The 72,089-nt window shown below is 32.7% G+C and overlaps 3 protein-coding genes, 2 long non-coding RNA genes and 1 other non-coding gene across 7 annotated transcripts; 3 read left to right on the forward strand and 3 right to left on the reverse strand.

Annotated features, from left to right (window-relative positions):
* Positions 1-8,443: 8,443 nt before the first annotated feature.
* On the reverse strand, positions 8,444-16,507 carry LOC123897340. The gene is made up of 3 exons (XR_006804954.1): positions 16,340-16,507; positions 15,446-15,509; positions 8,444-8,570 (listed from the first exon to the last, which is right to left on the reverse strand). It is a non-coding gene; the product is annotated as an uncharacterized LOC123897340 (long non-coding RNA).
* A 12,941-nt stretch (positions 16,508-29,448) lies between these two features.
* LOC123888465 lies at positions 29,449-33,802 on the forward strand. Its single transcript, XM_045937534.1, has 2 exons — positions 29,449-30,470; positions 33,625-33,802. Exon 1 carries the CDS (start codon positions 29,539-29,541, stop codon positions 30,388-30,390), a length of 852 nt encoding a protein of 283 aa, XP_045793490.1. The 5' UTR covers positions 29,449-29,538; the 3' UTR covers positions 30,391-30,470; positions 33,625-33,802.
* Positions 31,882-35,641, reverse strand: LOC123888450 (actin-related protein 2/3 complex subunit 2B). Of its 2 annotated transcripts, none has more exons than XM_045937525.1 (10): positions 35,498-35,641; positions 35,222-35,288; positions 34,774-34,978; positions 34,396-34,562; positions 33,883-33,960; positions 33,667-33,799; positions 33,295-33,386; positions 33,152-33,208; positions 32,732-32,792; positions 31,882-32,316 (listed from the first exon to the last, which is right to left on the reverse strand). In XM_045937525.1, exons 1-10 carry the CDS (start codon positions 35,554-35,556, stop codon positions 32,132-32,134), a joined length of 1,104 nt encoding a protein of 367 aa, XP_045793481.1. In that variant the 5' UTR covers positions 35,557-35,641; the 3' UTR covers positions 31,882-32,131. The 2 variants fall into 2 exon arrangements, with proteins under 2 accessions (XP_045793481.1, XP_045793473.1); XM_045937517.1 differs by having other exon boundaries at positions 35,222-35,312; positions 35,498-35,638.
* Positions 35,642-41,862: 6,221 nt separating this feature from the next.
* LOC123902941 lies at positions 41,863-45,226 on the forward strand. Its single transcript, XM_045952783.1, has 2 exons — positions 41,863-42,473; positions 44,729-45,226. Exons 1-2 carry the CDS (start codon positions 42,208-42,210, stop codon positions 44,787-44,789), a joined length of 327 nt encoding a protein of 108 aa, XP_045808739.1. The 5' UTR covers positions 41,863-42,207; the 3' UTR covers positions 44,790-45,226.
* Positions 45,227-65,014: 19,788 nt separating this feature from the next.
* Positions 65,015-71,105, reverse strand: LOC123902722. Its single transcript, XR_006807712.1, has 2 exons — positions 70,498-71,105; positions 65,015-65,585 (listed from the first exon to the last, which is right to left on the reverse strand). It is a non-coding gene; the product is annotated as an uncharacterized LOC123902722 (long non-coding RNA).
* On the forward strand, positions 68,842-68,948 carry LOC123903378. Its single transcript, XR_006807954.1, has one exon. It is a non-coding gene; the product is annotated as a small nucleolar RNA R71 (small nucleolar RNA).
* Positions 71,106-72,089: the final 984 nt, after the last annotated feature.

Raw genomic sequence — 72,089 nt, forward strand, 5'->3', positions numbered from 1 at the left:
AACAAATAAAAACATAAAAGACATTTTTGAAAGTAAAATTTCAACATAATACTCAAAACTAAAAATTGTAGAGGTAACGGACAGGGAAATGAAAATTTACATATATTATTATTAGAGGAGGAGGAGGAGGAGAGAGTGGCGGCTAGGCATAGTATATGCATAGTTGTTACTTTGTTTTATATTTAGGGTTAGTGAAGTGGGTTGGGCCTTGGGCCATGTAGACATTTTTTTTCTACATGTGTGTTGTGTTTATGTAAAAAAATAAAATTGTGTCTGGGTGTTGAAATGTGCCTTTTTTTTATGTATTTATTTTGTGGCCTTATTTTGTATCCGTTTCAAATTGTTTAATAATAGTTGAACCGATTGAACCATTGTCCAAAGGTCATAAAGGTTCGATCTTTGGTCCAGTATTTAAAACATTGTGAAAACTCTATATTTAGTCAAAAATAAATAAAATACTATATAAAATAAAATAAAAATGATATTATTCTTTGTATGGATAAGTAAATTTTCCTAATTTGTAAAAAGGTATTACAATAAATTTTTAATTTTTTTACTTCTCCCTCCTAATTAAAATATTTGCTTAAATAGACATAATGGATATAGATGGTAATTAATTATTTTTAAAAGGAAACCAATAAAAAAAAGAATTGTTTTGTCATCTTTTACCATTTGTGTATCTTTTCCAGTCAATTTATCTGACTCACAAGATAAATTTGAATTTTCGAACTTACCTACTTTTCTTATTGCAGATTTACCCTATATGCAAACTATTCCTCCTAGGCCACCTGATTTTTTTACTAATATTCAAATTTACTTGCTATCTACTCTTTCCTTTTTCATTTTCACTAGAACTTTGACCCATGCGGTACATGGGTCTAATTAGGTGTAATATGTAATAATAAAAAATAAAATACTAAAGTTCTAAGGGCATTTTCAATAAGAGTAGTATAGGGAATTTTATGGACTAATTATTCTATATTTGTTTATGTGCTTATTTTATATTTTATATATTTTTTAAATAATTTTGGAACCCCATCGTTTTGTTTACTTATTAAAAAAAAATTGTTGATAACTAAAGGTTAAAAAATTGATGATAATTAAAGGTTAAAAAAAATTAAAGACATAATCAAGAACATAAACATAAGTAGACATCCATAAATAAATAAATAAAAATTGTGATTAATTCTGCCGTTCAAATTTATTGAAAACAGGGTTAACATATTAGGATTCCTAAATTCTTTCATAATTGAAGCACATGTTTTAGCGGTTGAAAGGTTTTATTGTAAGTAAGGGATTCAGGTTCGATGACAAATCTGTATTTTTTTAATATAAAACTGCAATAAAAAGAAAAAGAAAATGAGAGGGGGAAAAATTTGGTTTAGGGTTAGCTTATGTTAGCAAGCTTATAATCTAAGAGATTATCGGTTTTTAATTGTTTAAATTGTGAAATGAAAATTGATGGTGCTTAATTGTCGTATGAAATTTTTCCTATGAAAGTTGATGGAGCTTAACTCTTGTGGACATAATTTAAATCACAATTGGTCTTCTAGTGCATATTGTATCAATTGACCATCAGTTAATATTAAATCTGCAATGTTAAAATCAAAATAATGTATGTGATTAGTGACATGACTATGGTTGTGTTTGGTGGTATTGCAAAAAAAATTGATTTAGCAGAATTGAGTTTGATAATAACTTTTCAAATTACACGTGATAATAACTTTCCAAATCTCACATGATAATTATTCTCTAAATTTATGATCCGGTAGAAAAAAAATCATTGATCACGAAAGACATAAAAATATTTCGTGATGAAATAATATAGTCAACAATAATTTTGATATGATATACTTTTAAAATTGATGGTGCTTATCAATTATTGCACATAATTTTAATCACGATTGGTATACTTGTTATAGTGGTTGGAAATATTGCCTTGCACTAAAGGGTTGTGGGTTCGAATCCTAGTCAAGACAAAATTTTATTATTTTTTAATAAAAATTGCAAGATAAAATGGAGGGAAAACTGGGAAACAAATTAGGGTTTAGAGTTTGCTTGTGTATACAAGCTTATAATATAAAAGATTTCTTTTTTCTTTCATTTTCATTTTTTTTCACTTGAATTTTTGTTGCATACTTTGTGCTCATCGCATGAAACAAACACTATTTTAACTAGAACTTCGACCCATGCGGTGCATGGGTCTAATTAGTCGTAATATGTAACAATAAAAAATAAGATATAAAAATAATAAGAGCATCTTCAACAAAATTATCATTGAGAGTTTCATACACTAATTATCCGTACCTTAGTTTTTTTTATCATTGAAGTTCAATGACGTGACATGTGGACCACTTGTTAATAATGTATAATACCCAAAGTAGTATCCCATTGGAGCAAAATATGTATGAGTTGCATAAGTATTACATGACATTGTAGGACCATTTGTTAGTAATGTATGATACCCAAAGTGGTATCACCATTGGAGATGCTCTAATAATAAAAGCTATATGAAAAAAGTTGAGCAACATTAAACATTAGTTCAAAAATAAATATGGATAAATGTTCATCCAACAGAAGTTATGATATATTACAAAATACTTCCTTATAGACTACATTGGAAGTTTCATTTGTATCTTCACCAATTATGTAACAAAATTTGACTAAACTTAAGTGGACAACCATAAATAAATAGAAATTGTGATAAATTTTGCCATTCAAATTTATTAAAAAACAGGGTTAACATATTAGGATTTTTAACTTTTATCACGACTAAGCACATACTTTAATGATTGAAAAACTTTATTGTAAGTAAGGGATGCAGGTTCAATTTCCACCGTAACAAATTTGGGTTTTTTTTTTTAATATAAAGAAGCAATAAAAAAAGAGGGAAAATTACATGGAAAAGAATTAGGTTTAGGGTTATTTCCCATCGTAACAAATTTGTGTTTTTTTTTAATATAAGTGATTTTTTTTTTAATAATTTTGAAACCCCATCGTTTTGTTTATTAAAAAAAATTGCTGATAATTAAAAGGTTGAAAAATTGCTGATAATTAAAGGTTAAAAAAAATTAAGAATACAATCAAGAACATAAACTTAAGTGGACAACCATAAATAAATAGAAATTGTGATTAATTCTGCCGTTCAAATGTATTGAAATACAGGGTTAATATATTAGAATTCTTAATTTTTATCACGATTGAAGCACATGCTCTAGTGATTGAAAAACTTTATTGTAAATAAGGGATGCAGATTCGATTCCCGTTGTAGACAATTTATATTTTTTTAATTTAAGCTGCAATAATAAAAAGATGGAAAATGAGAGGGAAAAGAATTTAGTTTAGGGTTAGCTTATGTTAGCAAGCTTATAACATAAGAGATTAGGTTTAGGGTTAACATATGTTAGCAAGCTTATAATATATAAGAGATAATAGATGACGTCGTTCAAATTTATTGAATAACAGGGTTAACAAATAAAGATTGAAGCACATGTTTTAGTGGTTGAAAGACTTTATTGTAATCAAGGGATGCATGTACGATTCTCATTGTAGACAATTTTTTATATTTTAAATATAAAGTTACAATAAAAGAGAGAGAAAATGAGAGGGAAAATAATTAGGTTTCTGGTTAGCTTATGTTAGCAAGCTTACTTTTATCACTATTGAACCACATGCTATAGTGGTTGAAAGACTTTATTGTAAGCAATAGATGAAGGTTCGATTCCAATTGTAGACAAATTTGTATTTTTATATTGTTTTTAATATAAAGCTACAATAAAAAGAAAGGGAAAATGAGAGGGGAAAAAAATTAGGTTTAGGCTTAGCTTATGTTAGCAAGCTTATAATATAAAAGATGCTGCCGTTCAAATTTATTGAAAAACAGGGTTAACATATTAGGATTCATAACTTTTATCATGATTAAAGCACATGCTCTAGTGGTTGAAAGACTTTATTGTAAGCAAGGGATGCATGTTCGATTCCCATTGTAGACAACTTTGTATTTTTTTTAATATAAAGCTACAATAAAAAGAGGGGGAAAATGAGATGAAAAAAAAAAATAGGTTTAGGGTTAGCCTATGTTAGCAAGCTTATAAAACGTTGAAAAATTGCTGATAATTAAAAGTTAAAAAAGAATTAAGAACACAATCAAGAACATAAACTTAAGTGGACAACCATACATAAATAGACTTAAGTGGACAACCATACATAAATAGACATTGTGATTAATTCTGTGGTTCAAATGTATTGAAATACAGGGTTAACATATTAGGATTCTTAACTTTATCACGATTGAAGCAAATGCTCTAGTGATTGAAAAACTTTATTGTAAATAAGGAATGCAGATTCGATTCCCATTGTAGACAATTTATATTTTTTTAATATAAAGCTGCAATAAAAAAAAAGATGGAAATGAGAGCGAAAAGAATTAAGTTTAGGGTTAGCGTATGTTAGCAAGCTTATAATATAAGAGATTAGGTTTAGGGTTAGCGTATATGTTAGCAATCTTATAATATATAAGAGATAATAGATGATGTCGTTCAAATTTATTGAATAACAGGGTTAACATATTAGGATTCCTAACTTTTATCACGATTGAAGCACATGTTTTAGTGGTTGAAAGACTTTATTGTAATCAAGGGATGCATGTACGATTCTCATTGTAGACAATTTTTTAAATATAAAGTTACAATAAAAGAGAGAGAAAATAAGAGGGAAAAGAATTAGGTTTAGGGTTAGCTTACGTTAGCAAGCTTACTTTTTTTCACTATTGAACCACATGCTATAGTGGTTGCAGGCCCCTCATGGGCTGGACAGGGTCATGGCCCGCCCCAAGATTTTCATTTTTTCAGGTATACTCTTTAGCGGCGGTTTTAAACCCCAGCTAAATAGTCTGTTTAGTTTGTTAATTCACAGTTTGTGGGGGTTTCAAGCAACATCAATTTGGACCACCAGAATTCTTTAACAGGTTTCCAGTTTGCGGGGGTTTCAAACCCCCTCTCATTAGACGATCCAGAATTCTCACTTATAAATTAATAATTCAAATGTCCTTCTTAATTTATTTATTTGAAGCATCCCTTCTAATGTTTTATTGTTTAATATTTATAGAAATTTTAGAATGTGTAATTTATTTTGTGAAAGTATTCAAGTATATTTTTTTGGAGAAAAAAAGTACTCAAATTTTTATTTAAAATAGAGTTTGTGTATAAAAATTCATATTTGATCAATCTTTTGTTAAAAAAATTTAAATTTATTTATTGAAAATGGTAATGGTTCACCTATTGACTCTTTTTGAGATATCTATATTAGACACACCCTCAATATGATATGTCTTTTTTTAGTAATTTTTTTGTATATTCGATTTATATTCGTAGCGGCCCGCCCCAACCTTTTGGGCTAGCTCCGCCACTGAGTGGTTGAAAGGCTTTATTGTAAGCAATAGATGAAGGTTTGATTCTCATTGTAGACAAATTTGTATTTTTATTTTTTTAATATAAAGCTACAATAAAAAGAAAGGGAAAATGAGAGGGAAAAAAAATTAGGGTTAGGCTTAGCTTATGTTAGCAAGCTTATAATATAAAAGATGTTGTCGTTCAAATTTATTGAAAAACAGGGTTAACACATTAGGATTCCTAACTTTTATCATGATTAAAACACATGCTCTAGTGGTTGAAAGACTTTATTGTAAGCAAGGGATGCATGTTCGATTCCCATTGTAGACAAATTTGTATATTTTTTAATATAAAGCTACAATAAAAAGAGAGGGAAAATGAGAGGGAAAAAAAAATTAGGTTTAGGGTTAGCTTATGTTAGCAAGCTTATAATATAAGAGATTAATTTCGCAAGAAATTTAATTGATTCATAACGTGAGCCAGATTTAACACTTTGTGACATAATTTTAATCACAATTGGCCTACATGACATAGTGGTTGAAATATTGTATTGTAATAGTGGTTGAAATGTTGTATTGTAATAAAGGGATGCGGTCGAATCCTAGTTAAGACAAAGTTGTATTTTTTCTTAATAAAAAACTGCAATATAAAAATGGATGGAAAAAAAATTAGGTTCAGTGTTTGCTTTTTTATACAAGCTTATATTATAAGAGATGAGCTCAGCTGGAGTTTTATCAATACATATATCACATTGAATTTTTTTATTAGATACATTGATTATTATTTTTGAAAAAGATCTTGATCAATACTCTCTCTGTATTCCTCTTCAAAAATACTCTCTCTGTATACTTGTTGAAATTATTATTTTTGAAAATATATAGCGACAAAGTTTGATGAAAGAGCTTGACCAAAAAAAAAAAGTTAGATGAAAGAGAGAAAAATTAAATTAAGGATTTAATTTGGGTTGGTTGACGAAGAAGATGTTGAATATTATCAACTAGAACTTTGACTCATGCGCTGCATGGGTCTAATTAGGTGTAATATATAACAATAAAAAATAAAATACAAAAATTCTAAGAGCATTTTCAATAAGAATAGTATAGGGAATTTCATGGACTAATTATTCTATATTTGTTTATATGCTTATTTTATATTTTATATATTTTTTAAATAATTTTTGAACCCCATCGTTTTGTTTACTTATTAAAAAAAAATTGCTGATAACTAAAGGTTAAAAAATTGATGATAATTAAAGGTTAAAAAAAAATTAAAGACGTAATCAATAACATAAACTTAAGTAGACATCCATAAATAAATAAAAATTATGATTAATTCCGCCGTTCAAATTTATTGAAAACATGGTTAACATATTAGGATTCCTAAATTCTTTCATAATTGAAGCACATGTTTTAGCGGTTGAAAGTTTTTATTGTAAGTAAGAGATGCAGGTTCGATGACAAATCTATATATTTTTAATATAAAGCTGCAATAAAAAGAAAGAGAAAATGAGGGGAAAAAATTTGGTTTAGGGTTAGCTTATGTTAGCAAGCTTATAATATAAGAGATTATCGGTTTTTAATTGTTTAAATTGTGCAATGAAAATTGATGGTGCTTAATTGTCGTATGAAATCTTTCCTATGAAAGTTGATGGAGCTTAACACTTTGTGGACATAATTTAAATCACAATTGGTCTGCTAGTGCATATTATATCAATTGATCATCGGTTAATATTAAATCTGCAATATTAAAAACAAAATAATGAATGTGATTAGTGACATGACTATGATTGTGTTTGGTTGTATTGCAAAAAAAAATTGATTTAGTAGAATTGAGTTTGATAATAACTTTCCAAATTACACGTGATAATAACTTTCCAAATCTCACATGATAATTATTCTCTAAATTTATGATCCGGTAGAAAAAAAAATCATTGATCAGGAAAGACATAAAAATATTTCGTGATGAATAATATAGTCAACAATAATTTTGATATGATATACTTTTAAAATTGATGGTGCTTATCAATTATTGCACATAATTTTAATCACAATTGGTATACTTGCCATAATGGTTGGAAATATTATCTTGCATTGAAGGGTTGCGGGTTCAAATCCTAGTCAAGACAAAATTGTATTATTTTTTAATAAAAATTGCAAGATAAAATGGAGGGAAAACAGGGAAAACAAATTAGGGTTTAGAGTTTGCTTGTGTATACAAACTTATAATATAAAAGATTTTTGTTACGTCATTCACGATAATTATCCTTTTAGTTTTTAAATCCACAAGTTTGATTCCCGAATTTACAAATTCGTAAAACAGTAAGGACCGGACGGAATAATACATGACAGAATAAGATAATACAAGACATGACAAAACTATACCGGAGAGAGATATGATGATAATATTTTTATATTCGAAAATAAAATGGATATTTTCGTATTTTTTATAGTTGTCCTGTGGACAAAAAGTTGTCATGTGGTTTAGTGGGGACAAAAATTATTGATTTTATCTTGTCCCTTGCTACCTAATTTATCCAGTCCCATAACCAGTTTCAAATCAAACAGGGTACAACAAAAGTTTCGGTAAAAAAAAAAAAAGGTACAACAAAAGTTAGCCAGACCAATTCTCTGTTTTTTAGCAGATCAAACGCATGTAGATTAATGTATATATAAATGAAATGTTTATTGTCAAAAAAAAAAAAAAAGAGAAAGCAATGTAAACTAGTTGTTAAATTATAGCAAGTCATATCGTCAAATGAGAAGCATCTCACTTGTTACGTCATAAAAAATTCAGTCTCAAAATGGATAAGATAAAAACAATCAAGACATTTTGAAAGTTGAAGAACCAAATACTGGAGTTGATCATAATCAAAAGGTCATGACCAAATACTAAGCTTAGAATCATAATGAGCAAACTATAATAATAACATGTGAAAATAACTGAAAGCTTCTAAGCATCATCAACAATGAAGTAATTTCAGTGCCCTAATAATAAATCATAGTTATTAATCATATGAAGTAAATGAAATGGTAGCGATTTCTGATTTTATAATTAAGTCTTACAGCTGACAACCCGAAGGCTACGACGATATGACTGCTGGGAGTCACCGCAATGCACCGTCTTTCTGTTGTTAAAATGTCTGCAGTGCACGTCGTGTTTCTGTTGTGATTTTTTGTCTGACTGCAAATTGAAAAGTCTAATTAGAGTAGAGCTGTAAAATGGTCTGGCATGGCCCGCCTCGGCCTAGTGGGCCACCACATATAAATAAACTGGACCAAGGTGATTTGCTTGCTTAATGAGCTACCAAAATTGAGCTAAATCCAAATATTAATGGGTTATGTAGTCTGATGATCAACCTGGCCCATATTTCAATATTACTATTATTATTATTATTATTATTATTATTATTTTTAAATATATTCGATAAACAACAAAGATACTTTTTTTTTCGTTCCACACACCAAAAAGAATAAATGTCATAACCCAAATAGAAATATGGGTCGGGTTGATAATCGGACTATATAACCCATTAATAATTGGATTGAGCTCCATTTTGGTAGCTCATTAAGCAATCAAATCACATCGGTCCAGTTTACTTATATGTGGTGGCCCTCTAAGCCAAGGCGGGCCGTGCCAGACCATTTTACAGCTCTACCTCTAACTAGACAGTTCCATTTTCGGTTAGACACAAAATCACAACAGAAACACGGCGTGCACTGCAGACATTTTAACAACAGAAAGACGATGCATTGTGGCAACTCCCAATAGTCATCACTGGAGCCTTCGTGATGTTAGCTGTAAGACTTTATATAATCACAAATAGCTACCATTTCATTTACTTGGTATGGAATGATTAATAACTATGATTTATTATTAGGGCACCAAAATTACTTCAGTGTTGGTGATGCTTAGAAGCTTTTCAATTATTTTCACATCTTACCATATGATCAACTAGTTATGTAGTGTTTCATTCATTCCCGAATAATAATTATTATAGCTTGCTCATTAAAGTATGATTCTAAGCTTTTGAACATAACCAAATACTAGAGTTCAAAAGGTCATGCATTGTAATGTCGTGACGCCTAGGTTTAGGAATGTAGTTTTTCAAAGATTGAGTTTTGCTATTCAAAAAGAATTAGCAGCGCATGCAGCTTGTTGCCCATCTAGCTTGCTTCCAATTGAGGTGATTGAAATTATTAAGCCCAATTTGAATGATATCCGGATCATTATCTAATTGCATATCATGCATTATGTGCATTAAGTTCTAATTTTTATCTATCTATTTTATTTGTATTTGGCTTTTGACTTTTATGTGATGAGTGTTGTCTATTCTTCTTGTTTTGTGCTTTTATGTCTATATGATATGATTGTATCCCGTGGTTTAGGAATATTAACCCTTGCACCCTACATATCTCAAGCATTATAAAGAAATATATGTGAAATGTAATTCTTAAGCATAATCATATATGTTATACTCAACATATACCAGTCTTTATTACATGTTTATAGCACCATCGTTGTCAGAGCTGCCAAAACGGGCAGCCTGAACGAACTTCTAGCTATATTGGACCGGGTTGAAAAGTCCGGATAAAAAATGGACTGCAAAAAACAATACTTTTTTTTAAGAAGCTAAATTAGGCTACCCAAATTGACTCTAGAGAGAATCGAACCTCAGACCTCAAGAGGAGCACACTCCCAGGTCCCAAGCCAATACCAATCCACCAACCCAAGTGGGTTAAAAAACAGTACTCGAGCCCAGCATTACACGGACTGTCGGGCTTTCGGGCCAGCCCGATTCGTTTGTTTATCCATTCACTCTTTCTGTTTTGTCTCAATAGGATCTTTAACTAGAGCTTCATTTCCATAAGTTCACAACAGAATCATTGCTAGTTGCAGTTGATGCAATGAATCCATTTTGCATACAAGCTGCTAGTCCAATAGTTAGTAAATCAGAGATACATTTATTAAGTACTTGCCTAACTTCAAATCATTGTTTGTGTGTTGGCCTCAAATCCTTATTTTTCTATGTGTTACAAGTCCTCGATATATAGAAAAAATAAAAGCTTTAAAAGTAGGAACAAATCTACCTAAACGAGAAACAAATAAAAACATATTCTTCAAAAATCTCGCGCATGCACAATCATCTTTTATGATCCGGTTCAAGTTTCTCTAGGATTCCAATTATTCACACTTGCACCGGTTCACGTTTGTCTCGGATTGCAACTTTCAACATCTTGCATTGGTTCATAATTAATGAACCAATACATCTTTCTAGCTTCAGCAATGTCCAATGGTTAGGACTTGGGATGTGTTTGATATGTTGATCATTCTAATAACTACCACTCATTATTTTTTTAGGTTGATATATTAGGACAAAATGAAAATAATAAACGATTTAGGCGTCTTCCCCAAATAGTAGTGGCTCACACGGAAAAAATTGAGAATGTGATGCAAATGGAGGCTCTTCTTCATCCCAAGAGGATGAAGTATTCGAGTCCTCATTGGTTCTTTCCTTTCCCTTTATCAAGGATGCTAAATTAATCATCATCATTAATTGAAGCATTTAACGTACCCTCAATTTGACTTTGCATTGGTGTAGAAATAATAATTCCACTAGCAAAATTTACTCCCTTTTGGAATCATATTTTAGTATTTTTGTTCAATTCATTTGCATGCAATTTTAGTATTCTACCTTGCCTCTTAATTTTTTTTCTTTATCTTTCCAAAATCCAATTCCTTGAATATATCAGAGAGCAATCAATTTTTTTTGTATTTCCTCTACATTGATTGAAGATTCCCTTATCTCATCATATTTTGAATCGACATCTATGTTGCAAAACCTCATTTTCTTCATGTTGCAAATTTATGCTTAAGTTATGTTTTGAACATAGATGAGATTACGCAACAAAGATGTCGATTAAAAATATGATGAAATAAGGGAAGCTTCAACCAATGTAGAGGAAGTACACAAAAAACTAGAATGCTATCTGACATATTTAAGGAATTGGATTTCGGGCAAGACAAAGAAAAAAATATGAGGCAACGCAGAACACCAAAATTGCATGTAAAAGAATTGAGCAAAAATGTTGAAAATATGATTCCAAAAAAGACTAATTTTGCTAGTGGCATTATTATTTCTATACCAAAGCAAAGTCAAATTGAGGGCATGGTAAATGCTTCAAATAATGTTGATGATGAATCTAGCATCCTTGATAAAGGTAAAGGAAAGATGGATGAAACTAATGAGTACTCAGATACTTCATCCTCTTGGGACGAAGAAAAGCTTCCATGTGTATCACATTATCAACTTTTTCCGCGTGATCCACTGCTATTTAGGGAAGGCGCCTAAAAAGTTTATTATTTTCATTTTATACTGATATATCAACCTAGAAAATTAATAGTAATAATTATTGGAATGATCAAACAGATCGAACACATCATAAGTACTACCGCCAGACATTATGGTGATGCGATATAACACCACAATATATATTTTAAGGATTGTAGAGGAAAAACATTGCATTACTCCTCAAGTTTGTGATAAATTCTTTGTTCAGAGTTTCTCACTTTGTCTATCTTGGTCTAGAAACTGTGAGGATTAGCTTAAAATCATGAAATTCACAAGTCACTTTTTTCAGGATGAATTATTCCATGTTCAGGAAGCACTGGGGCCAGATTGCTAAAGCTGGAAAGGTGAACCGATTCATTAATTATGAACCGGTGCAAGATGCTGAAAGTTGCAATCCGAGACAGACATGTAAGAATGTTATGTAACTCCACACTCTTTCAAAAACACGTTACATTTTCTGCATTCTTTACTAGTCAATTCGACACTCATTCTATTTGGTAACCAAACTTTGAACATCCGCATTTTTCAAACTCCAACACCATCATCATTGTCGTCGTCAACTACCTTCAATCTCCTCTTTTTAAGGTTGGTATTAACTAATTCATTATCTATTTTCCCATTCTTCAAAACAGAAGTGAACAACAATAACAACACAATATTATTAGTAGAGGGTACAATTGTTATAGTGAATGGATATTGAATGGTATTTTGAAAGAGAGACTCATTAATACCGACCCTAAAAAGAGGATATTGGTGTTAATTGTCGACGATGATGACATGTTGGGGTACTGATTTGGTACGATGTATATTTGACATTTGTTTCAATATAATTCTCGAATCACTGTTTATGCTGCCAAAATGATAATCATGACTGCCCTGATAACTAGTGCTCCACTTCTGATTGGTTTTACTTCTAGATCTTCTCTGGAACATCAGATATTAACGAATGCACAACTCTCTCCTAAACTTCGTAATGCGTCCAAGGTTACACTTGTTTTATGGAAAACTCATTTGATAAGCTGGTTGACGGAAAACATAGAAGAATCTGTCATATGCACGCCTGCTACAACTACTTGGGGAGGTTTATTCCATGATTATATGTCTAATTCATGTGGACCTTTTGCTAAGAATTTTGGACAGGTTTCAGTTCTATATGTTGAAATCATTGTGATCATGATGGCCATGGAAATTTCTAGTCATCGTGGTTGGAACTATTTATGGATTGAGAGTGATTTTACAACATCCCTTAGTGCGTTTGAAATGCCAAACATCGTACCATGGAATCTCCATAACTGTTGGTGTAATTCTTTGATGTTGGGTCTTCAGATTACTCGATGGCATATCTTCCGCGAAGGTAATCATTGTGCCGATGGATAAGTTAGAGAATCAGGGACTATGGTTGAAGACTCAATTTGGTGGGATTCATTACCTCTTTTTATTCGAGATGAATTTTTACATGACAAGCATGGAATGCCTTGTTATCGTTTTAATGATTAGTTCTAGCCTTGTTTCACTTTATCTTAGCATGGGGTAAGGTATACTCCCCCCTTTTTGTACAATTTTTTTCCCTTTATATATACTAGCGTCCAAACTGGTGCGTTCCGCGCCTATCTGTGTGATCCATATTTTCTATTATGCAAAATTATGTCAAAAAAAGAAGAGAGATGTCTTATGTTATGGTGAGTTTGTTAATAAAAGATTTTTGCTACTAAAAAAAAACACATGCGGTATGTTATGGTGAATTTGTTAATAAAAGATTTTTTTGCTCTAAAACAAAGTCAAAGGGTATTGTTGGAATTATGAAAAGTATACACCAAAATTTTTTGTATCCTCTTTATATATACTAGGGAGCTAGGCAAGCGCGTTCCGCGTCTGCTTGTGTCTAACTTATGTAAAACCAAAGATATGCTTTATGTTATGGTCAGTTTGTTAACAAAAGATTTTTCCTGTTAAAAAATATGTGTCTTATGTTATGATTAGTTTGTTGATAAATTTTTTTTGTTGCTATTAAAAAAAATTAAAGGTATTATTGGTATTATGAAAAGTCAATAACAAAATTCATGCATTCTTTATATATATATATGGGATTCTTTATATATATATATGGGAGTTCTAACCTACTCCCACTTAAAAAACATGTTTTGACCAAAAAACCGATTTATCATTACCTAAGCCAATTTTAAATAGAAGGTAGTTTCGTAAGTTTCATTTAATTAATTAAAAAAACAAATAAAAAACTCACTAATTGTTAGTTTTCCCGAAAATTCTTGTTCGATCTACTTTTTTGTTTTTACTAACTTTTGTCCTAATTCACAGTGCTTATAAAATTTATGAACACGACGCGTCAAATTTTTTATTAGTATAACTTGTTTTTGATGAAAATTTAGTAGAACTTGTTTTTGTTGAAAAAACCTGGCGGAACCATTTTTTATTTTAAGAAAAGTAGAACAACTGGTAGAAAGTTATTAAAGATGGATTCTTAATGTCAATTATGTGTAGAAAAAAGACACAGAAGCAAAAAAAGAAAAGAAAAAAAGATAATGAAAAAAAAAAGCAATTGGACAATTGTAGATGATACCATAATGCATGTTAGTTGAAACTTTGGCTAATTTTATTTATTTATCAAAATATTTTGTTTTGATAAATATTTATTTCCACGAAGACCGTGTTGTTTTCAATGTTTATAAAAAAAAACACATGTATTTTATTAATAAAACAAATTTACAAAACTAATCTTATAACTTTCTTTTTATAGGCAAATTTTTAGTATATTACAATGTTATGTTAATTTTTCTCATTGCTAGGACTTGAGCCATGGAACTCCAACTCCTTAACCAATTGAGCTACCTATCTCACCCCACTAATCTAATTATAACTTAAATTGGTTTGTATAGAGGATGAGAATGAGTTTTTGGTAAATATATAGTGGGAGTAGGCTTGTTAACTTACTCCCACATGTATAGTAACCCATATATATATATATATATATATATGCATATGCAGAGGATGAGAATGTTTAGGGCTGCTAACATAGTTGGAATGTTAAGATACCTAGATGCTCTTACGTTATCCAAGAAAAAACCCCTTCTTTTTATTGGCTTAATTAATAAAATGGTCCCTTAAAGACATTTTTGGTTTCAGATTGATCCCTTAAAGAAAAAAAGGTCCAAATAGGTCCCTTAAAGAAAAAAAAGCCCGGATAGGTCCCTTAAAGACATTTCCGTTAATCAGTTTGGTCCTATTTAGACCTCTTTTTAGGGACCAAACTGATTAACAGAGATGTCTTTAAGGGACCTATTCGGACTTTTTTTTCTTTAAGGGACTTATTTGGACCTTTTTTTCTTTAAGGGACCAATCTGAAACAAAAAATGTCTTTAAGGGACCATTTTACTAATTAAGCCTTTTTTTGGTTGAAAAGTAAGCGAAAATTATTAAATTGTAATATGTATTTCTCGGTACCAAATTTTGATGTGATAGATTTTCCTTGAAGCGATATTTAATTCTATCATCTAATGTCCAAATAGAAGAATTTACCAAGTGTTAAACACAATTTTGTTTGGATTATAATTCGTGGATTAAAACAGTAAATATATTGTTCCATTAAAAATTTAAAATTCATTTATAATCCATTTCAAAAGAAATTCATTAAATCCATAAATCATTATAATAAAATGAATTTAATTACTAAATTGGTAAGAAAAAAAACCTGAAGAGGGAGTTCCTATCAAAAGCACGCGATGTCTTTTGCAGAGAAATGCTTTATCAACCATCTGCATGTGTTATGTATATAAAGAGGTTAAGCTCTTAGCATCAAAGAATAATGCACTGAAGCACAACATAGATATAATTAAATTGTCAAAATAATTTTACTTGCTCTAACACTAGAATAGTGAGAAGAATTTTACCATGCACTATTATTTATAGGATTCAATAATGCGGTATCAAGGTTTATCATTTCAACTTATGAAAAAAAAAAAGTTTATCATTTCATATGATATCAAAAAGATATCAAACTTAATGCTTTCCAACTTTCTTGTAGTAACTATTTTTAAGATTTATTTTTCATGTTTTTCTCCGAAAAATAAAATCCATATGTTCCCTAATAATGCCACATGAGCTTGGAAAGATCCAACAAACGTACATTAAAAACAATCTAAGTCTAATAGCAACATACTTTAGTGTCAAAATTCTCTAACAAGTCTAATACAAAAAATGATAAAATTATTTTAGAGAGGAAGGAAATTGAAATACATGATTCATCAAAATTTAAGGAGAAGACTAGAGAAAAAATACGATGATGAAATGATTCACGAAATAAACTTATTTTTATTGAAAATCTCAATAATTTATAAAATGGTCTAAGCCCCCATCTCCCACAATTGTTTCTTGTAATCAGAAACCCAATCTCACATCTTTAGTCAATGATTAGTGAATCTAAATTCAACACTAATAGTTTAAACTCCACTACCATTTTTCTATGAAAAATCCTGCATAACATTCTGGGATAAATGAATTTCAAATAAATCTGAAGTTCAAAAACATGTACATTAACCAAAAACATAATCATATAAGCAAAAAGAATAAATTCTAATAGTTGAACCTGCAAGTATTCAATCAACCACAGTCCATTCAAGTCGAATGACAACAAAATCTTCATCCAATTTTCAGATCGTTGTCAATTGAAGATGAAAGTTGATTATTTTGGCCTTGAAAGCCTTCAGATAGCACCCTAAAGAAGAAGAAGAAGAAGAAGAAGAAGAAGGGAGAGTGGCGGCCGCACAAAGTATATGCATAGTTGTTACTTTATTTTATATTTAGGGTTAGTGAAGAGGGTTTGGGCTTTGGGTCTTGTATACATTTGGGCTTTTTATTCCTACCAATATGCTTGTTTATGTTAAAGAAAAAAAAAATTGGGTGTTGAAATGTGCATTTTTTTTATGAATTTATTTAATATTCGAGTTCAACTTGTTTAATAACGGTTGAACTGATCGAACCATTACCCAAAGGTCACAACGGTTCGATCATCGGTCCGACTTTTAAAATATTGTGAAATATTCTATATTTAGTCAAAAATAAATAAAATACTCTATAAAATAAAAAAATGATATTATTCTTCTTATGGATAAGTCAAATGGGTGGAAAACAAAAACAAACAACTCCTTTTTTTTTTAAGGAAGATTTAATTTAGAGGGAAATTAAATTTTCCTAAATTTTAAAAAGGTGGTATAATAAATTTTTGAATTTTTTACTTCTCCCTCCTAATGGAAATATTTGTTTGAATAGACAAAATGGATATAAATGGTAATTAAGAATTATTTTTAAAAGGAAACCAATAAAAAATTTGTATTGCTGTTTTTCACCATTTGTGCATTTCTTCCACCCAATTTATCTGACGCACAAGTTAAATTTCCTATTGTATTTATTATTGTAGATTTACCGTATGTGCATACTATTCCTCCTAGATCACCGGATTTTTGACTCAAATAGTAAACATCAAAGGATTAAAAAATTGGGTTTCCTCCCATCAAGCGTTCTTTTAACTTCATTAGCTTGACATCTAATACGATCCTAAGGATCTTGGGCTTCACTTTGCATTACTTTCATCTTTCGATCAATTTCTTTCGGATAATTCTCATCAATGAAAGATAAAAAAACATGGCAAAATTACACTACAAGTCCTTTCGGATAATGCTCATTTTTTATTTTTTATTTTTCGTTTACAATGTGTTGAGGATCGAACCCCTACTAAATTCTCCATTATTAATGTAATGATCAATTATACTGCCTATTTCCTTCCCCCTATTTTCCTCCTTTTTTTTTTCGTCGGTTGATAACGGTCTTTCTCTACACATTCCCTTAAGAAGGCCTCTTGATCCACCATATTTTTGCTTTGTCCAAATTCAGGTAAACTCCTAAACCTAGATAGCACAATTTTGACTCCTGAATTTGATGGTCAAACATCTGCTTAAGGATTGTTTTGCTCATAGATTACGCTTGTTTTGATCTAGATCTTCGTAATGCTCCCACAGTTACGCTTGTTTTATGGAAAGCTCGTTTGATAAGGTGGTTGAAGGAAAACATAGAAGAATATGTCATGGGTAGCCAGCCGACTACAACTGCTTGGGGAGGTTTATTCCGTGATCATATATCTAATTCATGCGGACCTTCTGCTAAGAATTTTGGACGGGTTTCAGTTCTATATGTTCAAATCTTCGGGATCATAATGGCCATGGAAATTGCTAGTCGTTGTGGTGGGAACTATTTATGGATTGAGAGTGATTCTACAACATCCCTTAGTGCGTTTGAATTACCAAACATCATACCATGGTATCTCCGTAACTGTTGGTGTAATTGTTTGATGTTGGGTCTTTAGATTACTCGATGGCATATCTTCCGCGAAGGTAATCATTCTGCCGATAAGTTAGCGAATCACCGACTATGGTTGATGTTGGGTTTTGTATGTTCGCTACAATTTTTCAAAAACAAACAATAGCCTGATGTTGGACCAAGATGATGTAACGTGTGCGTACAACATATGTCACCTAAGAAGCGAACTTTATTTTTCAACTAATATCTTTTCAAGATTTGATTCAAGAATAAGCTTGAGCTTATCCAGTACGCCAAAACGCGTCTTCCACTACAAGTTACTAAAGGCAGTTTGTTTATTTTATTCAGTCCAAAAATATGTTTCAATATTTTTGGAATGCATCAAATAAAATAAATATGAAGTTTCAAAATATGAAGGGTCATCAGTCATTATGGGTAGACAACAGACTGGATTGCATGGTTTCAAGCCCAAAAGCTCCACATGGGTTGGACACTAATTGCCTTATCATTTATCTCAGTCTTCTCTGCTGGTGCATTCTTTGTGGGATTGAAGCATATGCAATAATCTATGATCAAAATAATCCTCAAGCAGAAGTTTGGCCATCAAATTCAGGAGTCAAAAGTGTGTTATCTAGGTTTAGGAGTTTGTCTGAATTTGAAAGAAACAAAAAGATGTTTGATCAAGAGACCTTCTTAAGGGAAAGTGTATGAAAGGTCGTGATCAATTGAAGAAAAAAACGGAGGAAAATAGGGGGAAGGAAATAGCCAATATAATTGATCATTACATTTATAATTGAGAATTTAGTGGCAATTTAATGAGCAAAGATGATCTCAATATTTTTTCATCATTCATTGATGAGAATTATCCGAAGGAAATTGATCGAAAGATGAAAGGAATGCAAATTGAAGCCCAAGATCCTTAGGATCGTATGAGGTGTCAAGTTAATGAAGTTAAAAGATTTTTTGTTGGAGGCAACCCAATTTTTAGTCCTTTGATGTTTACTAAACATTATTTTTTTATTCAAATAGTAAACATCAAAGGACTAAAAAATTGAGTTTCCTCCCAACAAGCGTTCTTTTAACTTCATTAGCTTGACATCTCATACGACCCTAAGGATTTTGGGCTTCAATTTGCATTACTTTCATCTTTCGATCAATTTCCTTCGGATAATTCTCATCAATGAAAGATAAAAAAACATTGAGATCATCATTGCTCATTAAATTACTACTAAATTCTCCATTATTAATGTAATGTTAAATTATATTGGCTATTTCCTTCCCCCTATTTTCCTCCTTTTTTTTCTTCAATTGAAAACAGCCTTTCTCTACACTTTCCCTTAAAAAGGCCTATTGATCCACCATATTTTTGCTTCGTTCAAATTCAGGTAAACTCCTGAACCTAGATAGCACTCTTTTGACTCCTGCATTTGATGGCCAAACATCTGCTTGAGGATTGTTTTGATCATAGATTACGCTTGTTTTGATCTAGATCTTCGTAATGCCCCCAAGGTTACGCTTGTTTTATGGAAAGCTCGTTTGATAAGTTGGTTGAAGGCAAACATAGACGAATATGTCATGGGCACGCCGGCTACAGCTGCTTGTGGAGGTTTGTTCCATGATTATATGTCTAATTCGTGTGGACCTTTTGCTAAGAATTTTGGACAGGTTTCAGTTCTATATGTTGAAATCTTCGCGATCATAATAGCCACGGAAATTGCTAGTTATCGTGGTTGAAACTATTTATGGATTGAGAGTGATTCTAAGACATCACTTAGTGCGTTTGAATTACCAAACATCATACCATGGTATCTCCGTAACTGTTGGTGTAATTGTTTGATGTTGGGTCTTTAGATTACTCGATGGCATATCTTCCGCGAAGGTAATCATTCTGCCGATAAGTTAGCGAATCACTGACTATGGTTGATGTTGGGTTTTGTATGTTCGCTACAATTTTGCAAAAACAAACAATAGCCAGATGTTGGACCAAGATGATGTAACGTGTGCATACAACATATGCCACCTAAGAAGCGCGCCTTTTTTTCAACTAATATATTTTGAAGATTTGATTCTAGAATAAGCTTGAGCTTATCCAGTACGCCAAAACGCACCTTATTTTGTTTATTTTATTCAGTCCAAAAATATGTTTCAATATTTTTGGAATGCATCAATTTATTTATTTTTTTTGAAGAATTAATTTTTTGAAGTGAACCTTTCTTAAAGAATTATTTAGGAGTAAATCTTGTGAGCTGACCATCGCAATATCCAGTTGTATTTTGAAGCCTTTACTTGCGCAACAAGCTCATTCTAACTCCGACTATATATATGAAGACCTAAACCTATTTTCTAATCATCTAAGCTGTCTTTTCACAAAGCGTGTGTTTTAGGGTTTAGGGTGTTCATTGTTTTTTGTGAGCTTTTTCTTGTGTCACTTTGATGCAAGCTTAAGACTAGGGTTTTGAGTTGTAAGTTGTGTACTAACTCCAAAGCTCTTAAGCAAGGAGGTTATAGGTAGAGGATTGAGATGTTTACGGGTGTTGCCTCGATGTCTAGATGCTCTACTCGCCTAAGAATTTCTCTGTGAGAGATTCCAACAACCTGGTATGATGTCTACATGTTGACATCTTGCTTAGATGTTCAAAATAAATACCATTAAAGCAAGATTTAATTCTATCATCTAATGTCCAAATAGAATATTTACCAAGTATTAGACACAATTTTGTTTGGATTATAATGCATGGATTAAAATAGTCAATTAAACCATTAAAAAATAAAATCCATCCATAATGATTTTCGAAAGAAATTCATTAAATCCATAAATCATTTCAAAAAAGGAATTTAATTACTAAATTGGCCAAAAAAAAAAAATAGACCTGAAGAGGAGTTCCCTTCAAAAGCACACGATGTTTGCTAGAGAAATGCTTCAATGAAGTAGACAATTTAGAATCCTTGTTTTTGAGACGAAGACCTTCTTCAACTATCTGCATGTGGTTATGTATGTATAGAGGTTAAACTCTTAATATCAAAGAATAATGCACTAAAGCACCAAAGAGATGTTTACTAGCTCTAACACTAGAATGGTGAGTAGAATTTTACCATGCACTATTATTGTACCTTCACTTAGATAAATATATGAAATCAACATCATCCGAATCTAATAAAAAAATGACAAAATGTGAGCTATTGCCAAAATAATAGATCAGTTATGTTCATAATGTACCATTTAAACTAAATAATTCCAAAAGTAATTTAAGTCTAATAGCAACATATTTCTGTGTAAAATTCTCTCACAAGTCTAATAAAAAAACGATAAAATCATTTCAGAGGAGAAGAAAATTAAAATACATGATTCATCAAAATTTAAGGACTTCAGAAAAGACACGATGATGAAATGATTCATGAAACAAACTTCTTTTTTGTGAAAATTTCAACAATTTATAAAATGGTCTAAGCCCGACATCTCCCACAATTGTTTATGGTCAATGATTAGTGAACTAAAATTCAAGAATAACTAGACGCTTACCCGTGCGATGCACGGGTCTTATGCTCTATTTTATATTATAATGTCAAAAAATTATTTGTATAAGTAGTAATTTCCAATTGAAATAATTGGTATTATCAAAATAATAGTAACAATAAAAGTTATCTAAATGTGATATAGATGTTAAATATGTGTTTATACATTTAAAAAACTTATTTATTTATACATCACATTTGAAGTTACTTTGGTATTTTCTTCGTTAACATTGGTTAGCAATATCTTTAACTCATTCTTTAAAATAACTTTGGAAATGACAACATATAATTGACCATGAAAAACAATTGACGTTGAATAAGGCATGATTATGAGTTGGATAAACTACTTTATTATTGAATTTGTCATTTATATTAATTTGAAACTCATTGGAGCAACGATAAACCAACTTAACTCATACTCAAAATCGAATATGATAAAAATCATGCGGTGCATACCAACCATTAGTTTTTTTTTTTTACTAACATTAGGAAGTAGTCCTAACAATCGACCAACTTCTTATATACACAAAGAATAGACAAATTTTGAACATTAACTATTTTGAAAAAAAAACAATAAAATACACAAAATAATAAAATTTAAAAAAATTAAAATGGATAAAAACCCAAAACAATAATAATAATAATAATTATTATTATTATTATAATTATAATTAGTACCACACATTAAATGGATGTAAGTGATGTGACTAAATGAAAGGTTTTGATTGATTTGTGGATTAGGGTTTAGATAGACAATTGGACAACTATCTAAGATTTATATATATAGATAGTTTGAACGCAACTACCACTTTTCTATCTAAATTCATGCATATAACATTCTGGGATAAATGAATTTCAAATCAATCCAAAGTTCAAAAACATATACATTAACCAATAACATAATAATCTGGTATTATTTTTCATATATGCAAAGATAAAAAAATTCTAATAGTTGAACCTGCAAACAAGTATTTAATCAACTATAGTCCATTCAGGCCGAATGACAACAAAATCTTCATCCAATTTTCAGATTGTTGTCAATTGAAGATGAAAGTTGTTTAATTTAACCTTTAAACCAAAATTTTTCTTGAAAGCCTTAAGAAACTCACCCTAAAGAGAAAATTTATGTAGCTGGTAAATGGACAATACCGACAGATCACACTGATAAAAAGACTCAACAAATAAAAACATAAAAGACATTTTTGAAAGTAAAATTTCAACATAATACTCAAAACTAAAAATTGTAGTGGTAATGGACAGGGAAATGAAAATTTACATATCTTTTACTAGTGAAAGGAATGTTGAGTTGCTCATAAGCAAGCATTGTGATGATGTGGTAGAGGAGGAGGAGGAGGAGAGAGTGGCGGCTGGGCATAGTATATGCATAGTTGTTACTTTGTTTTATATTTAGGGTTAGTGAAGTGGGTTGGGCTTTGGGCCATGTAGACATTTTTTTCTACATGTATGTTGTGTTTATGTAAAAAAATAAAATTGTGTCTGGGTGTTGAAATGTACATTTTTTTTATGTATTTATTTTGTATCCGTTTCAAATTGTTTAATAATAGTTGAACCGGTTGAACCAATTGAACCATTGTCCAAAGGTCATAACTGTTCGATCTCTGGTCCGGTATTTAAAACATTGTGAAATACTCTATATTTAGTCAAAAATAAATAAAATACTCTATAAAATAATAAAAAATGATATTATTCTTTGTATGGATAAGTAAATTTTCCTAACTTGTAAAAAGGTATTAAAATAAATTTTTTATTTTTCACTTCTCCCTCCTAATTAAAATATTTGCTTAAATAGACATAATGGATATAGATGGTAATTAAGAATTAATTTTAAAAGGAAACCAATAAAAAAAATAAAAGAATTGTATTGTTGTCTTTTACCATTTGTGTATCTTTTCCATCCAATTTATCTGACTCATAAGCTAAATTTGAACTTTCCAACTTACCTACTTTTCTTATTGCAGGTTTACCCTATATGCAAACTATTCCACTTAGGCCACTTGATTTTTATTTTTTTTACTAATATTCAGATTTACTTGCTATCTACTCTTTCCTATTTCATTTTCATTTCTTTTTTTCTTTCCTTTTCGTTTTTTTTTTTCACTTGAATTTTTGTTGCTTACTTTGTGCTCATCGCATGAAACAAACACTATTTTAATGGGCTCACCTAGAGTTTTATCAAGACATATATCACATTGAATGTTTTTTATTAGATACATTGATTATTATTTTTGAAAAAGATCTTGATCAATACTCTCCGTATACTTGTTGAAATTATTATTTTTGAAAATTTATTGGGATAAAGTTTGATGAAAGAGCTTGACCAAAAAAAAAAGTTAGATGAAAGAGAGAAAAATTAAATTGAGTCAAGAATATATATATATATATATATATATATATATATATATATATATATATATGGGTTTGAAAAATTAAAGTTGAGAATTATCCCAAAAATAATATTTCAAAAATTAATTTGAGGATTTTAATTTAGGTTGGCAGACGAAGAAGATGTTGAATATTATTGTGTTTCTAGGATTAGTTGATTAGTTCCATGGATTTTCTTTTTGTTGTTTTATAAAAGTTTGATGAAATTTTTAAGGAAAGTATAAACAGGTGAATATTCCACTCGTACTTTTTTTTTTTTTTTAAAAGGAGCTACTACCTCAAAAGTCAAAACATATATTAAGGGTTAAATATGTTTTTGTTCTCTATAGTTTCACAGAATTTTTGTTTTAGTCTCCGAAATTTGTTTTCACACTTTTTAGTACCTGGAGTTTCATTAGTCAATAGTTTTAGTCTCTGCCGTCCACATGGGTTTAATGGAGAATGACGTGGCACAGCCATATGTATTTTTTTTTGGCTTGCCACATCACCAATCAGTTTTTTAAAAAAAAAATCAAAATTTTTTTCAATCTTTTTTTTAAAAAAATTTTCGCACCCCAATCCCAATTAAAAGGAAAAAAAATCTTAATTATTTGCCATTTTTCTCTAATTAGTTGGTTTTGTTATAACCAAATTTCTATTAATGAAAGAATTTAGAAAAATAAATTGAGTTAATTAATAATTAAATTAATAATTAAACTGAGAAAAAGAAAATTAGGTTTATGGTCTTTTTAACAATTTGGTTAATTAATAAAATAAATTTAGTTAATTAATAATTTAATTAAATTAAACCGAACGCAATTTCAGTTTTGATTTCTGGGATTGGGAAGATTGGGAGGTTTATGGCGCCATGAATTCTAAGTTCTGTTCTGCGTTCATCGCATTTTATTTTCTACCGGTTCTATTTTGCGATTGGTCTTTTAACAATTTGTTTAATCTAATTTTTCTTTTTCTCAATTTAATTATTAATTAACTAAATTTATTTTTCTAAATTCCTTCATTATAGAAATTTGCGATGAACGCAGAACAGAACTTAGAATTCATGGCGCCATAAACCTCCCAATCTTCCCAATCCCAGAAATCAAAACTGAAATTGCGTTCGGTTTAATTTAATTAAATTATTAATTAACTAAATTTATTTTATTAATTAACCAAATTGTTAAAAAGACCATAAACCTAATTTTCTTTTTCTCAGTTTAATTATTAATTTAATTATTAATTAACTAAATTTATTTTTCTAAATTCCTTCATTATAGAAATTTGGTTATAACAAAACCAACTAATTAGAGAAGAAATTGCAAATAATTAGAATTTTTTTTCCTTTTAGTTGGATTGGGGGTGCAAAAAAAAAACTGAAAAAAATTAAATTAGTTAAAGATATTTTAGGTTTCACAATGGTCCTTTAAAAAAAATGTCTGAATTAGTCCTTAAAGACATCTCCGTTAATCACAATGGTCCCTTCCGTCTAATTTTCACGGAAAACGTAAAGTTTTGATGACGTGACAAGTCATTTTCCAAAAAAAAAAAAACAAAGGTAAGATTTTTTTTTTTCGGATTTCATCTTCTTCACCATTTCCTTCATCTTCTTCCTTATGTTGATTTGTTGTTGTTGTTTCTCACACCTAATTACTATGTTATCTTCCCTAATTCCCAAATCCTTGTTCCTTCTTCCTCCTCAAGGCACACAAAATCTTTGTTCCTTTCTTATTCTCTTCAATTGAGGTTGTTGTTATTATTGTTACCTTATTGGGTAGATTTTTTCATTTCGGTTTAAAATCCATAATTTTATTTTGGTAAGAAAAACTCAGAAATTCGAAGAGATGATGAACATCCAATGTTAAATTTTAATAAAAAGTATCTAGTTTTGGTTTGTATACCATTACCTTTAATTTGTTGCAAATTCGAAAATGTTGAAGTTGCAATTTGTTTGATGAATTTATGAACATGGTGAGGAAGATGAAGAACAAGGTAAATGAAGAAGATGAAGAAATAGAGAGAAAAAATTATTTGGTAATGGTGTGTTAGGGTCGTGAAAATAGATTTACTCTACTTCCAGGGTAAAGAAACCTCCCAAGAAGAAGAAGATAAGAAGAAAAGACTAATTTTTCATATTGCATAATGATTAAATAAGCCAATACAAGTTTATATAATACTAACAAACTTATTCTAGAAGGTAGATGAGTCACCACTTCATTTCATTTCATTTTCGACTTGACACTAACTTGGGCCTCACGATCATACCATTACCCACCCCTTCAAAATCAACCTTGTCCTCAAGGTTGTTAAAAACAATATTGAAGAGATAAATTTTCCTGGATCCCACTGCTTCATGTGAAAGGACCTCCCTGTTGTAGACAAACCCAATTGTTGACCTGGATCCCATGGTTCAAAGTGAGCACAAGAAATTGGAAACAAATCACAGGTGGATGCATGCCCCACCTTTGTTAACACCTTTGAGTTTGTGCAATTAACATTGAGTTCATTGTCATTGTTAACTTGGTCCATATTAGCAAACACGCAATAAAAAGAAGACCAAAGAACTTGTCCAATCTTCAAAGAATGAAGGCCATATATCCTCCTCATAAACAGAAGAATACATAATAGCAATAAAGTTCTCCCTGGATCATTAATATCAGTACCAATACTAAAGGAAACACCACAAGGATTATCCCAAGCACAAACCTTTTCGAATTGACCCTGTGTAAACATATTTTTACCTTTAATTTGCCACCATGTACCCTTACCAACTATACAGTAGTCATGGTAATGAGTGAAGAAAATTTGAAAATTCAAACTATCAACTTCAAGTTGATCCATAATTTGAACATGGTAAAATTCAAGAGCATCACTCCATGATGACAGAAGCATCTTCTTATGCCTAATTCTTTCCATCATTTCAACTTCAACAACCTTGATGTAATAAATGATTTCCTCATTGTAAACATATTTGTGGACAAACATGGAATCACTACAACATTGATCATATCATTATCAACCCCTCTAAAAGTGATCTTGTCCTCAAGATCAATGGCTATATTGACAACCAGTTTTGATGATATTCCAATGTTGAGCCAAGTTGCCTTCTCATACTCAACTTGATCAATAGTAGCATCACATTTTGAATGTAGATGTTGACTTTTAATTTTGATCAAGGATAGAACAACTGTGATAATGAACAAAGGACTAAAATTTATAACTGTGTGAATATTGTTACTGATAGAGAGCATGTAGAGGTTGGGTATAAAGACTAGAGCATTAGTTCCATTGGAAGCTAGAAATACTACATGTTTCACATTGGTGCCATGGATACAAATAGGGATGATTGGAGAGTGCTTAAGCATTAATGAGGCAACACTAATAGTGGGGTATGGATGAAGTTGGCCAAGTAAGCCAAAATCCGAAGTTCCAAATGAATTATAAGCAGCTTCATTTGACCAAAGAAAAAATACATTCTCAAAAATAGTGGTTAAATCACTTTTGGGATTTTTTGCCAATGAATGTGAAATGTGTGGATCCATTAGTGTGGGGCTTGCAAGAATAGAGAATTGTGAGCACATAGCTTCCCAATTACATGAAACAGAAAAATATTGAAGAGAGAGGACAACTCCATAAGGATTTGGAAATCAAGACAAATTGACTAAGCACAAACATTAAGCAAGGGGTGAAGCATCTTTTCTTAATCATCACTACACAGTAAACAAAGTCACTACCATTAATCCAACTCAGCCACTCAGGTAACCATAGACCCCATATATAAATGGAATATCCACAACAACACCACACTTGAAGACAAACTCATGTGTTAACAATTCTTTCTCGTTCAATATAGCAACTATTTCAAATCCCACTAAAAGAGAATTAGGAAAAATGCAATATTTTGAGGCATCACTAAAAGCATAAGTTTTGCATAAATCCAATAACATTGATGTGTAGACTTCCCAACCATAAGTGTTAATCAAAACTCCTTGAATGAAGGTCAACCAAGAGCCAACACTTTGCCCTGACATTTCAGCAAACACCTTTTGTTAGGGTTGTGAAAGCATCAATGTTAGGGTTGTGAAAATAGATTTACTATACTTCGAGAGTAAAGAAGTTTCCTAAGAACAAGATAAAAAGAAAAGATTAATTTCTCACATTGCATAATGTTTGGGCTTGACACTAACTTGGGCTTTATGATCATAACATGGTGCACCGTTAGATATGGTGGAAATTCAAAATTCAATGGCTATTGTTTTTCAATAAGATCAAACGGTTTAAATTAAGAGATTTATTGAGATCTATGGTGCACCAAATGTAACGTTAGTCCACCCAGGGGCGTCTCCGAGTTTTAGGAGGCTCTGTGCAAAATATAAAAGTGGCCCCTTAATAAAAAAAAATTATTGATTTAAATTGCATATAATATAAAAAAAAAACATTCTTGTAAACATATAAATTATCAATATTAAATCTTACATTAAATTAAATGAAACAAGAAATACAAAATAATCATCTTTGAATATAACGTCAAAAAAGAACATCATAATCTAAGATTAAATTTTATGCAAAGATTAAAATGGACTAGAACTATATTTACGAGTATAGATAACTAATACATTGATACTCATGATATTTATGAACATTAACAATATATAACTATTATTTTAGGGCATAAAAATTAATCTATTAATATACATCTGATATTTTATAGGTATAAATAATATATAAGTAATATTATAGGACCTCAAAATTTTGAGTTGAGGCCCTCAAAATTTTGAGGCCATATGCCGTCGCACACCTCGCACATGCAAGCGAGCCTCCTCTGAGTCCACCTAATGCATTTTGTGTTAAAAACTAACGGAAGGGACCATTGTGATTAAAAGAAATGTCTTTAAGAAATGTCTTTAAGAAATTCTCTCAATTCAGACCTTTTTTTTTTTCTCTTTAAGGACCATTGTAAAACCTAAAATGTCTTTAAGGGACCATTTAACTAATTTAGCCAACATTTTTCTACTATATCAAAGATGGATAAAAACAAAAAAGTGAAGAGTATACGAGATTGAAAGAGAGAGACCGATGGAAAACCATTAATTTGCATCTTAATGGTTGTTCGATCAGTTTTGGTTACGAAGAGATAAAATTTTAGAAACCCACACCCGACTATATGCAACCATTTATGCCCAATTTTTCGCAATTGTTAACCCGAAACCCAACCCAAATCGAACCGAATGCTTTAATGTATTGTCGGTTATATCAGTTTAGAGTCGGATCGTTCGATTCTTCTTCGAGACTCCCACTCTATAAATAACTTTGGTGAAAGTCCTACATAGATTTGAATCACATCGATTTTTTTTAATCTTTATTCATCCAATTCCCTCGACACCGGAGGCTATTCTTACTGTTTTTTGTAGATAATTCTTGATTCTTGATACAATCTCGTATTATTTTATCTATTTATATTCTCAGAATATGACACTCTTATACATACCAAAAACCAGCCAAAGAACCAAAAGACCAAGACATGAAATGAAATTGAAATAAAACAACAACAACACAAACAAAAAACAACCTTAACAACAACAAATGGCATCATTAGCAACAAATTTCTCAGGTTTTGTCCTATTCTTCCCCATTGGAATTCATCGTTTAGTCTCTTCATCCTCTCTCTACATTCAAAACCCATCTCATTTCCGATCCAAACTCTGGTATCTCTCCGACCCAAAATGGAAAAATCTCGATCTTTATCTTCTTCTCATAGCTTTACCTATTGCATCACTCTCTGAATTTTTTCTCTTTCTCTCTTTTTCTAACCACCCAACTTACAGATTCTCATTCTTCCAACAATCTTTCGCTGTTTTAGCCTTCTGGGTCTTGATCATATTGATCATTTTCTTTGAATATGTTAACTCGATCTTTGTTAATGAAAGTTTTGTTTTTGTTTTTGGTGGGGTTGTTTTTTTGATGGAATATTCTGTTATGGATAAAGGGATTTCAGGTGTTGCTGGTGTTGTTTATGGATTGTTAGGTGGATTGACTCTTGTTTGTTCTTTTGCTTGTTTTTATTTGTCTGTTAAGCCTTCTGCTTTTTTTGCTGAGTTTTTTTTGTCTTCTGGGTTGGTTTTTAAGGGTACTTGGTTGTTGCAAATTGGGTTTTCTTTGTATACTGATGTTTTTGGATTGAAAGGGTGTAAAAAGATTTCGATTTCGAGTTTGACTCCTCAAATGGATAATGTTGATGTTCAATGTGATCTTAATGAGGATAGTTTGAGGGGTGTTGCTATGATGGAACTATTGTTCATTTTGCATGCTATTGTGGTGTTAGTTTTGGTACTTGGATTGTTTGGAGTGTTGGCTGGTAATAGGAATTTGAGAGGTGGTGAGGCGAAGGGACCGTTGTTGTCTGAGCATGATGTTTCTGAGCTGGAGATGGGATGAAATTTGAATGGATTTTGTTTTGATGGTGACAATGAAGGAAAGTTTGCAATGTGAATCGATAATGTTTTTTGAAATTCCAGGTTAGAAAGTGCTTACCTAATTTAGTATTTTGTTTAATTGATTTTGTAACAGTGTTTCATGTCAAGATATTTTGAACAATGTATATGTTTACAATATAATCAATGGAAGTTATAGCATTTGGAGAAAATTTGATGATTGTGATCTTGTGATACATCTTTTATATCAAGTCTTTATACTTTTTATTGTATTCAATGCGGTTGGGGATTGGATCTAGGTACTCTCGGGTACTTGCAAGGTAGAGTCGGAAAATGTTAGTGCAGCAAACCTGACTCTAAGTAAACAGATAACTAAACACACAAAAACACAATGGTTGACCATAGAGTTTGACCAATTGTTCTGATGTCACCGACATCAGAGTGGCTGCGGTAGTTTTCTATTATGCAATACTTAGGATTATAGAACACAGGCTGTGTTAAAATACTACGGTGATTACAAGTTTATCCCTAAACTGTACAGCGGGTGTAAAGAAGCTTTCTAGTCCCATTCCAATGCTTTCTAGAAGTGTACTTTCATAATGAAAGGTTCTTTTTGTTTATAGACTCTGAGTGGTGAGTGGGTAACAAAGAACTTTAACTTTATGCCGTGACTGAGACTTACTGGTACTCTGTTCATGATTCTTAGAAACTCAGTGAGAAATGTATGTTCACCACAGAGATGAAGTTATACAGTTCAGTTATAACAGTACACAGGTAGTTAGAAAAGGAAAATAGCAAAACCAACTAGGAGATTGGGCGTAATTCCCAACTACCTTTTCTCAGCTTCCTATTCTATATTTATTGACTAATCCAAATGAATTGGGCTTTATTGCCTCTAATCCACTTGGGGATGCCCGTTTACATTATCCTGTTGTTGTCTAAACCTCATTCTAGCATAGGTATTTATAATAGGGAGGTTTACTACCAACAGCTTCATGCCTTAAGAGCTTGTGCACGAGTGAGCATGGTAGTGATGTATAATACAATTAAGAAGGGTTCTTCAATGACGGTGCACATTATAGATGTAATATTAAAAAAATCATTTATTTGCTTTCACCTAACAATTTAAGATTTTAGGAGAATTGTTCGTGACATTAACAATCCTAAGGGGGCAATAAATAGTATCTATGTAGCACTAACACTTCAGATTGAAGGCATGTCTGATGTTTGACACGTGTCATGTGCTTCATAGAATAGGAGCAGACTACATTTCTTGTAGATCATTGGTGAGTTTACTAAATCTTCTTCAATGAAAATGTTAATGGTATTTTTAATGGTTGCCTTTTGTAGATTGGTTCATGCCAGAAATGTTTAGAAACAAATAAAGGTAGAACTTCATGCATAACTGAGTTTTTAAGCTGCTAGACTTGTTTTGTTTCTTTCAAGTATAATTATGTCAAGTATCTGGTGTTTAAAACGTGTTCCTAATAAGAACGCATATTCACTCTTCAGAGTTACACTTCTAAATACTCAAGCCAAACAAACATTATAGTATGAACACCAACTTCTTGAGGAATGAATATCCTCTCTTTTGTTTACAATAATCAAATAGTTTAAAGTCAGATAAATTTTTTTTATAACTATATACAATACACTTGAGCAAATAGTGCACTTAAGACATTCCAGGTCTATCTCACTTAGTTGGAGTCCATATATTACATAAGAAATAATAACTGCAAAAGTATCTACTCTAATTTTGTATATTTTGTTGAAGAAAATTTTGGGAACCTCAACCAACGTTGACGAAATCGTGTAAATCCGTGAATTTTAAGTCGGAAAGGTATTCTCTTGATTTTTCTTCCCAAGGTGCGCCATCTTTGTTTCATGGTGTGTTTTGATGATTTTACTAGTTTCTTGGTATACCTACACCCTGCATGTTGAATAGAAATTCTAAATGAACAATATGCACTGTGTCCGACAACTTTCTCATTTTCTTACTTTATATTACGTCTGTCCTCCATATCTACGAAGAGTTTAATTTTGATACATTATCAGTATAATATTTTTTACATTGTCAACAAATCACAATCAACCGTATATGTGACCTTAGAAGTAGTTATGCTTGACGTCAAACATTTTTAATAATTTGGCGGTTATGATTGATTGGCAATGTAAACATTCTTTATACTGACAGTGTATATAAATTAAATTCTATTTAAGAATACAGTTGTCTAGTATATAAATGAAAAGTTAATAGAATACCTTTTAAGGGCTAATTATGACACAAGTTAAAAGTATGATCTATCTACATGATTTGTAAATTTTATTATCAGTAGAAAACAGACCTTGATGTTTTTTCACTTGTTTGGTTTGTTCATTTTCTTCTGAGTTTGTTTGGTGCAGAACCTGCATATAAGACGAAAGGATTACTGTTTGTCAAACGAGGTTTAGCCATTTTTAGTAGATAACTGTCTGTCACACAAACATTATTATTTCTGGCGTAGGAAATGCCTTTTTGTAGGCACTTTGAGCATGAATGGATCTCATTTAGGTCTCACTTGTGTTCAAATTCTGTTACCCTATAAGGCTATAGTGCTGGAATAGCCGTTACTTGACAACACCTTGTACTACATAGTGTATCACAGAATTATAACGATTTGTTCAAATTCCTATAATGGTGTAGCGCCGTTGTAGCCACTATTTGACAACACTGGTCTCACTATGCACATTAAATTTCAATGCTGCCTGTATAGAAATCTATGTACCTGAACCAAATTTTCCAAACGTTTCCTCATCCTTCTGTGAATGAAACCTTTGGTGCTCTGCAGTAAAGATGGTAGTCAAAGATGTCAGAAATTTTCAATTGGAAGTAGTCCTTATTATGAAACAATATTACTAATATTGTTACCTTTACATGATATCTAACATTTGCATTAAAATTTAATAGATTCCATACAGTTTTGTCTAGCCTATTGCCTTCAACATGCCGAGAAGAGATTTCTATAAAATACCAAAAAATAGTTAGTCACAAGTGTCTTGGAATCCATCTTACTCAACATTTCTTTTCTTGAGCTCATTTTATTTGAATTTAGGCTCTGATTGGATAAACAGCTTATTTAAGCGTTCATAACATGAAGATAAGATCAAGTCAAAAAATTTCATACAAGTTATAAGTTGTTTTCATAATCTATCTTGGATAAGTTCATATAAGACAATCCAATCAATTTATGGCTTGTAGGGAAGTTGTTCATGGAGTAATTGTTGGAGGAGAATAGTATACCAAAAGAGACAAACCCTCCATTGGTATTCAAATCCTCAAAAGCTTCTCCTCTCAACTCTGGTGGAGGAATGGCTGACCAGCTGCAAGGTGGTGTCTTTATCCATTTATCTGAATTTCCAACATCCACGAGCTCCTGTCGTAGGTAGTAAAACAAATGAGTTGAAACCACATTGAGTTTAAAATAAATTACTTAGTTGTGTTTTCTTAGCTGCAAACCTGAAAGAAAGCTGTCGCAATAATGACATCCGAGTTTTCTTTGAAACGGATCGGGAATATTGCTATGATTTTCTGTGGCTGTATGCAGCATGAATTATATATCAAATCGGAAAGGCATTAGAATATGAACAACTTTGATTATGAATGTATCATTCTTATACTTATCGTCTGTTTGAATTGACTTATTTGAGTTAATTTTCTGACATAAGCACTTGTAAAACTATATGAGAAAGCTTATAGACACAGCTTATGACATGTGATGTCTATAAGCTGTTTTCACCTTATTTCCATAAGTTGTCTAGGATAGGTTAATGAAGACAACTTATAACTTATATGAAAAACAATTTGACTTTATTTTATATTTCGCTATAAAAATAGTTTATATATATGGTAAGTGTTTATGCTATTAGGCTTTAATTAAACTGTTTATCCAAATAGGGACTTAGTTTTCTTGTTTTTCTTTGGCATTCTTCATGACAAGTTCAAATTAAGATTTTATTGCATAGGAATTACCTGCCTGATGACAAAGAATGGTTCTCTTGGATGATAAACTACTTTGATTGGTTTGTACATCCCCTGAACTGCATCATCAGAATTCACATTCCACAGTATTTCTTTCAGCTGTGAACTCAGAATTACTGATTGAATTGTGGAAATATCCTCAATGACCTTGACATAGTCTACAACAAGAATTGTGTATCATTAGACAAGTTGAAATGTCAAGTTAGCTTATTTGAAAATCATACATTTGCAAGCTGTATGGTGTGGGAATATTAATAATTGATTCGTTTTTTACACCTAAAAATGTAGATTCGTACGAATCTACATATAATTCATGAATTTGATAACCTTGGTAGCAACTATACTGCAAATGAATTAAGGGAAACAAACCTTTGTTTCTTGGAATGTGATCTAGGTTAAGCTTCAAAGTAAGCTGAAATCCTTCTCTAGCAGGTTCTTCAATCTCCACAAGGTTAGGACAAATTCCCTTTATCTTTTCAATGGTGTATGAAGAAAGTGTATTTGGTAGGGTTCCATGGCAAAGAGGAGGTATTGATAATGATAAGTAGGCCACAAGTGGATTAGAGGCTTGAGACTGTAAGGTAACAAAGGATTAATCAATTTTTTATTGAAAAGTTTGTTCATACTTCAACTGGTATATGTTTGGATTGACGTTAAGTTTAATGAAATCACGGTAATACTGTAATTTTGTTGAAACTTCAAAGTATAGTGATTTTGCCAAACTCATCGCTGATCCAAACATACATAGAATCTCACTGAATTTATCAACAAAAAGTGTGATTACACTGTTAAAATTTTAGGAAGTGGAGATTTTTACCTGAATATGGTATTCCACTGATCCAAATTCATATAAATGATGATCAATCTCTATGGACTTCTCAGCACTGTAAATAAGTGATGAAGAATCACTTCAACAACATTTTCTAAGACGTAAGCACATTTTACTAAACTGCGTGAACAAATGATCACATGTTATTGGTTTAATTTCAATTTATGTTTTTATTTACTCTTCGGTTTACTCGTTTGTTACTAGTTGCTCCTAGGTCTCTAGATGTAATGCAATATGTATATGTATAAAATAAAGTCTTCTTACCGATACAACTTGAGAAGTATTTGCTTCAGAGCAGGGGATGCTCTGTCAATGCATGCCATATTCAGATAAAACAATCTTCTTTCTGCTCTCAAATTATGTGAATACACATTTCATTGTTTATATTCTGAACTATATATATACAAAATCTAAGAATATCATATTTCAACTGTTTTTTGATAATGAATTAAGTTTTGAGTGAAATGTAAGTTCCATCTTTTGTAAATTGTAATCATGTTTGGTAACCTTTGAAGCAAATCCACATAGCCACCCGCTTACACTCAACATTCCTTTTCATTTGCTTCCTTTGTTTGTATGTCACTTTCCATTCTATTCAACTTCTTCATAAGTGCTCCCTCTAGACTTAAATATAAATAAATGTATTTTGAACTATCCTCGTGATTGTATTTTGAACTCTTTGCAAATGATGAGTTAACTTAGTTTTGTTGGGTCACGACGAGTCAGTTGGGTTTTCATTCATCTTGAGTTTAAGAATAATTATATAACTGAGTTGAATATCGCACTTTTACCCAAAAAGCTTAAGACATTAAATTTATAAGTCATCTTACTTATAAAGTGTTCAACATCTCATTTTCTAAGCAATGTGAGACTTAACTCACCTCACACTTGCCACATCAAAATCTCCTCAAGTGTGAGTCATTTAATTCATACACTTGCACCGCCGTTGGCCGTACTCAACGGGACATGCCGCTTGACCACCTTTGTCATGAAGACTTTCGATACAAGGAGTCAATCGAACCTTTCGTCAAACCATCAGCTCTGATACTACTGTTAGGTCACGAGGGGGCTGCTAGGGGATTATCCACATTGAGTTTAAGAGTAACTATATACCAAATGAGTTGGACACTATACTTTTACCCAAAAATGTAAGGCATTAAATTTATGGGTCTTCTCACTTACAAAGTGTCCAACCTCGAGGATGAAAATGAAGATTGAGTATTTAACTTATTTGAGTTAAGAGTTAAACAAATTAAAGGACAAGAGTTAACTTTGACCATTTAAAAAAAAATCTCTATATTTGATATAAAAAAAAAAAAAAAAAAACTCTATATAATTATAAAAACGCAATAATTATTATGAGACTTCACTAATGACATGTAAGCACTTTGATAACAATATTCTATCTAACTCAGCTCTCATAAAATCTAACTTGAATTGTTATCAACCTACGTTGACTACAAACATTTTTTTTTGGTTACACTACAAACATTTTTAGTATAATTTAGAGAATACTAAAATGATCTTTTAGTGGACAAAGGCATGAAACAAAATATAAAAATTAACAAATTAAAGAAGACTTTCTCATAAAAATTAACAAATTAAAGAAGACTTTCTCTTTACATATTTTAATTTCTCTTTTAATTAATCCCACTCCCTCTCTTCTATGTATACCTCTCACTCTCAAGCCAGACACAGAGGTGTGAACAGAGAAAATCTCTGTTACATATTAAATGGAAGAATATTGCTAAGAGTTTATCAATTAATAGTACGATACATATAAGATTCTTTGTGTCCATGTTCACTGGTTTGTCTTTTTGCTCAGTGCAAAAGAAGCTTTTGTTCCTCTCATACACAACTTTTGAACCCCACCCTTTGTGCAGAAAATGACTTTTATTATGTCCTAAAAGAGTTGATAGATATATTATTTAAATATATTTAAATTAATATAAAATTCAATTATATTAATGCATAAAGTATAAAATTGTCGATAAATTATAAAACAACTTAAATATATACATGGTAAAATTTGAAGAAAAAAGCTATCATGATGATCTAACTTAACTATGGTGAACACAAAAACTGGGAGGAGGATAAGAAAGGAGAAGATAATACCTTCGGTTTAGAGTTTCAATCATATCAAAATATCTTAAGGAACAAGGGTTACAAGTATATGTACTAGAGTAGGCTAGATGATAGAAGTTTTTTTTTTTTTTTTTTGACAAATGATGATAGAAAAGATTAAACCACGCTTTTCATACACGTAATTGCATCGCCATTGTCGCTTTACTCAACGAGACACGTTGTCTCACCACCTATGTCAGAAAGACTTTCGATATAAGGCGAAGGTCGAACCTTCGTCGAACTATCGGGCCTTGATATCACTGTTGAGTCATGAGAGAACAACCCCGATGATCATCAACATTGGACTTAAGAGCTACCATACAAGTGAGTTATACATCACATCTTTACCCATAAGATATTAGATTTATGAATCATCTCACTTATAAAGTGATCCACCTCCACTTTTTTAAACAATGTAAAACTTAATTAACACCGCTAGCCACAACAATCGTAACCTATAATACTCATATCATAAACAATGATAAAGCTAGCCGAAATTTTACTATAGGGGCAAAATATAAAGGAAAAAAAAATAAGTCTCATGAGTTTAACTTAGTTGGTATGATGTTGCATTATATATGCAGTGGCCGGGGTTCGAACACCGGTCATCCCACTTATCTGCCTTTAAAGTGAAATTTCTAGCCACTACGCTACTTGACCAAAAAGAAAAAAAAAATTATTAAAATTTTGAACAATATTTTTTTTAACAAACAAAAATGGATCATATATACATCAGAAACTAAATAGCACGAGGTATGCCGAAAGAGACTACCATAAGTTATACAAAGAATTAATCAGAATGAACCATAAAAAAAAAAATAGTTGATACCTAGACATAACAAAGGGTTCGACCACCAACTATGCAAGTTTGCACTAACGTCTCATGCGTCGTCTTCAGCCACCAAAAAAAGTAAATTTTAAAATTGTCCATTAGTTGAGATAACGTTTTTGCTGATTTACCGATAATTTCTCTCATTCCAAAAATCTCAAACACAAAGAAACCATATGAACTGCAAAAAGTTCGCCGTACTTGACGACCACCTGTTGCGTCGACGAACTGAAAAAGATAGATCAGATGAATTTTGAGGGTCCCCGAAAAAAAAAAACCAATCCAAGACCGAACCGACAACTATAAAGAGCCAAAAGTATTGTCTCAACAACTTTTGTTATTGATAAAACTCTGTGGGTAGTAAAAAATGGAAATGTCAAAATAAGATGAACAAATTTACTACATCAAATAATAAATTTGTGACTTTCTTATTTCTATTGATTTTTCATAAAATAATCTTATTTGAGGTAGGATAAAATTATACTAACTTATAACAAAAACTAAATAAATTTTAAATTATGAAATCGTCAAAATCACCTTAATGATAAACAACTTATCGTCCTTATCATAAAAATATAATGAAAATACGTCGTAAAATGAAAAAGAAAATGCTAAACAGTATTTTTGGGTACTCTTTAAGCACCTCAAATAGCAAAAATTTTAAATGTGTGAAATCAACTTATAGAAAACTGAAATATTTTACTTTTTGAAGAAATTATTTCTTTAAGTGAAATGCATAAAAAATGTTCCAAGAACACCGTTTAGCACGACAAAAAAAAAAAAAAGTGTAAAAAAAAAGTGCACCGTAAGTTGTTATGAACAAATTTCTTAAATTTCTCATTCTTTGAGCAACATTCCAAAACAAAGTTTCTTAAAGAAGAATAGACGTTATGAATTTCAATGGAGACAGAAAGGATCCAAGGACCTGTACGTTTGTTTTGACGTGTCAGAAACTCATAAAAAGCTGTTATTGCCATAAGCAGCAACCACATTATGCTGTCCTTCCCATCCCAACCGTCTAACGGGAATCTCGTTGAGTAACCTAACCATGATCAATAAATAAAAAATACTGTATTTGGCTTATAAAAAAGAAATTGGCTACCGCTACTCCCTCCGTCTCAAAATAATTATAACAATTTGATCATGTGTATTATTCATGCAAGTTACTTTGAACATATTTTTTTACTAATATAAAAAAGATAAATATTAGTATATGAGATTTTGTTAGATTTGTCTCGATGAGTACTATCAAAATGTCAATTTTTCATAATTTTTAGCAGGAGAATGTTAACTTGTTCCCTTAAGGCACATGTTAAGGAAGCAAAAATAGAAATTATTAAATGCTAATTTGTGCATTTTGAAGCATTAAATTTCTTGTATCATTAAATGTTAAATTTCTATTTTGGTATATCTTAACATGTGCCTTAAGGGCACATGTTAACAAGACCCTTTTTAGTAATACACAACTAAATATATTAATGATCAAAATTGTGCATCGACAAGTGTGCAGTTGTAAAATGTGACAATTATTTTGGGACGGATGGAGTATTATTTAAGAATATTAAATTAATTAAGTGGTTAATAAGTTTTTTTATTTTAAAAAATTTGAATTGAATTTTTTGTAGAAATAATTTTTTTGTCATATTTACTTCACAGTCAATCTTTAAATTACTAGATTTCATTCTTGTAAAAATCAAAGGATAATACCAAAAAATAAATTTGGCTATTCTTCAAATATACTAAATAAATAAATTAGCTTGTGGCATTAAAGCACCGCAATTTTTTTTTTTGAAAAAGCCAAAATGGAATATATTAACACAAACAGTCTCCCCAGCACAAGACGTACCAAGGTAGACTACAAAAGTTTACACTAAAGTCAAGGAAATGCAAATACAAGCACAGACAAATCATACAAGGCCCAAACATAACAAAGGACTAGACCACCAGCTATGGTAGTTTGAAACTAACGTGATATTCGTCGGCTTCAACCACCTAAAGTAGAAAAGCTTGATCTTGTCCAACAAAAGATGAGGTGTGTCTGTTGAGCCTTTGAACAAGCGATGATTTCTCTCTGTCCATATCACCCAAACACAAACTAGCCAAAGAAGCTGCAGAAAGGATCGCCACGCTCGAGATACACCTGCGGAAACTGTAAACTGGACAAAATGGTCATGTAAAGTAGTAAAAGCCACCGGAGGAATGCCAACTCATGCACAAACTAAGTCCCAAAGAGATGCAGCAATGCTACATGACGAAAATAAATGGTAGGCCGACTCAGCCACTCCACAACCAAAAACACAGGTATCAGTAGTAGAAGACAAAGCACCGCAATTTTTAGCTCAAAATTTTGGGATTTTCAATATCATAATTGAATGAATATTTAATTATTTTTATACTAATGGTATATATAAATTAAATTCATGTAGAATATTTTTTTTTAAGAATTACTTAATTTTTAAAAAATATGAATTACTATAAAACAAGAAAGTAAGTTTATTTGTTCTATAAATACAACTTAATCGTAACTGAAATGACATTAATATGCAATAACTTTAATTTAAATTGCGGACCAATAAATTACTTGACAAGTTCAGATTGTATAAACCAAAATATTAGGTTCAAATGATTGGCTAGACTTCACTTGTGGCAGAAATCTGCATATAGATTCTGAGGCTGTGGTGAGTGTACTCAAGAAAAGAAACTCGACGAGTTCTTTAGGTTGTTCCTTGCTGAATCAAATTTCGAAAATGTTGGAGAAAGATTGGTTAGTTGAAATATCTCATACTTAATGGGAAGCTAATAAGTATGTGGATGTTTTGGCTAATATTGGATGTTCGTTCCATTATAACATTGTTTTTTATGATAGTATCCATCATAAATTAGGGACATGTATAATTTTGATCTATTGGGGCACTCCACCCTAGATTGATTAACTTATAATTTTCTTTTCTCGGGTTTTTGCCCTCTTCATCATAAAATAAAAATCTGGATTACCTGATCCTCTAAAAAAATGATTAAATATGTTTTCAGCTCTCAAAATATACCAAATTTCACTTTTAGGCCTCTAAAAAGTTTCTTTGAACTTTGGTCTCTAAATTTTGAGTTTTCAATTTTATTCTTCTATTTTTTTTTCTCTCAAAAGTTCCTTTGAACTTTGTATTTTATGGTCTTAATAATTATATACTTTTTAAAAAATCATTTAAAACGTAATACCTCAATTTTTATTTATTTTTCTACTATATATTTACTAAGCATCAATTCTTTAAAAAGTTGTTAATATTTTACAATTTTTTTCCTAATATGTTACGTGTGGGGAATTTTTCCCCAAATTATTATTATTATTTAAAAAATCTGTTCAAATGGGTTGTCATTTACTCCCTCCGGACACAAATATAAGGAAAAAAAACTTTAAATTTTGGAAATAAATATAAGCAAAACTATTTTTAAACTAATTAATACTACGATTCCTAATATACCCTTATTTAATCATTTCACTTTTCAAAAGTTTATGTGATTCCAAAGGCATAAATCACTTTTCAAAGGGTAATATAATAAACTTAACTCATGATTTGCATTAAATCAAGAAAATTAACTACACTTAATTAAATTTCTTAAACATCGCGTAAACAATTATTTTATTTTTGTTATATTTGTGTCTGGAGGAGTATTTTTTTTCCTTTCATTTTCTCGAGGAAAAAAGAGTAAAATTTTCTATTTCTGACACTGAGATTCTCCCCTAGCTATTCCTCTTAATTTTCCCTTTCAGTTTTTGTTTCCATTTCCACCGTTCTCTGCGTGACTTGATAGCATAGCACCGTCGTTTCAAGAAACGCGTTGACCTTTTCTTTTTTGGGTTGTGTTCCACCAATTCAAAGTTTTGATCTTTCTGAAGATTTTAAAGTTGCAACATGATTTTTAGTCAAAAGGGTCAAATGGGTTTCTTCCAAATCATTAGATTCATCTAAATTCTCGCTTCAATTTCATTTTTGGTTTTCTCTGTTTTTGTTTGTGTTTATGTTTTATGTTGTTCTTGATGGATAATTCGGATTCAAAGGTTGTTATTAATGATGTTAAGAATTACATAATGGATAAACCTGTTGTAGCTTGTGTTATGGATGGTGTTAAAGTTGAAGATCATGTCAATGGTGAAGATGATAGTGATTCTAATTCTTTGTTGCCTCCTAGAAGAGGTTGTATGTCAAGAAACTGTAATAAGACAAGAAGGAAAGTTCAATGGAATGATAAGAATGGTAATAAACTTGCTGAGGTTTTGGAATATGAACCAAGGTAACTTTTTATTTTTATTTATTTTATAATTGTTATATATTTTTGGTGTGTAATCACAATAATCTGAATTGTTCTGTTTTGCTTTTGCATTGATTGATTTGTTTTCCTTTTATAGTAACTTGTTTTCCAATTTTATAATTTGAATGTTGTTTTTTTTTTTGACGTGAATAATTTGAATGTTGTTGGTTATATCTTGAACATAGCTTTTTATTTTTTGTCAAGTAGAGTAATAGTTAGACTTAGACTCACATAGTTTAAGTGTGCGGAATTTAGGGTTCGAATTCAGGTCCTACAAATTAATGTCTCTTACAACTACCAATAGAGTTGTAATCTTGAAAATAGTTTTAATTTGTAGTCTTCAATAGGGGATTGCAGAAGCAATATATATGATTTTGAGGTATTCACGAAGATATGGCAAACCGACAATTTCAAAGGCATCGACCACATTTTTCTGCAGCCACAACTGCAATTTAAAACCATGATTTTCAACATTTATGATCTACTAATTTACTAATTTGACATTTTTGTTTTTTCCCCCTAATTTAGAGCATGTGCTGTGGTGAATGTTTGCTAGATATATGTTATGAAGTAGTGATGACATTGACATGTATTCAAATCTAGTTCTGTATATGGAATGTTGTGAGTTGTTATAAGTTTTGGACAAATAAGCAACTTTTCTGGAATAGGTTGATTGAAACTTTGATGTCGATCATCTTTGTGCTCATTAGGTGTTTAAAATGTATTCATGATGATCATCATTTCTTTTTTGTATTAATTTTTTTGGGCAGACCACCATTTTTGGTCCTAGAAGTGTATCTCGCCATTACATTCGTCCCTGAATGTATCGAAATTTCAATTAGGTCCATGAGTGTCTCTTTTATTAGTCATCTTGGTCCTCAAATGTGTTTTTCGTTAGTCAATTTAGTCCATAAAATTACTAACAAAAGAGGCACAAGGATGTATTTGCAATTTTGATACATTCAAGGACCAATATGACAGCGAGTTATACTTTCAGGGAGTAAAATGGTGTATTGCCCTAATTTTTTACATCCATTTTGTATTAAATTAAATTAAATGTGCTTTATTTTAATAAAATCAGGGCTTTTTAAAAAAAAAAAAAAATTTAATAAAATCAGGTCAGAATAATATAATTTTGCTTTCATGTCTCTGTCAAAATGGAAAGTTGAAGTAGAAATAAGGAACTAATAGAACTCATTCTTCTGTATGATGTTAATGATTACATAACATTTATAGATTGTTTATTTATGTGTCTTAGGAGGTTCTTTGAACCAGCACTTGAGTCTTAATTTAGACATTCTTTTATCATTTTTAATTCTCTTTTCACTGTTTTCTCATTTGACTTTCTGGTTTTTCTGTTGCTGTTGAAAATTTCCAACATACTGAATGGGAACTTGTGACCCTTTTTTTGATACATTTGGATTTTCAACTGATGAGTTTACCTTGCAATTTCTCTCTTTGTACCTATTGTTGGTAGGCCTTTATACCTTATCATTCATTGGCGTATTTGAGTTTATCTACTAGCAAGTACTTTTGGAAGCAACTTACATGTCCATAAGTTGATTTCAGTTTGTTTCCGTAAGCACTCCAGAATAGCTTATGGAAACAACTTATAACTTATGTAAAAACAGTTTGACGTTATTTTATCTTTTGTTATAGGAATAGGTCATGCATAAACACTTACATGATAAACGTTTATGCTATAAACACTTAATTAAGATGTTTATCCAAATAGGGCCGAAATTCTGTTTCTACGTTGAACGTTTTTTAGGCCTTAAGGTAGAATAGTCTAATGACGGGGTATCTTTATGGTAATATACAAGTTCTACTTCTGTAGGGTTCTCTTTGTCAGATATCTATAGGATTGGAGGGTGTATGCTATTAAATCTTCTTAACCGGATGATATTTTGTCCTGTAATGTGATGTCCACTCGTATGGACAAACAAATTACTGAATGCCAAAATTACTATTTTAATTAATCACAAATAAGTTTGAAATAGCTTCTACCATTTTAAGTAAGTTCTCATAAAAATCATTTTTAGAAATATAAAATTAAAATCATTTTTAAAAATCTATAACAACCAAGCCCTCCTAAGTACAAGAGTTTCTACTGAAATGACATATATATACGGTTTTCTATCTTTGCAATCATGATCTTTGTTTTACTTTCGTGCAAGTTAAGAATGAATGATAGGTTCATAATTTTCTCACATTTGGTCTCCAAATTGTGTTTGCAGTGATGTCAGTGACTCAGAAGATGACGAAGATTCAGATTCTTGTATCTGTACAATAATGTAGAAATCATCTTGATAATAGCTGTCTCAAACTCTCTACTGGATTATTCAGAGGCATAATTGTAGCTTGCCAACCCTGAATTTTACCAAACTAGAGACAAAACATGTTTGATCTTTGTCATGAGGTGGAGCCACATAGTCCAAATGATAACCTCGACACGCGGTTTCTCAAGTCTACCGATACTTGAATTCAGTTCACCTTATTGAATCCAAGTATCGAGATGGTTCTTACACGGACTGTGCGATGAATTCTTGGATTGTAGTTCAAAACACGCGTTACTTCCAGCAATATGATTTGGATGGTGATGATAGCTTTCATGCTTAACCACATTCTACTGATGCTGTAATAGTTGTGCATTCAACTGATTAGAATCATTATCTTTCTAATTATAGAGGTCAAACCTCCATTATTTCATTTTGTTTTTCTTGTTCCTCATTGTATGGAACAAATTTTCACGATTCAAGTTCTTGTTTTTGGTTTCAAATTTCAAAGAGCCTAGCTGCGAGACTCACATACACCACTAGGTGTAGAGAAGAGGTTATTGTAGGTTCGAACCGCATCCTACGGGACCATGATTCACTCGCAGGTAATTACGTTGAAGTCTGGTTCTTGTGTGCTGCTTGCAACTTCGCCATATAGAGTCAGCTTGTGCTCTTGAAGTTTGTATTCACTTCTACCTTTTTAAGTGAATCTACTCTTCATATCTGACTTATGTTGTAGACACTGTCTTAGAAAAAGTCTCTTCTATTTATGAATCTACTTAAGGTGTTTTTGGATTGACATATTTGAGTTTATCTAATAGCAAAAGCACTTGTAAGACTTTTTCAAGAGCTTATGACATGTCCATAAGATGTTTTAAGCCTTTTTACAAAAGCTCTCCTGAATAACTTATGAAAATAGCTTATATTTTATATGAGAAGAGTTTGATTTTATTTTAACTTTAGCATATGTGCTTAATTAAGTTGTTTATTCAAACATGTTCTAATTATGTGTTTACCTTGATATTATCTTTGTATGAAATATGAACTTTATCAGGACATATATGCAGACCTCACTCTATTGAAGTGGAGTTGACTCCTTGTAGATGGTGGAGGCTCTAAATAAAATATTGGCCAAATGTTCTTTTAAGTTTTGCGTTTGTTATCTTCAAGTTATTCACCGTTACAAAAACGCTAAAGTAACTTAGTGGAGGTGGCAATGAACACTGCATTTTGGCTTTCAAATAACAAGAATCATGGTTCAGTGTCACCTCGCTAAGTTCACGGTTATGTCAGTGTTTTTGTAACGGAGGCCGTAAGAGTAACGGTGCAATAAATTAAAAACTTAAAACAACTTATTTGTTACTTAAAAAACTTAAAGGACATAGTATATGTTACAAACGTGAAACTCAAAGATCCCTAAATGCATTTCGTTTAAAATATTTGTAGAACTCACTTTTGTAGTAGTTTAAACCTTATTATGAAGTTTTATAAGAGATTGGAGATAAGCGAACGTGATTACTCATTCTCTAATAAGATTGACAATATCTACTCATTTTTGTAGTAGTTTAAACCTTATTATAAAGTTTTCTAAGAGATTGGAGATAAGCGAACGTGATTACTCATTCTCTAATAAGATTGACAACATCTTCTGCTAGTCGCCAAATCAAATATTTTCTCCTATTTTTATAAAGTAAGAGTTTAATTCTGTTATACTTCTAAAATAATATGAGTTTAATTCTGTAAAAAAAAAAAAAAAAAAAAAGAGGGTAAATAGGGTTTTACCCTCTGCAAAATACCAGAGTTTTGCTTTATCCGTGCAATTTTTTTTTTTTTATTTCTTCCCTACCATATGAAGATTCTTTACTTTTGCCCCTCGATTGTACAACAAGGTAGATGACTGTACCAGAATCTTGATGTGGCATGTCTAGTGGCTTTTATTTCATTTTTTTAAAAAAATTTATTGATGCCACTTAGATAAATATATTTCCACCTTTACATTTCTTTTTTGTCAAGATCTTTACGTGTATATTAAAAAAAGTAACAAAAAAAGAACAATCTTTAAAAAAAAAATGCAGAACTCAGAAACTTAAACGCAGAAGCTTCTTCATCTCCCTCACAACATCATCAAGGAACAATCTTTAAAAAAAATGCAGAACTCAGAAACTTCTTCATCTCCCTCACAACAACATCATCACCTTAAAACTTAAACTAAAAAATCAATTAAAAAAAAATGCATCAAATCGAGATCAAGAGAAAAAAAGTAAGATCAGAAGTTTGCGTTCTAGATGAAATCGAGTATTTTGCTAAAGAAAATATGGAAAAAGATGAGATTATTTTTTCTTTCATTTTCTGATTATTTTTTAATTTTTTTTACACATATTTACTTATGTGGCATAAAAAATAATAAACAAAATATACAAATTTTTTTTGCAACTCGAGTATTTTGCAGGGGTAAATCCCTATTTATAAAAAAAAAATAAAAATGAAAGGATAGTGTTGTTAAGCAATCACAACTGTCTCATGCAACTTGATAAGGAATAAACAACAGGTGAATCAAACTTCATGGTTGTTGATCTATGATTGGTGTCCACTGTCAACAGATAATGTTGCTGGTCTTATGTTTCCATCTATCATGTGATTTCTCACCAACTAGAAATTGGCTTATCAATTCCATGAAATTAATATTTATAAGCTACTATATAAGTTAGATAATATATTACTATATGATAGACTTTCTAGCTTTAAGCTTCCAAACTAGCTGAAATATGAACCTCGTTGCTTATATATTCAACAACTTAAGAATAAAAGAGTTAGAGAAGGGAAAAAATATGCATCAAATTTTTTCAAGTTTATTGTTGAATAATAAAATTTTCCATGAAATGAAATGAAATGGATAAAAAATCTTATAATTGACAGAAATTTCCTATAAATTTTATTCATAGATATTTTTTTAATCAAACAAACTTAATTTATATCATTAACTAATAAGTGTTCAATACATAAGGGAATAATATCTTAATATCTAGATATTTTTAATATAAATGAATTTGGTTAGAAATGATTTACACACCCTTTTTTTTTTTCCATTCAGCAAATTCCCAAATTATGGTTTTATATGAAATAAATATTTTACAAGTTACTTAATTTGAAAAATCTTTTGAATTATTTGCTCAAGTTGCTAGTCATAAATAAGGGTTTGACTACTGATGACAGTCAATTATATGATATTTTTAGTAGTAATTTAGGGTAGTTTTAATAGCAATTGAAGCCCAAAAACAAGCAAATACCTGAAAAAGTGAAGTTACTTCGCCAGAAGCAAGAAAAGTGGAAAAAGCAGCAAAAAAGGGCAAAAACATAATAAACAGCGCAACCATCGTACCTACGATGAGATCCCAACGTGGTGCGATGAGAAGGCGGTTTAAATTGAAGAAAATCTGCAACAAATATTTTTCATCGTACCACGATGACTTGTCATCGTGGCACGATAAAAGGCGGTTGAAGAAAACAGAAAATCTGGAGAAGATATTCCATCGTACCACGATATGATCCATCATGGCCACAATGAGGAAAAATTACACGCCATCGTGGCCACGATGGGTGCGATGGACGCGCAGAGAAAGCCTAAACCCAGCTGAAAAACTATAAATAGAGCATTCCTCCTTCACTATTATTCATTCCAAAATATTCAGAGACATTGAATATTCACTCTAGAGTTATGAGAACTCTAAGGAGGAGGCAAGGAGGCCAAGGAACTCCAAGGTCAATAAGGTTCTTTTCTGTTCTGTCTTTGTAATTTATTTTTCCTAGGTTAGGTAGAGTCGATGAACTCCCTTACGAATGCTTGGGTTTGTATAATTTGGGTATAAATTCAGTTGTTCCTATTGAAACTCTTTTATTTTATGGTTTTTATATTTATTTTAATACTGATCACATTAGAATAAACAAGGTTATCAAAACCGGACCTGTCGGACCGGGAACCGGGCATGAGGACGGTTCGGTTAGGAGCAAAAACCGGACAGTAAACCGACCGGAAAAAAACGTTCAGACCGGTTACGAACCGGTTCAAACCGGTGAACCGGCCGGCCGGTTCAGCGGTTCAACGATTTTTTCCTTTTATTTTTAATTAAAAATTTGGAAAAAAAAATAGTTTTTTTTTTTTTTGCATTACCTATTCCTCTGTGTTGTTCCAAATAGAAATAGTAAACATAAAGAAGAAGAAGAAACAGAGTAATCAAATAGAAATAGAGTGAAAGATAAAAAAAACTTGAAAGAAACAAATAAAACAAGATATGAAAAGGAAGAGAAAAGAAAATTGTAGATGTGCACTTCAATCAATGTATAATAATAAAGAATAAGAAGAAGAAGAATGAATAGAAGTTGAGTTTTAGAACAAGGATGACTGCAATTGTAGATCCTGATGATTGATGAATGATGCTGCTGATTTGTTTTGGAAAATTGAAATACGGCTGCTTAACTTTATTTTCACTTTTGCAAACTTAGGGTTACTTATGTGAACAAGTGGGCTTGGGTTGTTGGGCCAATCATATACACAAACCAAAACTACTTTTCTTTTTTACTACCTATAAAAAAAAAACTTTTCTTTTTTACTTACCCAAATAAAAATAGTAAATTACAAAATATTATACTATAACAAGATTGTCAAATAAAATATATATTTTTTATTTGATTATATATTTACTTTATGACATTTTATGTTTTTAATGTGTGAAATTAGGGAATATTGAGTCATTATTTATATATTTTTATTTATATATTAAATAAAATATATATTTAATTAAAAACGGTCCGACCCTGGCTGAACCCGGTCCGACCAATTGAACCTTGAACCGGTGAGCTCGCCGGTTCGATGACCGGTCCGGTTCTGACAACCTTGAGAATAAAATCTAAGGAGCTAGTGGATATCAGATAGGAAACGAAGCTAGTTATCCCGAAAAAGGACGGTGTGCTAAGGTCCAACATGAGACCATTAAATTCAGCATCTTAGGTCTTAGTATATGATTAAAAGCTTAGTCTAAAACGATAAATTCTACCTGAGGCAGAGTTAGGACTAGTTTAAGGAACACGTGACAACTTGCGACACATTGAGCCTTAAGGGTAATGATACCAAAGTTTAAACGAGTAAGTGGAACCGACTGGGGCGAGGATATTTAAGCAGAGTAAAGGCAACCCTAACTAGGCTCTGACCAATTTATAATAGAAATAGGGAACAAGTGCTTCCGAACCTATTTTAGAAGACTAATCCTGATAGAAGGGAACAAGGGAATTAACCACCAAGCAGGAGGAAGGGAGGGATTCGAAAACATTTAACCACCCCGCGTGGACACACACACACACCTTTTATTTATTCTTTCAGTCATTTATTTTTTGCAATTTATTTTATCAGCACAACTATCTCCAAACACCAAAGCGAATGCAAAACTATCCAATTCCTATGCGAAACTAGTAATTTTGGCACAATCCATGTGGAGAACGATAACTTATCACTTTATTATTTGATTGCGATTCTGTGTACTTGCAGAGCCACCATCAACTACCTTACCAAAAAAAAAAAAAAGGTTTGACTAATATACATCTAAAAAATAAAACAGTTTGAAAGTAGAAAAAATTGAATTTATACCCAAATTATACAAAACCAAACATTCGTAAGGGAGTTCCTCGACTCCACCTAACCTTGGAAAAATAAATTACAAAGACAGAAAGAAAATAACCTTATTGGCCTTGGAGTTCCATGGCCTCCTTGCCTCCTCCTTAGAGTTCTCCTAACTATAGAGTGAATATTGAATATTCTCAATATTTTTTGGAATGAATAATAATGGAGGAGGAATGCTCTATTTATAGTTTTTCAGCTGGGTTCTGGGCTTTTCTGCGCGTCCATCACACCCATCGTGACCACGATGCCGTGTATTTTCGCCTCATCGTGGCCACGATGGATCATATCGTGGTACGATGGAAGATCTTCTCAGGATTTTCTATGTTCTTTTGAGGTCATCATCGTGCCACGATGACAAGTCATTGTGGTACGATGAAAAATATTTGTTGCAGATTTTCTTCAATTTAACCGCCTTCTCATCGCGCCACGTCGGACCTCATCGTAGGTACGATGGTGCGCGCTGTTTATTACATTTTTGCCCCTTTTGCTGCTTTTTCCACTTTTCTTGCTTCTAGGCCAAGTAACTTCACTTTTCCAGGTATTTGCTTGCTTTTGGGCTTCAACTGCTATTAAAACTACCTAAATTACTACTAAAAACATCATATAATTAACTGTCATCTTGTTCAAAAAAATAATTAACTGTCATCAAGGTGCTACTGTTTGGTTGTTGAAACAAGGAACTTGAAGTCTCTATATATAGCATTGAGCTTCCTCACCATTCATTTCTCTAAGCAATGTGAGACTTCTCCAATATAATTTTCTCGATCTTTTTTTCCTTCATTAGCAATGTGAGACTTACATTGCAATCAACCCCAACAGAAAATTGATTTTTGGAAGGGTGTTTTGAATTCAAAAATTACTTATTTTTGACACGTCTACTACTTAAGTAGCAGAAGGGTAAAATAGGAAACTCCTAGAACTCATGAGTAATCGGTAAGATGAAAAAATAAATCTCATAACGGTCGATGGGTAATAGAGGATTGCAAAAATTGGGTTTAAACCCATTTTCATTATATGTCGGGTACCCTTTTTTTTTAAAAAAATATAAAAAATTCAAAGTCATGGCCCTCATGGGCATAGATAATAGGTATCGAAAAAAGAAATCCTTCTAGGGCCCGTTTGATGCACAGGATAAAAGACAGGATAGGATAACTGAATTATATCCTGTCTCAATCCAGTGTTTAGTGACACAACAGGATATGATAAGTTAATCCTGAAGTTTATCTTATCCTGTCTCTCTAGTTAAAATTCTTATCCTGAATTTGAGCTGAGTTACCAACAGGATAGGATAAGAGAAAAAAAAATTACTGATTTATTCTATAAAATATATTTTAAAATAAAAAATTAAAATTAATAAAATATAAATAATAAAATAATTTGATAGTAAATTAATAATAAAATAATTAATTTTTAAATATAAAAAAATGTGATTTTCTCACAAGGGCAATTTTGTAATTTATATAATCTAAAAAATCGAAATTCTACTAAAATTACAATATTTTAAAGTAAAATAATTATTAAAAAATAACTATTAAAAAATTCTACTTAATTTAAATTTTATAACAAATTAAATATAATTATTTTACAATGGTAATTTTATTATTTACGTATAAGATATATCATATATTTATTTAGCTTATCTAACATGTATATATCATTGGGTTTTTTTTTTAAAAAAGTAATATATCATTGAGTTATTTATTTGATCATGATTCATATAAAAAATTTAAAATTAAGCTTGATTATTTTCTCATGATTTTTATTTAAAATTATATAAAGGTATTTGATTACTTAATTATATTTTTTATTTATAAAATTCAAAGTATTACAAAATAATTTTTAAAAAATAACAATTCTTTTACAAGGGTAATTTTGTCATTTAACTATGTTATACATGTTATCATATTATTATGAGTTAGTATGTATTCAAAACATTATATAATAATTATCATATTTGCTATCTTGTGTGTAACACCCAAACCCATTATTGTAGTGATTCTATGTTTATTAAATCTTTTTCAAAATACGCAACGGAAAAATTGAAAGTTATTTATAAACATTGGTTCTAGGTATTACACTCCTCTTTACAAAAATACTAATGTAGTTAATTAGTAAAAATACTCGTTTATACAAATCTTAAATCAAATAATGTATTTATTAACTATACAAAACAACCTAGATAAGGAGACTCTATATACATATAAAACCCCTTTTTCCCGTGTCACAATCAGAGCGAAACTTCACCGACGACTCGACATCGATAAACACATAACCTGTGAAATCTGGTCCCAAACCAGTCAAATACACAAAACGGAGAGTTAGATAACATAAACATCAACATACTAGTGTGAGAAATATACTCACACTTCATCATTATTATCATGCATATTCTAACTCACAAATATACATTAATATCTTCATTCAATAATAGATTACAAGATAATTGTAATCAAAACATCATTTACAAACAACAAAGCATCACAAGCATACATTCTCAATCTTAGTTCAATTATAAGATTATTAGGCATCAACACATAGAAGTATCATTTAGGGTTAATAAAACATCTAACACTTCAATCAATTATAGATTACAATATAATTGTAATCAACACATCATCTAGCAAGTATAGACAATTCATCTCAAGTTCAAGATATGTGTCACACACCAATTATCACGTAATGTACAGATAATCCTAATGCAATCTAATGCCACAACTCATGCTATGTCACTCTAGACATATCTAATGCATGTGGTACCATCTTCTTTATTAGAGTATCTCACCTCTAATATCCTTCTTTATCGGATAAATATAATCCGATATCCTTCTTTATTGGAATATCCAATATCCCTAATATAATTCATGAATGCATGTATGTTTTCATGAATACTCTCACACAATCATTTTAATTAGCATTAAGCTCTTCCTTTACTAATGTGGAACACTATCCAACATTACTTCTTTATTAAGATAACACTATACCTTAATATCCTTCTTTATTAGAATAACATAATTCTAATATTCTTCTTTATTAGGATTACAATATAATTCCTAATATTCTTCTTTATTAAGTTGATTTACACCTTAATATTCTTCTTTGATATTTAAACAAACATCATCAACAATCATCAACAACAATTATATTTCACACATACCTTCAATAATTCATCAACACATACAATGCATTTACTCACATTTTAACAGAATACTAATAATATAAGTCAATTGTATTAAGCATGCATTATCTCACAAAACAAACTCCGGAATCGGAATCTACGCGAAAAACTGGGTAAAATAGGTTCCGAGTGCAAAAGCTGTAAAAAAGTCAACCCTGAGGTCAACCGTTGACTTTTCAGTCTGTTAGCTAAGCGAAGGCCTGACGAGCCGTAGCGAATCTGCCCTGTTCGCTGAGCGAAGGCCTAGCGAGCCGTAGCGAACCACACTAGTGGAACTCATGCTCGTGGCGAGCTGTAGCGAGCCGTAGCGAAGGCCTCCTGTCAGGAATGCTCAAAACATGCGATTTTCACTTCAAATCACCCAAAAATCCCATTTTTCATGTTATAAACCCCAAATAAGTTTATATTCAAGTACACAACACATATATGAACATAAAAGGACGATTCATTTCACCGATCTACCACATATACATCGAAAAAGTAGTGATTTACCACTTTTGATCAAAAAGCTCCAGAACACACAAATCTTGCTCAAACATAAACAAATACCCAATTTTACCCCACAAATTCGTTCTTACTACATGTTAAAAGTACATTAAACATGTTTTAATCATTAGAATTCACTTTTGTTTAGAAAAGATCCCTCAACCCAAAACGAAAATGAGTGAAAGAGTTTGGGAATGGAGGAATCGACATCCTCCCCTCTTTATGACCACTCATGAATATGCAATCTAACTCTCGTACCTTAATCCGACGAAAGCTCGACGATTTGCTCTTGATTCCTCTAGCTCAAGCTTGCCCTAGCTCTCCTCTTGCTCTCCCTTCTCTCTTCCTCCTCTTCAAAGTCACAAAATGTGACACTTTCTCTCTCTAAGGGCTATAAATAGCGCCCCCTCTCATGAGACAAGGTCCATTGGGCCTCAAGCTCAATTGCTCGGCCTAACTCGTGTTAAAACTCACTAACTCGCGCGTTAACTAAAACTCTCGATAAATAACTTAAAGTTATTATCTTACTTAAAAATCACGTCAGCAAATAATTAAGCACTTACATAGTGAATAATAAATTTGGGTCGTTACAACTCTCCCCCACTTAAAAGATTTTCGCCCTCGAAAATTACGCGACTAAATAACTCCGAATAACTCCTTTATCCAATTTTCCAACAAAACATTCCAAACGCTACACAAAACTAAGTTTGACAAGATTAGTTTATCCCATCCAACACAATTTTTGTCTATTTATCAACAAGAGATCAAGGACGGCCAGTTCCTCAATTTGTTGATAGATAGTCAACAATCATGATATCGGCACAAACTATTCTTATCAAACCGCTAAAACGTCCACTTCGCACGAAACAACTCCGGGAGGTATAACCTTCTCCCCCACTTATCTCAAACTCGCCCACACTCTCCTACTAGAACTTCAGGTGCTCACACCTAACGGTTCTATCGTTTTCTAAACATATTCTTCTCAAGAAGAAACTAGGTTTGACGGCGTCTATACTCACGTCACATACAAGGTGTAAAACAAAAACACGATACCTAAACATCTACACATAGATATTCAAGTAACATACATCTACAAATCCTATTTAAGGAAGGTGAACAATCGCCTAATAATGAATCCTAAAACTTCCACAATTCACCTTCATATACACATATCATGTAAGAAAATAATTACCTTAACATGAAAATTATCATGGCAAATAAAGAAATCAAAGCATGTGTAATACATTCAAGTTCGTCTTAAAGAACATAACATAGTCATTCACTATATCACATAGATAACAAAAATGACAAGCCAATTTTCATGACAATTAATCTAGTACATGTTATCAACAAAATATATATCAACACATCCTAGAATTCGCTAGCATTCTACTCTTCTTTCTTTCATGAAAAATTAGTTTTCAAGTCATGTTTTGAATCTACGTTGTATAAAATAAATTCTATTATCCTATACAAGTTAAAATAACAAAATCATTTATCTTTGCATTTTAATTTTACTCACAGTAAATTACAAAGAAAACAAAAATCTCACGTCCAACGATTTAGAACAAAACAACAAAACCATGTTCTGTCAGGGTCGCTTAGCGAGCTCCATCGAGTTCGCGTCGAGACAAAACAGAACATCTCAGACTCAAAGTGAGTCCTAACGAGTTCCCTCGCTAAGCGAAACATCTTCTCGCTTAGTGAGCATTCATTTGAAAACAAATGAATCTAAAGAACATGTCTCTCACCTAGAAAACCACAAAATTAACAAAACAAGTTTAAAGCACACAAGAGTTAGAACTTTAAACACATACTTATTACTTGACGTGATAACTTATAACTACGATAACTATCGATCACATCAAGTATCATTAATCAAGAATGAAATCACATCATGTTTTAAGTGTTTAATCTTACTTAAAGCATCAACAAAACAAAATTCTGGTATGGCTCCCTCGCTTAGCAAGAGCTAACGAGCTCCTGGCGAGACAAGTCAGAACTTCCCCAGGATTTAGTGAGACTTAGCGAGACTCGGCAAGGTCCATCCATTCACCTAGCGAGCACATCCAAAAATTTGGGTGCTCTGCTACGGTTTTGAACTTATGCTCACCAAAAATCTCGTTTTCTCGACTCACCGATCCATAAAAACCCACAAATTCAAGCATATAACATCATCAATATCTGTTGGGTTTTTGTATATTGGCTACATTTTGCAAAAACATATTTTAGCCAAGTGTTGAGACAAGTGTGCTGACCCCAAGTGTTGTGACAAATGTTGGGACACTTTGGAACAACACCTGACTCTGTTCCTGCGCGCGCCAGCTAAGGTGTTATTATTTTCTACGCAATCTTTTGAAGATCTGTTTGAAGAATTTGTTCAAGGTATCTTGCAGAAGAAGGCGCACGTGTTTAATGTGATTCAGGAGGCAGCCAAACCCTAGTTTTATTTTCCAAAGGAATTATATTTTTGGAAAATATATTTTTGCGGTTTCAAAAATATAACTATTATGTTCAGAAATATATCACTGCTGCCGCAATTCTAGAAGCCCTAATTTTGTCTTGAAGCCCAAGTCATTCTACTACTATAAATACGAAGGCAAGCATATGGTTTCAAGCATCTAAAATCGTGTTCTTACAAAGCGTGTGTTTTAGGGATTTTAGAGTGTTAATTGTGAGCCTATCTTGTGTCTCATTGATGCAAGCTTAGGACCTGAGTGTTATTGAGTTGTAAGTGTGAACTTCTCCTAAGCTTTGAAGTACGGAGATTGTTCTATTGTGTTGTGTGGTTTACTCGCAAGCTTTTAAGCAAGAGTGAATCCTAGTTTCTTAGGAGTGTGTCTCCACCTGTTGTGTTCGTGGAATTGAATAGCAGCGCTGTCTGTGTTGCTAAGGTGGGAATTGGGACGGGGTCTCATATCTAGGAGTTCCTAGGTAGAAGGGTCATTGGGTAGTGATTAAGTGAGAAGTTGTAAACGGGTGAGTTTAGCTTCGAAGTAATACTGCTGATAGTGGACTTCATTCCTGGATTGGTATCCCCCAGAGTAGGCTTTAGGCTGAACTGGGTTAACAACTCTCGTGTGTTATTTACTTTACTGTTTGTGTTGTTTTATGTTATTTGCTCTGTTTATAGACAAGTGTTGGCGCACCAGTTACAACATCTGTCTACAACAGACAAGTGTTGCTACACCTTGAGCAACACCTGTCCACTGTGTGCCAGGAATTTCAATTGGTATCAGAGCAGGCACCCTGTTCTGAATTTTAGGGTGAGCTCCAGGGAAATCGTTTCTGGCAAGGATGGACAAAGAAGGAGGTTTTGTTACCAGACCACCTCTCTTGGTTGGCGCTTCAAACTATGACTATTGGAAGTCCCGCATGATGGCCTTCCTAAAACAAATTGATAGCAAGACATGGAAGGCAATTCTGAGAGGATGGACTCCACCTGTGAAGATGGACAAAGATGGTAAACCAACTCTTGAGTTGAAATCTGCTGAAGAATGGTCCAAAGAAGAAGATGAGCTTGCTCTTGCAAACTCAAAAGCATTATATGCGCTATATAATGGTGTTGACAAGCACATATTCAGACTCATCAAAAAGTGTGTCTGTGCTAAGGAAGCTTGGACAATTCTTGAGACTGTTCATGAAGGTACCTCTAAAGTGAAGCTGTCTAAGCTACAACTCCTAACAACTAAGTTTGAAAATCTAAGAATGAACGATGATGAAACCATTCAGGATTTTCACATGACCATACTTGATTTTGACAATCAATTTGATGCCTTGGGTGAAAAGATACCTGAAGAAAAGCTGGTAAGAAAAATGCTCAGGTCTCTACCTAAGAAGTTTGACATGAAAGTCACAGCTATAGAAGAAGCAAAGGATATCACAGATATGAAGCTAGATGAACTGGTTGGTTCACTACAAACCTATGAGGTAGCCACAAATGAAAAGATGGATAAGAAAAACAAAAGTATTGCTTTTGTTTCAAATGCTGAGGAAGAAGATCAACTGAGTGACACAGAATCTGAACAAAGCATCTCTGATGCAATGGTTCTTTTGGGAAAACAATTTAATAAGGTGCTAAAAAGAATGGACAAACGCTCTAAGACAGGTGCAGCTGACACTGGTCGCAACACTTACAGGAATTTCAGAAAACCTGTAACAGATGAGAAATCAGCTCCAAATAAAGGTGTTCAATGCCATGAATGTGAGGGGTTTGGTCACATTAGAAGTGAATGTGGAACCTTTCTGAAGAAACAAAAGAAGGGGTTAACTGTAACTTGGTCAGATGAAGATTCTGAAGGAGAAGCCGATACTGCAAAAGCTATACATGTATTGACAAGTGTTTGCACATCTGACACTGAATCATGTGAAGAAGAACTAACCTTTGATGAACTTGCTGAATCATATAAAAAGCTGTGTCTGAAGAGTGCAGAAGTCTGCAGAGTCTCTGAAGAGCAAAAAGAGACAATCACTAAGTTGCAAACTGAGAAAGCTGCTAATTTGTCAAGAATCTCTGAATTTAGTACTAAATGGGAAGATAGTTTAAAGATCATTGAGGAACAGAAGGCAACTATCATCAACTTAGAAGCTGACAAGATCAAACAACTGACTGAGATAGCCCATCTGAATGAAGAGGTAACTGAATTAAACTCTCATCTTGAGAATTTAAAGAAGCATGTTCTTAGGCTATTCAAAGGAAGTGATCTAGATGAAATCCTGGAAACTTTGCCTGCTCCTAGTAGATCCAAAACAGGCATTGGGTATGAATACAAAAATGTTAATAGGATTATGGATTACAACAAAGAAGGGAAATATATGCCTGAGATAAGTAAACAACCGTCTCCAAAAATGCATGACAGGATGTCGTCACACCTGTCTCCTAGACAGCAGAGACAAGTGTTGCCACATGTGGCACCACATCAGCAAAGATGGCAGAGACCTAGGTTTATACCTAGACCAAGAAGCAGGTACCATTCATGGAGATGTCATCACTGTGGAAGAAAGGGGCACATAAGGCCTTATTGCTACAAACTGTATGGTTATCCAAGTGAAATTCCACAAGAATCTGATCAATCCATCACTAAAACAAAGATGGAATGGAAGCAAAAAGATGATGCAACCAATACCAAGGAGTATACAGCTGAAAGCAGTGGGAAAAGTTTGATTGCCCATACATCTCTCAGAGCATCATCAAAAGAAGATTGGTACTTTGATAGTGGTTGTTCCAGACACATGACTGGTGTTGAAAAATACTTAAAGGAAGTAAAATCTTATGCCACAAGTTTTGTGACATTTGGAGATGGAGCAAAGGGGGAAATCAAAGGTATTGGAAGACTTATTGACCATGATCTACCAAAACTTGAAAATGTTCTCCTTGTAAAAGGACTAACTGCCAATCTAATCAGTATAAGCCAACTATGTGATCAAGGCATGAAAGTCAACTTTACAAAAAATGAATGTCTGGTCAGCAATAATGAAGGAGACATCCTTATGAGGGGTGTTAGATCAAAAGACAACTGCTACTTGTGGATCCCTCTTGAAGAAGGTAATGTATCTACATGTCTCTTTACTAAAAATGAAGAGGTTAAGCTGTGGCATCAAAAATTAGGACACCTTAACCTGAAGAGCATGAAGAGAGTCATATCAGAAGAAGCTGTCAGAGGACTACCAATCTTACAGATACAGGAAGGCAATATCTGTGGTGAATGTCAGATTGGGAAGCAAACCAAAGTGTCGCACCAAAAGTTGCAACACTTGTCCACTTCTAGAGTTCTTGAGTTACTACATATGGATCTGATGGGTCCCATACAAGTTGAGAGTCTTGGAGGTAAGAAATATGTTCTTGTTATTGTTGATGACTTCTCTAGATATACTTGGGTAAATTTCATTAGGGAAAAATCTGAGACTTTTGAAGAATTCAAAAATCTTTGTGTACAACTTCAAAAGGAGAAAGACTGTGGTATTGTAAGAATCAGAAGTGACCATGGTAAGGAGTTTGAAAACTCTAAATTTGCTGATTTTTGTGCTGCTGAAGGAATAATTCATGAATTTTCTTCACCAATTACACCTCAACAAAATGGTGTGGTTGAAAGAAAGAATAGAACCTTACAGGAATCTGCAAGAGTAATGTTGCATGCCAAAAATGTTCCTTACAAGTTCTGGGCTGAAGCCATGAATACAGCATGTTACATTCACAATAGAGTAACATTAAGAAAAGGTACTGCTACAACACTGTATGAATTATGGAAGAATAGGAAGCCTACTGTGAAGTATTTCCATGTGTTTGGGTCAAAATGTTATATTTTGGCAGATAGAGAACCTAGAAGAAAATTAGACCCCAAAAGTGATGAGGGGATATTTTTAGGTTACTCAACCAACAGCAGAGCGTACAGGGTTTTTAACTCCAGAACAAGAACTATGATGGAATCAATTAATGTTGTTGTTGATGACAGTGATACAACAAGTGCAGATCCAGCTGAAGAGACAGATGTCATAACACCTGTCCCAACACCTGATGATGATCAAACTGAACCTGAACCTGATCAACATTCTGAATCTACTACAGAGGTTCCTAGACCAAACAAGGGACCATCTACTAGAACACAGAAGAATCATCCTCTGGAACTTGTCATTGGAAATCCAAATCAAGGAATTGCAACAAGAAGATCAAAAGAAGCAATCTCCAATTCATGTTTCATATCAAAGATTGAACCAAAGAATGTTAAAGAAGCTTTGACTGATGAATACTGGATCAATGCTATGCAGGATGAACTAACTCAGTTCAAAAGAAGTGAGGTATGGGATCTAGTACCTAGACCAGATGGTATAAATGTTATTGGTACAAAGTGGGTGTACAAGAACAAAACTGATGAAAATGGTGATATTACTAGAAATAAAGCCAGACTTGTAGCACAAGGATACACCCAGATAGAAGGAGTAGATTTTGATGAAACTTTTGCTCCAGTTGCTCGCTTGGAGTCCATAAGATTACTCTTGGCTGTGGCATGCATTTTAAAATTCAAGCTATATCAAATGGATGTAAAAAGTGCATTCCTAAATGGCTATCTAAATGAAGAGGTATATGTTGAACAACCAAAAGGGTTTGTAGATCCAAGCTTTCCTAACCATGTTTACAAATTAAAGAAAGCACTCTATGGGTTGAAACAAGCCCCTAGAGCATGGTATGAAAGACTGACTGAATTCCTTGTCAGCCATGGATACAGGAACGGTGGTAATGATAAAACCCTGTTTGTAAGAGAAGAGAAAGGGAAGCTAATGATAGCTCAGATATATGTGGATGATATTGTATTTGGTGGAATGTCGCGACAAATGGTGGAACATTTTGTGCATCAAATGCAATCTGAATTTGAAATGAGTCTTGTAGGTGAGCTAACTTATTTTTTAGGTCTTCAGGTCAAACAAATGGAAGACACCATATTTATCTCTCAAGAAAAATATGCAAGAAACATTGTGAAGAAATTTGGAATGGAAGGTGGTAGCCACAAAAGGACACCTGCACCTACACACTTGAAGCTTACCAAAGATGAGAAAGGGGTTGATGTGGATCAAAGTCTCTATAGAAGTATGATTGGGAGCTTACTATATCTCACAGCTAGCAGGCCTGATATCATGTTTGCAGTTGGTGTTTGTGCTAGATATCAATCTGAACCCAAGATGAGTCATCTGACTCAAGTAAAGAGGATCTTCAAATATGTCAATGGAACATGTGGCTATGGAATTTTATACTCTCATGGTAATGATTCTACCTTAATTGGATATTGTGATGCAGATTGGGCTGGAAGTGCTGATGATAGAAAGAGCACCTCTGGTGCATGTTTCTTCTTGGGAAACAATCTAGTATCTTGGTTTAGTAAGAAGCAGAATAGTGTGTCTCTATCAACAGCTGAAGCTGAATATATAGCAGCTGGGAGTAGTTGCTCTCAATTGTTATGGATGAGACAAATGTTGAAAGAGTATAGTGTGGAGCAAGATGTCATGACACTTTACTGTGACAATCTGAGTGCTATAAACATTTCTAAAAATCCTATTCAACATAGTAGGACTAAGCATATTGATATACGCCATCATTTTATAAGAGAGCTTGTAGAAGAAAAAATTGTTACACTTGAGCACATTGCATCTGAAGAACAGTTGGCAGATATTTTTACAAAGGCTTTAGATGCGACTCAATTTGAAAATTTGAGAGGCAAACTTGGAATTTGCCTTTTTGAAGACAAATAGCAGTTACAGCATGCAATGCGTGTAACTACCTCTCATCACTTTAAGTTACACGCTAATCAAGGAAGTTCTCATTCAACTTCCCACAACCTCCATCAACCACAATCATTATTTTTCATCTATTCTCTCTCTCACGCTCAAAAACTCTCTATCTTCCTCATCAACATTTCTCTGACTTCTCCTCTTCTCAGAAAACTTCAATTCCAAATCATGTCTAACTCTGCCAAATCTTCACCAACAAAGACAGATGCTACTCCATCACTACCAAAGGTGGTAATCGATGCTGTTCCTCTCACCACCATACCTTCCATAAGTCCAACTATGAGGAGAAAATCAGTTGCGAAGAAGGAAAAATCATCACGAACAAGCACAAATCCTTCATCTCCCTCCTCCTCAATTAAGAAAACGAAGAAGAAGAGCAAGAAATCGCGAACTGAATCGAGAAGGTCCTATACAATGTCTGAACTGCATGTTGATCCTCTGCCATCAAGTGATGTTCCTACTCCTGTCGTTGATACTAGAGAGGACGATGTTGACACATCTGGTAAGAATTCACTTAATCAAAACTCTGGTGTTCCAAATTCTGTTGAAAACCTAGGTTTAGAGAAACCTACTGTGACTGATAATTTGGGGAAAAGTGCTCCTAACCCCCCTATTGCTGTTGATACTAATGTTGATGCTACTACTGAGATCAATGTTGATGTTACCACTGAGTCTCACACAAAAACTGGTGCTGAGACACATGTTTTGCCAAGTGCTGCAACACATGGCGCTACGCCAAATGTGGTGCCAGATGTTACCACATCTTTGGCACAAGAACACCTTGTTGACTATTCTGAGTCTGATGAGAGTCCCCCACCTAAGGCTACTGATAAAGAAACTGTTCCTGATAAAGTTGTGAATGAAACTCCTGAGGTTATAATTGTTAATGAAAATGAAACTACTGTTAGTGATAAGGCTGTGCCTACAAATTCTGAGGCTAGTGTGGCTAGAAGGACTAGAAGTAAGGCTGGTAAAGGGGTAGAAACTGCTAACACACCTGTCCAAACACCCAAACCATCTAGGGCTGAAAAAGTTACTGGTAAAAAGCCCCAATATGGACCTCCAAAACCTGTAAGTAAAGTGGTTCCTAGAACTGAGACTAGGAAAAGAAAAGCTCCCCCAACTAGTGATTCTGATTTTGAACCTGAGACAGATGTTGCTGCATCTGGCAGCACATCTAGAAAGAGTGTAGGAAGGAAGAAGGTTCCCCAATCTGTTCCCTATGCTCCATTAGATAATGTCTCATTTCATCTGGAAAACGGGTCTGCAAGGTGGAAGTTTGTGTATCATAGAAGGTTAGCTCTGGAAAGAAATTTGAAAGCTGATATTCTTGAATGTCCTAGTGTTGTAGAAGCTCTTGAGTATGCAGGTCTGATGAAAACTGTGGTTGGTTTGGACAAGTGCTTTGACAGACTTGTTAAGGAATTTTTGATTAATGTTGCTGAAAACTGTAATGATCCAAGAAGTCCTGAATATAGGCAAGTTTTTGTACGTGGAAAGTGTGTGAAATTCTCACCTATTGTGATTAATCAATATCTGCAAAGAAGTTCTGATGAAGTGGCTCCTCTAAAAGCCACAGATAATGAGGTTTGCAAAGTCCTCACTGGTGGAAGAATTAAAGTATGGCCAAGCAAGGCTAAGTTGTCTGCAACTTCCCTCTCTCCATTTTATGCTGTTTTAAATAGGATTGCTGCCCATAATTGGGTGCCTACAACTGATGCGATAACTCTGCAAGTGCACAGGTATATCGTGTAGTTATAAAAGATTATCGATCCCACAGGGACTATTTGTTAATATTTCGCTTATGTTTTTAATATATCGTAAGGTTAAGGCTAGATATTAATTAAAGAAGGTGTTTTAGATAATTAATTAAACTGTATTAAATAAAATATTATTAAACTAACCGGAATGTGAATTAAGTTGCTTCAATGGATTCGGTGATTAAACTGCGTTTTGAAATAATGTTACTTTTTAATAAACTGAAACTGATTAAAAGATACGCGTCTCACACTCTCGCGCTATTGAGTAATATCGTATAGATATAAAATAAATGTTTCACTTTCGCTCTCGCACTTACTTATAAAAATACTTTTTGAAAATCAATTCAATTTAATTAAAAAGATCTAGTTTTCTCAAAACAATATTAGTTTAAAAATATAGTCTCACGCCGTCGCGCTATTGAACTGATACTATATTATATAAATGAATGCTTCACTCTCGCTCTCACATCTATTTATAAAATATTTTTTGAAAACTAATATAGTTTAATTAACTTTAAAGAGCTGTCGCGGTGTTTAAAATTAATGTTCAGTTTTTACTATATGGTATAAATCTCACACTGTCGCGCTATTAATTTATACCTTAGTTAATTTTCACTCTCGTGCAAAATCTTTAATTTAATTATTAAAAACTGATACAGAAAACTAGTTTAAAAGTTGAGTATACAAATTAATTACCGAAACCAAATTAGCTTCCAATTTCACATTCCAGTTTCAATAAATTAGCTAGACATAGTTGCTGGTAACAACATAATAATTAAATAAATAAACATAACATAAATAAAGCAACGATAGGTACTGAAAGATGTAAAACTTAAACAAACAGTGACTGAATTAAAAGAACAGTGAACAAATTATAACAAATAAATAAAATAAATAGAACAAGAGATTAGAACCTTAATAAACTGGAATTGAAAACAATGTCACCGGAACAAGCTTGAATGCTAAACTGCTAAACTGAATGGAAAACAGGAAAGTAAAATATTTTCTATCTGCTCTTAAATTCTAATAATGAAGCGTATCCTTTAAAGTGAGAGATGGATCTCTATTTATAGGCTGAGGAGATATTTTTCCTGTTAATCCGTTGATGCGTTGCTGCGTGCTATTCTGAAGGAAGTGGATGAGGTGGCGGGTGCCAGATAGTGTATGGCGCACAGGTGCTCTATTAATTAGCAAATGTGGTGGGTGTCACATAGTGCATGTGATTCTTGTGTTGCTATTAAATAGCAAATGTGTGGGTGGAGGTATGACGTGCGCCATACACTTCTTGTGATTGGGCTTGGTTGTTTGTTTTGGGCTGCACTTGTGTGGCTCATTTAGGCTGCACTTGTGCGGCCTTCACCTCCTTTTTTACTTTCTGATTAGATCCAATTCTTTATTAGCATTTATTTTGTAACTTATAAATTATTTGGTAGCTTCCGGACATTCCTGAAATACATAAAAATAATAGTAATATTACTACGAAAAATGCAAAGAAATAGTAAAATACTAACCTAATTTTATTAAATAAATAGTGCATTTTTCGGTGTTATCAAACTCCCCTAAACTTGAACCATTGCTTGTCCTCAAGCAATTTAGCTTGCATATGGAAAATATTTAAAATACTAAGCAATTCATAAATGTAGACTTAGAAAAACAATACCACAAATACTCATACGTGGTTAGAAATTCAAATCAGCTAAGACTAATTAATTAGGTGCTTATTCAATCAAGAAGGGTATTTCAACGACACACAAAGTTCTCCCTCTTATACATACCGAATTCGGATCATGTCGTTGTACTAAAATCTAGATCTTCTCCTTTGTTTAATCCTTTTTCATTCTAGACAGTCACATTAAGACCCTTTATCTATGTCACACACATGGTAAGAAAGTCGGTTAGCGATTTTATTCATCTTTTTCAACTCGCAATTTAGCTTGATGATATGCAAATTTTGTATTGCTTTCATAAGCAAATATTCATATATATATTTTTTCAAGGTTTAACCGTATTACCACAGTATGACCTTTAATTTACGTTGATGATCCGCTTATATTCATCGACAAACTTACTTAATGTGTGACTATAAATGGTGTCCGACTGGTAAATAAACTACTAAAGGAATCCACAAATTTAAATTAGGAGATTTTGGCACAATGGGTATTCAAATTGATATCTATACTAGGGAGACTTATGGGTGTTGGAAAAATACCGATTTTGTTGTAAAATTCCCTAATTTTCTTAACTTAGCCTCTCGTCCTTTCTTAACCTATATACTTTCAAAGTGAATAATTGTCCTAAATCTTTAGAAAAAATTTTAAATTGGCTCAAGAAAAGGAAAAATTTAGAAAAACCAAAGAAAACACTATAGATTTAATTTTTTTATTATGCGAAAAGGGAAATAAACTAATGGAAATTGAAATGACTGAAAATAAATAAAAGCAGTGAAATGCTCCCCTAAACTTAAATCCAACAGTGTCCTCACTGGTGCGACTCAAGAGTAGAGTTGGAGTGCAAAACCTGGAGATTTACGCCTATAATGCACTGATGGGTGTTAAGCGATCGATCTCTTTATTTTCTGCAAATTCAAATGAAAACATTAAAATAAAAACTCGTGGGTTGCCTCCCACGCAGCGCTTTGTTTAAAGTCGGTTAGCTCGACTTTGCATGATCCTTAAATCAAGAGGGCGCCTCTTTCAGACTGACATCCTTTACACTGTACTCAACATCCTTAGAGATCCATTTGAACACATCAAACCATCTCATAGGTTCTTTCCCTTTTGCTTTCTTTCTAGTGAGAGGAGGTGAAGGTCTCTTCTTTACCGTGTGAATCTTCCCATATGCCAGCATTTGGCATGCTTTAAAAATCTGGTCGTGAGTATCGGGAAATCCACCTAGCACAGTCTCATAATCCTCACCCTTCTTTTGTTTTATATCCTGGAAGATATCATTTACTGGGCGGGGTTTGAGGATGTCGGGAGGGACTTGTTCAGAGGTGGTTTTATCGATATGTCCTTCAACTATGTCGAGTCTACAACAAGAGTTCTTAAAGGTGGGGCCTTTCATGAATTGAGACAGTATGAATTCGATTTTCTCATCCCCAACCTCAAAGGTAAGCTTCCCTTTCTTTACATTTATTATAGCGCCCGCAGTAGCTAAGAAAGGTCTACCTAACAGAATTGGAATATCAATGTCTTCCCTAATGTCCATGATCACAAAATCAGTAGGGATAAACAGTTGGCCGATCCTTACTGGAACATTTTCCAGTATTCCTAATGGGTATTTGATAGATCTGTCAGCCAACTGTAAGGACATCTTAGTAGGTTTAAACTCTCCAAGTCCGAGCCTCTTGCAGATAGATAGAGGCATCAAACTTACACTTGCTCCTAAATCACAAAGGGCTTTATCTATGACATATCTACCAACAACGCAAGGAATAGAAAAGTTTCCTGGGTCCTCGAGTTTTGGGGCTAGCTTGTTTTCACTGATCGCATTGCATTCAACTTGCCCAATGTCTTCAATCTTTCGCTTGTTTGAAAGAATTTCTTTTAAGAATTTGGCATAGGAAGGTATTTGGGTTATAGCCTCAATGAAGGGTATGTCAATATGAAGCCTTTTGAGCATCTCGATAAATTTCTCAAACTGCCCTGGATTCTTAGATTTGGCAAGTCTTTGAGGATATGGGATAGGAGGTTTGTAAGGAGGAGGGGGTACATATGGTTTTTCTTGATCATTCTCAATCACCTCTTTGGCCTGCGATGTTTGTCCATCCTCCACTGCTATCGGTTCTCTCTCAGTGTCCTTGTCAGTTACACTCTTTGAGTCTTTCTCTACAATTTTCCCTAAGTCTCTCGCTCTAACCCTTTTAGCAACGGGATCTTCTAACTCTGTTCCGCTTCGCAGCGTTATAGCATTAACGTGGCCCTTGAGATTTGGTTGCGGTTGGCCGAGTAGTGTTCCGGCTGGGGCAGCTGTAGCTGCCTGTTGTTGAGCTACTTGAGAAATCTGAGTTTCTAACATCTTATTATGAGTGGAAATGGAATCGATTTTGTTAGCTAATTGCTTAATCAACTCATTAGTGTGAATATTTTGGTTCATGAATTCCTTATTTTGTTGAGTCTGAGCTAGGACAAAATTCTCCATCATAAGTTCAAAGTTTGACTTTTGAGGGGCAACGGGAGCAACAGGGGCTCCTATTTGGTTTTGGAAGCCTGGTGGAGTACTAGGCGCAAATAAAGCATTATTATTCTTATAGGAGAGGCTTGGATGATTTTTCCACCCAGGGTTGTATGTGTTGGAGAATGGGTTTCCTTGCACATATTTTGCTTGGTCGAGTCCGGCCAGTAATTGACATTCAGAGGTTATGTGTCCAGGAACTCCACATAATTCGCAGTTCGGTTGTACTGCGGCTATGGTAGCAGTGGGAGATAAAGTTAAACGCTCTATCTTTTGAGAAAGGGCTTCTATTTTGGCATTGACATGGTCTATGCCGCTTACTTCGTACATACCGCCTTTCGTTTGGGATTTTTCTATGGCAGCGCGTTCGCTTCCCCATTGATAATGGTTTTGGGCCATGTTTTCTATAAGCTGGGTGGCTTCTTGGTAAGGTTTATCCATCAGTGCTCCACCAGCGGCCGCATCTATGGTGAGTCTAGTGTTATATAGCAGCCCATTGTAGAAGGTATGGATAATAAGCCATTGTTCTAAACCGTGGTGTGGACAGAGTCTCATCATATCCTTGTATCTTTCCCAAGCTTCGAAGAGTGATTCTCCATCTTTTTGCCTAAATCCGTTGATTTGGGCTCTTAACATAGCTGTCTTGCTTGGCGGGAAATATCTGGCCAAGAATTGCTTCTTCAATTCGTTCCATGTAGTGATGGAGTTTGTAGGTAAAGCTTGAAGCCAAGCTCTAGCTCTGTCTCTTAAAGAGAACGGGAAAAGACGGAGTCGTATTGCTTCGGGTTCGACACCATTGGCTTTTATCGTGTCTGCGTACTGCACAAACACTGAGAGGTGGAGGTTCGGATCCTCCGTGGGCGAACCAGAGAATTGGTTTTGTTGCACGATTTGCAACAGCGCGGGTTTCAATTCGAAGTTCCTTGCTTCGATGTTAGGGGGCGCGATACTCGAATGAGGTTCCTCTTCGGAGGGAACGGCATAGTCCTTGAGAGGACGTTCGCGTTGAGCCATCGGTATGAGGTTAAATTGTTTTTGAAATTCGCGGATTCGGCGTTGTAAATGAATATAACGCTCTATTTCTGGGATAGGTTGTTCTAATGATTCCTCGGAGGTACGAGTACTGGGCATACAACCTAAATAAAAGGGTTGCCTTAATCGTTACAAATTAAAAACTAAGTAGCGAAAATTGACTAAATTAGTCCCCGGCAACGGCGCCAAAAACTTGATGCGATAACTCTGCAAGTGCACAGGTATATCGTGTAGTTATAAAAGATTATCGATCCCACAGGGACTATTTGTTAATATTTCGCTTATGTTTTTAATATATCGTAAGGTTAAGGCTAGATATTAATTAAAGAAGGTGTTTTAGATAATTAATTAAACTGTATTAAATAAAATATTATTAAACTAACCGGAATGTGAATTAAGTTGCTTCAATGGATTCGGTGATTAAACTGCGTTTTGAAATAATGTTACTTTTTAATAAACTGAAACTGATTAAAAGATACGCGTCTCACACTCTCGCGCTATTGAGTAATATCGTATAGATATAAAATAAATGTTTCACTTTCGCTCTCGCACTTACTTATAAAAATACTTTTTGAAAATCAATTCAATTTAATTAAAAAGATCTAGTTTTCTCAAAACAATATTAGTTTAAAAATATAGTCTCACGCCGTCGCGCTATTGAACTGATACTATATTATATAAATGAATGCTTCACTCTCGCTCTCACATCTATTTATAAAATATTTTTTGAAAACTAATATAGTTTAATTAACTTTAAAGAGCTGTCGCGGTGTTTAAAATTAATGTTCAGTTTTTACTATATGGTATAAATCTCACACTGTCGCGCTATTAATTTATACCTTAGTTAATTTTCACTCTCGTGCAAAATCTTTAATTTAATTATTAAAAACTGATACAGAAAACTAGTTTAAAAGTTGAGTATACAAATTAATTACCGAAACCAAATTAGCTTCCAATTTCACATTCCAGTTTCAATAAATTAGCTAGACATAGTTGCTGGTAACAACATAATAATTAAATAAATAAACATAACATAAATAAAGCAACGATAGGTACTGAAAGATGTAAAACTTAAACAAACAGTGACTGAATTAAAAGAACAGTGAACAAATTATAACAAATAAATAAAATAAATAGAACAAGAGATTAGAACCTTAATAAACTGGAATTGAAAACAATGTCACCGGAACAAGCTTGAATGCTAAACTGCTAAACTGAATGGAAAACAGGAAAGTAAAATATTTTCTATCTGCTCTTAAATTCTAATAATGAAGCGTATCCTTTAAAGTGAGAGATGGATCTCTATTTATAGGCTGAGGAGATATTTTTCCTGTTAATCCGTTGATGCGTTGCTGCGTGCTATTCTGAAGGAAGTGGATGAGGTGGCGGGTGCCAGATAGTGTATGGCGCACAGGTGCTCTATTAATTAGCAAATGTGGTGGGTGTCACATAGTGCATGTGATTCTTGTGTTGCTATTAAATAGCAAATGTGTGGGTGGAGGTATGACGTGCGCCATACACTTCTTGTGATTGGGCTTGGTTGTTTGTTTTGGGCTGCACTTGTGTGGCTCATTTAGGCTGCACTTGTGCGGCCTTCACCTCCTTTTTTACTTTCTGATTAGATCCAATTCTTTATTAGCATTTATTTTGTAACTTATAAATTATTTGGTAGCTTCCGGACATTCCTGAAATACATAAAAATAATAGTAATATTACTACGAAAAATGCAAAGAAATAGTAAAATACTAACCTAATTTTATTAAATAAATAGTGCATTTTTCGGTGTTATCAACAACCCACTCAGGAGATGTGGCAAGAGGATTGGGTAGGTTCATCTATGCTGTGGGTACCAAGGCCAATTTTGACTATGGAGCTTATTTCTTTCAAGAAACTTTAAGTCATGCTCTGACATATGCTGTTGAGAAGCCAGTTGCTCTCCCCACTCTGCTATGCAATATCATTCTTGAGCAACACCCAGATATACTAAGAAGTACTGATGTTCCTTGTAAAAGGAAAGGGGTGTTGGTGATTGAGCAGAGGCTGCTGGATGGGACAAATGCTGCAGCAGGTGTTGGCACATCTGTCCAGGGTGGTGTACTTTCAAGGAAGCAGATGATTGCTGATCTTACTGAGACTAGCAGAGCCCTTGAGGCAAGAAAATTGAAAATTGATCGTGTAATTGAGGCACTGAAGGCTGAGGAGGCTGCTGAGACTGTTGAGGGTGAGCCTAATGAACAAGAAGGAGAAGGAACTAGTGACTCTGAGGATGGCTCTGAGGATGTGATGGAGGACTCTGATGAAAGTTCTTCAATATGATTTCTGATGTTTCCTTATATTTGTTTCTGATGAATTTTTGGTGTTTTTCTTTGTTGTTCCTTTTATGGGCAAGGCCCTGGATTTCTAGCACCTGTGTGTGCTCTATGGTCTGTAATAATTGCACCCTGACACTTCTATTTCCTATGCATGATGTTTGTCTAAATTGTGGCTAGAAAGGGGGAGTAGTGTGTGTGTGTGTGTGACAAGTGTGAAGACAGATGTTCTCACATCTGGTGACTGTGATTGTGAAGACAGATGTTCTCACATCTGGTGACTGTGATTGTGTTTTTGTTCGTATGCTCGTATTGAGGGGGAGTGTGAGTAATATGCATGTACTGAGGGGGAGTAGTGAATATTCTTTCTCTATCTGATGTGTGTATGCATGAATTCAGGGGGAGTGCGAGTAATATTATCTCTTGATCGCCTGAA

The sequence above is a fragment of the Trifolium pratense genome, linkage group LG1 (assembly GCF_020283565.1).
Source record: "Trifolium pratense cultivar HEN17-A07 linkage group LG1, ARS_RC_1.1, whole genome shotgun sequence".
Classification (NCBI taxonomy): domain Eukaryota; kingdom Viridiplantae; phylum Streptophyta; class Magnoliopsida; order Fabales; family Fabaceae; genus Trifolium; species Trifolium pratense.

Excerpts from the sequence above, each read along its gene's own strand:
- LOC123888465 (XM_045937534.1), top strand. The coding sequence starts at position 29,539 with ATGGCATCATTAGCAACAAATTTCTCAGGTTTTGTCCTATTCTTCCCC.
- LOC123902941 (XM_045952783.1), top strand. The coding sequence starts at position 42,208 with ATGTTGTTCTTGATGGATAATTCGGATTCAAAGGTTGTTATTAATGAT. Across the intron at positions 42,474-44,728 it reads GTTTTGGAATATGAACCAAG|TGATGTCAGTGACTCAGAAG; the intron begins GTAACTTTTTAT and ends TTGTGTTTGCAG.
- LOC123888450 (XM_045937517.1), bottom strand. The coding sequence starts at position 35,556 with ATGGCATGCATTGACAGAGCATCCCCTGCTCTGAAGCAAATACTTCTC. Across the intron at positions 33,209-33,294 it reads ATGTTAGATATCATGTAAAG|AGCACCAAAGGTTTCATTCA; the intron begins GTAACAATATTA and ends TCTTTACTGCAG. Across the intron at positions 32,793-33,151 it reads GTTTGGAAAATTTGGTTCAG|GTTCTGCACCAAACAAACTC; the intron begins GTACATAGATTT and ends TCTTATATGCAG.